Source organism: Pinus tabuliformis, chromosome 9, assembly GCF_031772625.1.
Source record: "Pinus tabuliformis cultivar Carrire ecotype Pingquan chromosome 9, CPIR1, whole genome shotgun sequence".
NCBI classification, from domain to species: domain Eukaryota; kingdom Viridiplantae; phylum Streptophyta; class Pinopsida; order Pinales; family Pinaceae; genus Pinus; species Pinus tabuliformis.
In genome coordinates this window covers 726,190,053-726,253,921 of record NC_142307.1, presented here as the reverse complement: position 1 = coordinate 726,253,921, position 63,869 = coordinate 726,190,053, and the positions used below count along the sequence as shown (strand labels likewise).

The following is a 63,869-nucleotide window of genomic DNA, read 5'->3' as shown; positions in this document are numbered from 1 at the left end:
AGGCTTTCTATTTTAGGTCTCCATTTGGATGGTCGTGGAAGCTGGAACCACTTACCACAAGGTTATTTTTCGAACCTGAGACTTTGTTTCCCTTTGTTGCCGGGGTTTCTTGCTTGTGTTCTTTTTTTAGGGTTATTCTTTTTTTGTGACTGGTTTTCTTGTTTGTGCAGGGATGCAAGCCAATGGAGCACATAGAGGTAGGATGGGTGGTATTTGGATGATGGCATTCCCTTTAGCGGGGCCTTCCTTGCCTACTTTCAATCTGCTGACCCCGGCCGAATTTGTAATATTAACATAATGGTAAAGTAATATAATGGTTGCTTGATTACTGGATAAATATATATTTTAACTTCATGGTAACCATTAACACAATGGTTAATTAATTACTGTATAACTATAACATAAATATGTATATATGTCTATCATCCTTCTTTGCAGAATGGAAAGTAAATAATAAACAAATTAATAATCATTCTGAAATACTGTATTGTTGTGATAATCATCGATAATCATTCGGAAATGCAAATAATAAGCAACTCAATAATCATTCTAAAATATTGTATTGTAATATTGAAAGAGTTTCAAGTACTTTAATCTTTCTTTTTTAATCTCTACACATATTTTGTGTTTTGGGGTGTTAGCTATGCTTATAAAAGCAGACTGTCATCATGCATGCTTGGTCTTTCTTTGTTTTTTCAAATCTTTTGCAGTCTTTGTTAGTCTTTTCAAATCTTTGTTGAGTTTGAAAAAGTTTTTAAATTGTTTAATTGTTTGGTTGCAGGAGATGAGTTCTTAACATTTCCAAATCCTGCAAATTACATTGCTTGACCATGGAAAAGGAAACTACTAAATCCATGTGGCAGTTGTGCAAGATATCAATCATGCATATGATAGTAGGGGTTCAATTTTGCTACCCTATCTGTTCAATTTTGCTTATAAAAGCAGACTATCAACACATAGCTTCCTGCTCTTTGTTTGCCTTTTCAAATCTTTGAAATGGACAAATCTTAAAGCCCATCAGTTCAGCTATGCTTATAAAAGCAGACTATCATCATACATGCCTAGTCTTTCTTTGTTTTTTCAAATCTTTTGCAGTATTTGTTACTCTTTTCAAATCTTTGTTGAGTTTGAAAAAGTTTTTAAAATATTTAATTGTTTGGTTGCAGGAGATGAGTTCTTAACATTTCCAAATCCTGCAAATTACATTGCTTCACCATGGCAAAGGAAACTACTAAATCCATAGTGTTGTTTCTCAAGGTTTTCCTCTGCCACAAGAGCTCACGAAGTCTAGATCCCAGAGAATGGTATCATCTCTGTGTCAACTATCATCAAGAAGAAGGGAATTGGGAGATGATGAGATTGAACTGCAGCATCAGAAGGATGAGTTAGAGACCATTTATGTGTCTCAGACATGCTTGACATGGGAGGCACTGCATTGGCAATACAAGAAAATTCAACAACTGGTGGCCTCCAATTCAGAACCTTCTCCATGCTATGATAGCTCAGCAGAGCAATTTCAGTACTTTCAAGTTCTGCTGTAGAGATTTATAGAGAACAATCCCTATGATCAGGGACTCAAAAGCCAAGTCTATGCCAGATGTTGGTACCAATTTCCTAAGCTGCTTCAAGTTCCTATTGTCAAGGGAGTTCCTACTGTCAAGGGTAATTAGCATCAATCAAATATTTTATCCTATTATATTCTCAATACTTTGGGCTTGTGCCCATATTCTTTCTTGCTATATCAGATCAAATCCTAATGTCTAATATATGTATATGCAGAAGCAACTTCAGTAGGAGAAGAAGAAGACAAGATCCCAGCAGAACAAGCAACTTTAGTAACTGCCTCCCAGTTGGCTGGAATCGTGGAGGGCGCTATCATGACTTTCTTGGATTTCCTTAAGGCAGACAAAGAAAAAATTTCCAAAAAACTGGACATGTTATGGAGACAGCCAAAGAAAATGGATTCCACAGACTTGGCTCTCTTGAAGGTCATTAAAATTTGCTTGAATAAGGTGAGTTTGATTGCAAGAAGAGAGCTAGGTAGGACCATCTATTAACTCTTCTTGTGTGTACCAGGCTGGTGATATGGTTGTATTGAATAAAATGATAAAATAGGATAAAATATCTAATTAAGGTCAACTAGGGTAGTCTTACATGTGTTTAGTTACTTTTATGATGGAGAGAAACCCACTTTGAGATCACACAACTTCTCTCACACACAAAGGAAACATGTGTTAAGCTCCTTTGATAATGGAAAGAAATCAACTCAGGAAGTCAAACACCTTCCCTTACACATACACTCAAGAGCATTCAGGTCTAATATGTATACCTCAATGTTGGGAAGAATATCACTGATTCAAACAAATCAATCATGTATTAAATATTGAATCTTAGTTGTCATGTAGCTCTAAATTCAATAAACCAAGTTTGATACACCAGTCATCTAGTCTAACTAGAGATATCCATGGAGCTGCAATATATCAAAGCTGGGTTTATATGAGTCTGTGTTACATTTTGATTATCTTAAAATGAAATTCAGGCTTCCTTCAAATTAATCAAAGCATACAGTAAGAGTGCTTACACTTACACTGTTGTTAATATTATATATTGAGTTTTTTGTTAGTTTCTCTGATTGATTTTGTGTTTTGGGGTGTTGGTCTCTTAATAATATTACCAAAATTGGCTTTGCAGAAAGAGGCTAGACTGCAAGAACTCAAAAGAAGATGCAAATGTGTGAGACAGAAGATGAGATCAGACATCAGCCTGAGCAAGGAGGAAGCAACTGAAATCTTGCTTGGTTTTATTGATATCAAGATAATATCTCGAGTGTTGAAGATGTACAGGATCAGTAAAGACCATTTACGTTGGTGTGAAGAAAAACTCAATAAACTGGTTGTATCCAAGGGCAAGCTGCACAGAGATTATTCGCCTGTGTTTTTCCCATCTTAGAAATCAAGCCAATCTTGATTCTTCTTGGATCTCAGATTACCAGCTGTTAACATGGATTTGTTAGTCTAAGGGAAGGCTAAATCTCCTCCCTTCTAGCTCCAAAAATGTACATAGAATAGAATATTTGTATTTACTTAGGACTTAGATCCTATAGGATGTAGGATCATGGCACAGAGTAAGCTCTAGGATGTAGGATCATGTCACAGAGTAAGTTGTTTACTTCAATGCCATCTCTACATTTTTGATGCTCATGTTTTGAAGTTTTAAAACATCCTCAAGGTAAATACCTAGTTGTTTTGAGGATGGATCTATGATAAAAAAGAAACACCAGTAAAGAAACAAAATTGCATAAAATTTGACTTCTTTCTTCTATGTTATTATTTCTTATGCATTGCATAAAATTTTGACTTCTTTCTTCTATGTTATTATTTCTTATGCCATTGCCTTACAACATTTCCTTTGCAACATGTGATGCAAATGCTAGTGTTATACGAAATGCGCTATGTGTATTATGACAATTGCAATGAAAAACAACTATTATTATATTAAACAAACCATTTTCCATGTATAGCCCGGGAGGTCCGAGGGTTTGACCCTGGAACCTACCCGTGGCCTTGTAAAAGGTTTTCCAATGCGCCACTATAGCGGGATATGAATAGTGGGTTTGGAAAATATGTAATATTTGTGCTCGCAAATGCTTTTTTGGCCATAACTCGGCCATCCTTGGGCCTTTTTGTAGTCTAAAAGTTGCATTGAAGATCTGAGACCGAGAGTTATCAGTTGATAGAAGAATTCTAATGTAAATAGACTTTTGATCATTCCTAAGATAACATATGCCCATTGGAAGTAGACCCAGAGACGTACTCCAAAAGGGACGAACTCCGTCATCAATGTTTATTGTGCTTCTTTTCTTGTTGCTGCTCATGTTTACTTTCAGTTCTAAAGTTTATGTTTAAGGCACTTAAGAAATCAATTTTCTGTCATTCATTCACATAAAAGAAACCTTAGTTAATATTTGGTGAAATTGAGAAAATAGTCAATCTTGTATTTTCAGATAAATTGGTCTCGTTTCATCCCATTTGGACTCACAATTTGTAAATGATATTTATATAAAGTTGGATGATTTTTACTGCATGGGTTAAAAAATGTACAAAATGTATATTAATTTACTTTTTTTAATTAATTAGTTATGAATTGTGAACATTCATTTTTATTCATTTTTATTAATTAATTCATTTTTACTAACGGTCCTAAAGAACCACTGCAACGAGAAACAATATGTATATCATAATTAATAAAAGTGGTTGTAGTTTTTTATTGTCGGGACTTATTTTAATAAAGTGACTATAGTTTATGATGGGAGGGTCCCACTCTACGTGGGCCTCATCTCACACCTCACCTCATCTCCCTTTTTCTCATTTCATTCCCTTCTCATTTTGACACTTCATCATTTGGTAAGTCTTTAAAACATCCCTCTCTAAAATACATACACCTGAAGTCACTCTACCTCCTTATACCTCCCTCTTACCTGACCTTTCATCTCACCTAGTCACTTCACTTACCTCTCACGAATTTCAAATCCCTTCTACCCGTCAAACAGAAATTTGATGACGTTTTTGCCTTTTTCATGCCCTTCATTTTACATTCTACTCAAATTCATGAATGTCGACCTTCTCTTCTATGGAAACTCTCTTTCAGGTTTCAACTACTCTTGCATCTCAATTTTCATTGATCTCCTTGTAAGAGTGTTGTCTTTTCCCAAATTAAGTTGTGTTTTCGAGATAACATACAACCATAGTTTTAAGATTTTATAAGACTTTTATTAATAGAATGATCAACAATTTTCTCAAGAAAAAAATTCATAATATCCATATCACATTAAAAATAATGTATGAAATATCTCAAAATATCAAAATGAAAATTTGAATAAAAATAAGAATATATTTATATACAAAAAGATTGAAATATATATAAAGTATAAATACTGATTATAAATTATAGATTCATACTAGTTAACTAGAAATAATAATGATTCATATTCATAACCATATAATGATGATGTTTCAAAACTCCCTGCTTCAAATTTAATTAATAAATATACAAGAATTTGATATTTACAATTTTTTCTAAAGGTAATTGTTCTATATATAAAATTTAAGTTGTGTATATTATAATAAAGAATTATATAAAAACATAAAACATATTAAATAAAAAAGCTAGAATCATATTTATTTTAATAAATAAAAAGTAATATTAATTCTATATATAAAAAATGAAATTTAAATATAATAAAAATAGTATTATAAATAAACACATTTTAATTTCGAATTTATCAAGTGTGGATAGGGAGCAAATATGTGCAAGTGCAAATTTTTCATCAAGTTTTACACTCAAAAATAAGTTTGATCTCTCTCGACACTTGATAAATTGAGACAATAGTAATATTTGTTACCCTTTCAACAAACCAATCTTTTAATAATCTATTATCTTCACTTTTCACACAACCCTCCCAAAGAACTCTCATGAAGCTTGACCTCTAGAAGTCCAAATTGTGCCTGGCCTGAAAAGCTCTGGTCATTAATGACTTCAGTAAAATTACCAGTGGCCATGAGAGGCTTGGACAAGAATGGGGACTCATGAACTAGTCCCTCGAGGGCCGACAATGATCATGGTTGTTGCTGCTACCTCCATGAAAATTTGAGTCCATATTCTTAAAATGACTTTCTCCACACACCCAACGCTAAACTCGATGAAATATAGATATACTCAACCTTTTCTCAGGATTAATTTTTCCAAATCCAGCGATCCAAGATTATTTCCATTTCCAAATCCCAAATGATTAAATTCTAACCTTGATGTCTACACATGACTTCCACAAGTGAAAAAAAAATAAGATGACTACAATGGTAGGCATAGATTAATGAGCCCTTATCCTATTCCCAAATCAACTAACATCGATTTGAGATAGAGGCATAAATCCCAAAAGAACATAAATTTGAACTATTTTGTACATTGAATATTGGGGATATTTATGTCTTTTATCCTCAGGCTCATGCCTTTTGTCCAAACAACATTTAGAATTTATTTTATTCTGCAATTTGTCTTTTGGGCCTTTATTTTAATGGCGATCTTCAAATGATATACAAAATTATTGAAGTTACATTAGCTTGATGAAGATTGGGAGAATTGGACTGTGTTACTTTTTTTTTTTTTTTCAGAGGAGGACTGTGTTACCTTATCAGTCAATTATATAATTGATATTTCATGGACATATGTTTCTTATTATATATGAAGAATTGATCTTCGAGACTAGTCGATAGAGTAGTGTGTATATTTAAATGCATAAATGATGTAGTATTTCCATTTATGAGATTATCGAATCCATATTATGAGAAAAATTTTTATAATAAAAAATTCCTTATATTAAGTTGATTATAGATTTTAGAATATAAAGTAAATTAATTATTTTATTTGGTTAACTTACCATAAATTTATGAATTTTATGATTTAATTAAGTTAAAAATATTTGTTAATGTCATGGAAAATAAAATATTATTATCTATTTATATGTCTATGTTTATTATATTAAAATAGCTAATTAATTTTGGAATGGAGATTTATCTAAAATTAGAGAGTCAGTTAACTAGCGTTGAGTTAAGTAAGTCAAATTTAATGTGTGGTTACATGTCAAGTTATTTTAAGCGAGTTGGAAAAAGTTAAATACCATATTTATTGTAATCATCAAATTTTGTGTGATCAATAAAAGAGTTGCAACTAGTGTGTTTTGTGTGTGAAATTTATATTCTAACTCCTATATTTTTCCAACACGTTAGTACCAGATCCAAGCGGCCAGTGGAAAAAAATTAGTGATTTGTTTTTCAGTTTGCAAAATTGTCAAAATAATTAGTGTGCGGCGAAATAATTAAAGAATTTTTGGATCAATGCTCCTCCTCTTCTGTCTAACCTGCGTTGAATTGAGAAAACTTACAATGATTTACTTTTTGCAGACCAACGCTAGAGAGCCCCGTAGAAAGGGCAGTTCCTATTTTCAACCCTATAGCATTATAAATGCTCTCTTAACAAAGTCTAAGGACAGTCTTGGGAGACGGATTCTGACATCGCCTCCGTTCTCCGACTAACAGATTCCGATTGCATAGTGATGGAGATATGCATGATGCCATCGTTGTTTGTATTGATGTCCATGAAACGAGCGGCATATGTATCATGGCATGTCGTGTATCATATGCTATCCATTCCCCATACATTGCCACCAAATTTTGAATTGTATAATGGCGCTCCAGATTGGAATTTTGAATCTCAGAACCCGCACTGCCATATTTTGTTAAACTTGAAAGAAGCTTTGGTCGGTTATAGTTTCTCTGCTCGGCATGAGCTTCAGGGTGAGTTTGGTGCTAATGGCGATTGCGGTGGTTCTGGCTATCGTGGCCTCTGACGGTGAGAAAACTCAATTTAGCGTTGCCATTGGGATATTGGGATTCTGGGTTGCCATTTTAGCGTTGCCAGGATCTGATCCTCATCTTCCATGGCTTCTCTTCCGGTCATTTGCCACCACAACCATGTGAATCTCATGTGCGCTCTGCAACCCAACACCACCCGCACCTATATATATATATATATTACACCATTCTCTTCGCTCTTCCACACTCAGACCAAGAATCATTCATACATACATATATAGGTGCTTTGTGTTGTTGCTTCTTCCATTCCTAATCCAACGAGTATTCCGATCTTTGTTGCTTCTCTCGGCGAGGTGGGTATCTGAACAATGGCCAAGCTATCCGCTTTCTGTGGCTTGATCGCCCTTTTTGCCTTGTTGGGTGTTGCCAATGCCCATGCTGGCCATAACTTTTATATTACGGGCAAGGTTTACTGCGATAACTGTGCTGCTGGATTCCCCACCAGGATTTCACCTGCCATCTCTGGTAAGCCAGCAACCACCCATTTTGGATAGTTTTTTAATTTGTTTTGCAGTTTTTGTAGATTGTTTTCATTTGGGCCACTGCATTTTCTTGTTGAAAAGATATGAAATAATAGATCTGGTGCTGAAGAATAGATCTGGTTTTAAGATTCTCCATGTGGAATGCTATTTGTGCTTTTCTGAATAGATCTATTCTTCCCTTTTGCTATTGTGTTCACATTACTTTCATTTTCTACACTCTTTGTTTTTAAGAGAAACGTGGGTTTTTGTCTGAAGCATAGAATGCACAGGGAACCCCTATGTTTGTTTCTGATATTTTGAGTATGAGTGCTGTGCAGGTGCCACTGTAGGTGTTGAGTGCAAGGATCGTGCTGGTAAGATATTGTTCTATAATGAACAGCACACCGACAACGATGGTCTTTTCAGTATCGCTGTTCTGGGTGAGCACGAGCATGAAGCCTGTGAGGCATTTACAGTGAGCAGCCCAACCTCATGCAACCTTAAAACTGATAGCAGCCGCCGCGGTCCAGTTTACCTAACCCACAACAATGGGATCAATTCGGACGAAAGAAACACTGGGCCTTTTGCCTTCAGGATTTTTGTGTTGGCTTTTATTACTGAAAGTTTCTTGCTAACCACAAATAGAATGGGGGCCTGTGGAAGGTGCATGGTAGTGAATTTGGAGATTCTGGAAGCCAAAAATGTCATAGTTAAGCTTTTCGGGGGCAGAGACAGTCTGTTTGTTCGATATTATCTGACCAGTGGCAATGGCGACGGCGATAATAATATTGCAGTGAATTCCAGGGAAGTGATGGCAAAGGCAGGCCCCGAATGGAAACAAACTTTTCGCTTGGAGTGCAGAGGGAGTATTGTAGATTGTAATGTTATCTGCGAATTGCAAAAGCAGTTTGTTAGGTTTGAGTTGAGGGAGAGAAGTAGCAGAATTAGAGTATTGGGAAATATGTTTAGAGCGTCCAAATTGGTGGGATGGGTTGAAATAGCATGGAAAGATTTGTTGGCTTCTCCCACATTATCAATCAACGATTGGTTTCCCTTGATACCCTTTAATACTATTATCAGTGGAGGTTCCCAGCCGCCACCCAGTTTGCACGTTGCAATCTCCATTAAGCCTCTCATTTTGGTTGATTCGGTTTCACAGCCTCCTAAAGAATACCGGACAGAGATGGAAATATATGATCCACAAGTCAATGAAATCAGGCGAAATAGGTGCATTAGGCGTGTAGAACGGAGTAACTGTCGATGTGGCGGAAAGGTATGCTGCGCAGGTATCCATGGAGAGGGTCTTTTATCTTTCGTATGATGAGCAGCAGCAGCAATGATGAATTCGAGTTGGAAATGCATCATGGTCCAGAATGCAGAGACTAATAGCTATATATGAAATTCGATTACGTATCATTTTTGTGGGGAATATTATACACAATAAAGAATATAGTTTTTATCGAGCCATTTCAATGGTTGATTTATATATATTTTTATTTTAATGTTGAATAGATATATAATTTATAAATATAAATATTTGTATATATTTTATTAAATAACTAAGTAAAAGCACATTAACTTTTTTATTTCATTATGATTTATAACTACTTCATATATCAATAATACATAATAATCTTTAAAACACTCGCCAACATCAAACTATTTATAAACTATAAACAAATAAGTTTACATATTTTGTTAATTTTAAAAATATAAACAATCACATAATTTTTTTTCAAAACATAAATAAAAATTTTACATATTTTGTTCATTTTAAAAATATAAACAATGACAGAATTATTTTAAAAAAACATAAATAAAAAAGCCATATAGCTAGCTTTGCATAATACGGAAAAAATATTCTTGGATGTGTGGTAATGTTATCACTATATGTCATTTTTTTTTGTAAGTTTGATGATAGAGTTGGTAGCAATATTGGAAACACTTTCCACAAATTTTAATATAGATACAAATCCTATTTTCTTTTGAATAGGAACATACAATAAATTAGCTATTTTTTTGCATGTTAAAGTGCATTTTGAAAGAGTTCATATTGTTTTTCCAATATAGCTTTGATTACATACATAAAAGATACAAACACACAATTTTAAAATTATTCGGAGATGAAATAGAAACCAGACACGATCTACTTATAGGTTGACATGTTCATTTGACAACAGGTGGACGTGGCAAGGAATTAAGATGACCCTTGGAAATATTCATATTGCATTTCAAAGTTGTGTTATGATACTGTAAAATGCATGTATGATTTTTTTTGCTTTTCAACAAAGCCCTAATTCAAATTAAAGTGGTTGCAGGCATTGGACTTTGTGATTGTAGAAGCTAGGTGTCATGGAATCATGATATTTTTTAGCCTATTAAGGAATGCGCTGGTATGTTTGGTTGACTTGTGATGCTGGGCAGAGGAGAGAAAAATAATTTAATATGTTTCTCATGAAGAGACCTTCATGAAAGAAGATTTTTCTGTCACAACTTGGTGCTCGACTAATCCCTTCAAGTTAGGGTGAGCCCCATGTGAACTATGGGGTCTCATGGTGTTGTGTTGAGTGAGTAGCAAGGTTAGGGAATTGATGAAAAGGGAAGTTGGGACAACTGGTGTTCATTATCACATTCGATAATATGTAAACAATGTTTATGTGGTAAAGGAAGGGAGTGTGGTTGGTGTTCAGATGCTAGAGACGACAAATATAGGACATGTCGACTTTCACAGTCTCGACTACAGGGAGCACAATGGATACATCAAGGGAATTGTCTCCTATGTTATCCATGGCATAGGGTGGGGTGTCGCGCTTTTGAGGGTGACTTTCACGGACACTTTGCTTTACAGGTACCAGAAAGATCTTTTCATCATAGCCAAGGATTTGTAGACAGGGCACTTGGTTTATTGCGGTACGAAGGCCAATCTTTGATACTATGATATTGAATACAAGACTAATGATATCAAAGAGAGGACTAGGAGATGTTTTTGTTGTTATGTCTTTGTTGACATTCCTATTTTTAGATTTGGCACATGGTTAGGATAACTGTTTGCCAATATGTCTCTATTGTGATAGCCATTTTGAGACTTGAAATTACAAGAGAACATTCATTCAAACTAACAACATAATATAACAGATTACAACATTTTAACTAAACAAATTTAGTTCTTAAAGCAAGAGAGTAGAGTATAGCAAAAGTTTGCATTGGAAGTTTCTCAAAATATTTCGATTAAATAGAATTCAGTATTTATAAAACTATTTAGTTGACAAGAATCGAAACCTGCTTAGAGTTGGACACAAAAAAAAATTGACTAAAAAATTTCAGTTCATAAAGCAAGAGAGTAAAGTATAACACAAGTTTTCATTGGAAGTTTCTCAAAATATTTCGATTAAATAGAATTCAATGTTTATAAAACTATTTAGTTGACAAGAATTGAAACTTGCGTAGAGTTGGACACATTTTTTTTTTTGGAAAGTGTTTTAAAACATTTAAATTTATTTGTGCCTAAACATATTAATGTTCATTCTTCCTTTGGAATTAAAATTTAAGATCTATAATAATCCATCGTATTATTTTTTGCACTTTTATCATCCTCACATGAGGGAAAAACTAATACAAAGTTCTTATTGATGTTTACATAAATAGAAAATTACAACATTTTTTCATATGACTAGAAATTAAACTTGAGAGGAAGGGGATGATACTTGTGGAAAGAAGAGGAAGTTTCTAATTGAAACTTTGTGTTGTTCTATTTTGTTTATTCTTGCTCTTAGCATCCAAAATCTGATTTTTGCCATTGAGAGTGAAAATACCATTTGTTTGTAAATTTTGCAGCAAATAATTTTTCGTTGTTTTTTCCTGCAAATATTCTTGGGAAGACATAGTAGCTAATTCAGGTAGTAGTTGCTTTAGAACTAGCCCGTTTCTGAGACAATGTCACAAGATGTTGTTATCAGGAGTTCTTATAGTGCAACTGATAAAATGCAAAAAAAGAAAAGGGGTTTTCTGTTTGCACTTAACCTAAATATTGACAGATCTTTTATCATTGCAGATGAATACATTGGGAAACTGCATACTACACAAACATGTTCAAATGGCGTTGAGAATGCATTTTCAATGACAAGTATTCCTTGCACATGTTAGAGAAGAAAATTGGTCAATAGATTTGTAGCAAAAAAGAAGTAGTTATCGTATGAAATGAAAGTTAGTTACTGAGTATGTACGTCCCTCGTTCTATTTGTCAATTATTGTTTTGAGGTCCTCTTCTATCTCAGTATTCAAATGCATAATGAAAGTGGCCTTTGTTGTAAAAAATGCTTTTTCCTTGGTATATTTTATTATTTGTTATGTTTTTGAAGAGCATGGTTGGCATATCTTTTTTTTTTTGCTCAAGCAAGAGTCGATCCTTTTATTTCATTAAGCGGAAAAATAGATTACAATAAATAAAAACATCTCCCCGATGCCAAGGAAACCGAAAAAAATAGAAGATAAGCCACCTAGGTCGAAACCTTTTAGCCTTACAAAGAGAATCACCAAAACCAAGGAAAATAACCCAAATTTGCATTCCCGCCCTCGGAAGCCCGCGAAATCTCCCGCATCTCAGTCCCCGGAAGAGTCCCTTTGATCTGAGCCGTCCATTCCCGCGCAAAAACCAATGGCTGAGGATGAAATCGCTCAGCAAAGACGACTGAAGTTTAATGGGCCGCCCCTCCAAGTTGCACGATCAATCTTGACCATTGATCCACACAGAGAGATCCTACAGTAGAGATTAATATCGCACCGAACAAGCAAACCAAACATTAGTGAGCGATGGAGGGCGGTTTTCCAAACCCTCTCTCTACCACGTGTAGGATGTTGAATGGGATCGCTGTAAAAACGCTAAAATCGTTTCCTGTTTGAGAGCGGTGCGATCATCCGAAAACCGCCTAGGAAGCGGTTTTACTCTCTGAAACCCAAAAATGTGAAGATTTCGGCTACCGGTAAAACATGGATTCCTTCCTCGCCTACTCAACTTCCTTGCCTGAACTTGGAACCCAGAAAAGAAGAGAGGCTCTCCATTAATTAAGGAACTGTGGTGTCCGCTTCGCTCACCCCGATGAACTGTGATGTCCATCTCACTAACTTCGGGAATTTTAGCAGCCAACCGTATTCGGCCCCCCGCCAAAGACCAGTTTGCCAGAAACCGATGATGCATACGAAGGCCAAAAGATTATGAGCTTGCCTCCATGGCTTTGTGTCTAAACACTCTCCTATCCTCTTCCTCTTGCTAGCAGCAAAGAGTTCTGAGTCTGCTTTGCCGCAACTCCTGCCACTCCATCAAAACCTTGTCCTCTGTACAGCTGACCCCCTGATTGGCAAGAAGATCCACCAGCTTATTGGCCTTTCTGCGAACATGATGGAAACTGACAGTGTGAAGGTTTTGGAGATGATCCTGAATTCTCTGGAAAACCCTGATTAATTTCCAGTGTTTGGAGACTTTCTCCGGCGCTGTTCCACTATTTATTCTTTTCACTAAGTTAATTATTAGCTCAGAGTCCGCTTCTATTATCACATTGCAACAGTTATCTTGACTCAGAAAATCCAGGCATTGCTCCAAAGCCATTAGTTCAGCCATGTTGTTGGTAGCTTTTCCTAGGTGGCAATGGAAGATGAAGACAATACTTCCCTTAGCGTCCCTAAGGACTCCTCCATACCCAGTAGTTCCCAGGTTTCCTTTTGACACCCCATCAATGTTGTATTTCCGATATCCTTTCCGGGGAGGATGCCAGAAATCCTTCTTCGTGTCCCTTGATGTAACCTTCCTATCAAGACCTTAAGGAGTGAGCCCCTGCATCCCCAGCTGCCTGAGAATTTTTAAATCCATATCTGAGCGAGGATTTTTAGGGTAGTTACGAACAGTGGTTCCCACTGTCTCCTTAATTTGTTTCAGGATTGTCTCAAACAGGCGGTGTGGGGATTCTTTTCCTCCTTAAATATTCTTTTGTTCCTCTCCTTCCAGACATTCCATATAATGAAGCTTGGTGTAAGGGCCCAAGCTGAGTTGAGAATTTCACAGTCAGAAAAATTTCTTCTCCAACTAATGAGGGTATTAATGATGCTCCCTCTGTCCCTGTCGGATTGTTGAAAGATTTTGGCAAATATGTCCCATAACCAGGAGGTGAAAATGCAGCTGTTGAGTAAATGCTCCATTGTTTCCTCTTGCGCCTCATAGAGTAGGCATCTAGAAGGCCCCAGAACACCCCTCTTCCTGATGTTGTCCCAAGTCAAGATTTTCCTATGGTATACCAACCACATGAAGAGTTTGATTTTCATCCACCCTTGGTGCCTCCAAAGATTCTGCCAGATTTTGTCTGGAACCTGGGGATCCAGCTCAAGGAGAATGCCTTTTGCTTCCTTAAGATTAAAGGTGCCCTCTTTGTTATTGCCCCATCTTAGTTGGTCTTGCCCCCCTGAAACTAAGATCTTCCTTTGTTCCACCATTTTCATTAGCGCCTCTGCTTTTGTTTTCAAGGGATTGTTATTTCTGCAATCAATGTTTCTCCAGATTCTCCACTTTTTCGTCTACTGAGTGTGATCCCAGAAGTCCTTTACCTTAATTAATCCTTGGGAATCTGTCTCATGTTTAAGGTCGAGGAAGTCTTCTTTTAACAATATTGGTTCTTGTTGCCACTTATCTTCCCAAAAAAGAGCTAGATCCCCTTCTCTGATTTCCCAGAAACTATTTTCTTGAACTAGTCTTCTATTTTCCCAGGCTTTGTTCCAGATGTATGAGCCCTTAATATTACCTGACATTCTTATGAGATCACTAGTTTTCTAGGATCTTGCATATTTTTCTTTCCATATATTTTCCCATTGAGTCTTTGGATTCTGAACCCAGCGCCACCATAGTTTGGCCCCTAAAACTTTGCTGAGTATTTCCTAATCATCCAAGCCTAGCCCTCCATGGTTCTTGGGTCTACAAATTTTTTCCCAAGACACTAAGGCCCATTTCTTCCTCGTCTCCTCCTTACCCGAAAGGAAGTTTCTTTGGATATTTCTGAAGGACTCCTTTTGGAGCTGGGAGGGCAGATAACATAAAAATAGGGATGGCTTGCAGAACAGCTTTTGTAAGAACCAACCTGCCAGTAAGATTTAAAGATCTGAAGGTCCATTTACTGATTTTATCCTGCAACTTATTGATCAAGGGTTCCCAAATGCTTTTGAGCATTGGTTTAGTAGTTAGAGGAACTCCCAAATATTTTGAGGGAAGGGAATCCCTTTGAAAGCCAAGAATTCTGGAGATATTTTTCTAAATAGCAATATTGGTATTGAAGAAAAAGATTTTTGATTTGGAGAGATTAACTTCCATACCTGAGGCCAAGGCAAAGAGATTCAATATTTTTTTGTAGGCTGAAGCTTTTTTGACTGTGGGAAGTCCCTGTAACATGGTGTCATCTACAAATTGTTGGTGAGTCAGGGCCTGACCATTCTCAGTTAGTTGCAGTCCCTTAATCTTTCCTGTTATTTTAGCATGCTTTATTGACCGACCTAGTCCTTCCATCATAAGGATGAAAAGAAAGGGGGAGAGAGGATCTCCCTGTCTGAGGCCTCTTGAAGGACTGAAAATCTCAGAGGGAGAGCCATTAATTAATATAGAAAAACTAGAGGAAGTCACCAGAGCCATTAGCCATCTGACCCAATTGTGATCAAATCCAAAAGAAATAAGAATTTTTTTAATATAATTCCAGTTCACCTTGTCATAAGCTTTCGCTATATCCAATTGCATGATCATGTCTGCCTGCCTCTTGCTAGTTAATGAGTGAGCCACCTCTTGAGCTTGAATAATGTTGTCCAGAATTTGTCTGCCTTCCACATAACCTGATTGCTCCCCTGAAACCAGAACATTAAGTAAAGGTTTGAGTCTGTTAGCCACTACCTTGGATATTATCTTGTAGACCACATTGCATAGGGCTATGGGCCTATATTTATCCAGTGTTTGAGCAATGTCTTGTTTGGGGATAAGGGAGATGAAGGAGGTATTGAGCGCTTTTAGAATGGTTCTGTTCAACCTGGAGTCCTCCACTACCTGCAAAATGTCCTGTTTAACAATATTCCAGCAAGCTTTAAAAAAATCCACGTTGAAACCATCCGGGCCTGGTGCTTTGCCGTTCTGCATATCTTTGAGGACTTCACCAACCTCCTCTTCCGTTACTGGTCTATTAAGGTTGAAATTATCCTCTTTGGACACCAGTTTCGGTATATTACTAGTTACCTCCCTGATGAAGTGCTCTCTATCTGAATTGTTCTCCTGCGTTATACCTTGGAAGTGATGGATTCTTCCACACACTTTCTCTATTCAGCCAGAACAATGTTCTGGCTGAATAGAGAAAGTGTGTGGAAGAATCCATCACTTCCAAGGTATAACGCAGGAGAACAATTCAGATAGAGAGCACTTCATCAGGGAGGTAACTAGTAATATACCGAAACTGGTGTCCAAAGAGGATAATTTCAACCTTAATAGACCAGTAACGGAAGAGGAGGTTGGTGAAGTCCTCAAAGAGATGCAGAACGGAAAAGCACCAGGCCCGGATGGTTTCAACGTGGATTTTTTTAAAGCTTGCTGGAATATTGTTAAACAGGACATTTTGCAGGTAGTGGAGGACTCCAGGTTGAACAGAACCATTCTAAAAGCGCTCAATAATTGTTCTGGCTGAATAGAGAAAGTGTGTGGAGGAATCCAGCACTTCCAAGGTATAACGCAGGAGAACAATTCAGATAGAGTGCACTTCATCGGGGAGGTAACTAGTAATATACCGAAATTGGTGTCCAAAGAGGATAATTTCAACCTTAATAGACCAGTAACGGAAGAGGAGGTTGGTGAAGTCCTCAAAGATATGCAGAACGGCAAAGCACCAGGCCCGGATGGTTTCAACGTGGATTTTTTTAAAGCTTGCTGGAATATTGTTAAGCAGGACATTTTGCAGGTAGTGGAGGACTCCAGGTTGAACAGAACCATTCTAAAAGCGCTCAATACCTCCTTCATCTCCCTTATCCCCAAACAAGACATTGCTCAAACACTGGATAAATATAGGCCCATAGCCCTATGCAATGTGGTCTACAAGATAATGTCCAAGGGAGTGGCTAACAGACTCAAACCTTTACTTAATGTTCTGGTTTCAGGGGAGCAATCAGGTTATGTGGAAGGTAGACAAATTCTGGACAACATTATTCAAGCTCAAGAGGTGGCTCACTCATTAACTAGCAAGAGGCAGGCAGACATGATCATGCAACTGGATATAGCGAAAGCTTATGACAAGGTGAACTAGAATTATATTAAAAAAATTCTTATTTCTTTTGGATTTGATCACAATTGGGTCAGATGGCTAATGGCCCTCGTGACTTCCTCTAGTTTTTCTATATTATTTAATGGCTAACCCTCTCAGATTTTCATTCCTTCAAGAGGCCTCAGACAGGGAGATCCTCTCTCCCCCTTTCTTTTCATGCTTATGATGGAAGGACTTGGTCGGTCAATAAAGCATGCTAAAATAACATGAAAGATTAAGGGACTGCAACTAACTGAGAATGGTCAAGCCCTGACTCACCAACAATTTGTAGATGACACCATGTTACAGGGACTTCCCACAGTCAAAAAAGCTTCAGCCTACAAAAAAATTTTGAATCTCTTTGCCTTGGCCTCAGGTATGGAAGTTAATCTCTCCAAATCAAAAATCTTTTTCTTCAATACCAATATTGCTATTTAGAAAAATATCTCCAAAATTCTTGGCTTTCAAAGGGATTCCCTTGCCTCAAAATATTTGGGAGTTCCTCTAACTACTAAACCAATGCTCAAAAGGATTTGGGAACCCTTGATCAATAAGTTGCAGGATAAAATCAGTAAATGGACCTTCAGATCTTTAAATCTTACTGGCAGGTTGGTTCTTACAAAAGCTGTTCTGCAAGCCATCCCTATTTTTATGTTATCTGCCCTCCCAGCTCCAAAAGGAGTCCTTCAGCAATTCAAAAATATCCAAAGAAACTTCCTTTCGGGTAAGGAGGAGACAAGGAAGAAATGGGCCTTAGTGTCTTGGGAAAAAAATTGTAGACCCAAGAACCATGGAGGGTTAGGCTTGGATGATTAGGAAATACTCAGCAAAGTTTTAGGGGCCAAACTATGGTGGCGCTGGGTTCAGAATCCAGAGACTCAATGGGAAAATATATGGAAAGAAAAATATGCAAGATCCTGGCAAACTAGTGATCTCATAAGAATGTCAGGTAATATTAAGGGCTCATACATCTGGAACAAAGCCTGGGAAAATAGAAGACTAGTTCAAGAAAATAGTTTCTGGGAAATCAAAGAAGGGGATCTAGCTCTTTTCTAGGAAGATAAGTGGCAACAAGAACAAATATTGTTAAAAGAAGACTTCCTCGACCTTAAACATGAGACAGATTCCCAAGGATTAATTAAGGTAAAGGACTTATGGGATCACACTCAGTAGATGAAAAAGTGGAGAATCTGGAGAAACATTGATTGCAGAAATAACAATCCCTTGAAAACAAAAGCAGAGGCGCTAATGAAAATGGTGGAACAAAGGAAGATCTTCGTTTCAGGGGGGCAAGACCAACTATGATGGGGCAATAACAAAGAGGGCACCTTTAATCTTAAGGAAGCAAAAGACAATCTCCTTGAGCTAGATCCCCAGGTTCCAGACAAAATCTGGTAGAAACTTTGGAGGCACCAAGGGTGGATGAAAATCAAACTCTTCATGTGGTTGGTATACCATAGGAAAATCTTGACTTGGGACAACATCAGGAAGAGGGGTGTTCTGGGGCCTTCTAGATGCCTACTCTGTGAGGCGCAAGAGGAAACAATGGAGCATTTACTCAACAGTTGCATTTTCACCTCCTGGTTATGGGACATATTTGCCAAAATCTTTCAACAATCCGACAGGGACAGAGGGAGCATCATTAATACCCTCATTAGTTGGAGAAGAAATTTTTCGGACTGTGAAATTCTCAACTCAGCTTGGGCCCTTACACCAAGCTTCATTATATGGAATGTCTGGAAGGAGAGGAACAAAAGAATATTTAAGGAGGAAAAGAATCCCCCACACCGCCTGTTTGAGACAATCCTGAAACAACTTAAGGAGATAGTGGGAACCACTATTCGTAACTACCCTAAAAATCCTCCCTCATATATGGATTTAAAAATTCTCAGGCAGCTGGGGATGCAGGGGCTCACTCCTTAAGGTCTTGATAGGAAGGTTACATCAAGGGACACGAAGAAGGATTTCTGGCATCCTCCCCGGAAAGGATATCGGAAATACAACATTGATGGGGTGTCAAAAGGAAACCTGGGAACTAATGGGTATGGAGGAGTCCTTAGGGACGCTAAGGGAAGTATTGTCTTCATCTTCCATTGCCACCTAGGAAAAGCTACCAACAACATGGCTGAACTAATGGCTTTGGAGCAATGCCTGGATTTTCTGAGTCAAGATAACTTTTGCAATGTGATAATAGAAGTGGACTCTGAGCTAATAATTAACTTAGTGAAAAGAATAAATAGTGGAACAGTGCCGGAGAAAGTCTCCAAACACTGGAAATTAATCAGGGTTTTCCAGAGAATTCAGGATCATCTCCAAAACCTTCGCACTGTCAGTTTCCACCATGTTCGTAGAAAGGCCAATAAGTTGGTGGATCTTCTTGCTAATCAGGGGGTCAGCTATACAGAGGACAAGGTTTTGATGGAGTGGCAGGAGTTGCGGCAAAGCAGACTCAGAACTCTTTGCTGCTAGCAAGAGGAAGAGGATAGGAGAGTGTTTAGACACAAATCCATGGAGGCAAGCTCATAATATTTTGGCCTTCGTATGCGTCATCGGTTTCTGGAAAACTGGTCTTTGGCGGGGGGCCGAATACGGTTGGCCGCTAAAATTCCCGAAGTTAGTGAGATGGACATCACAGTTCATCGGGGTGAGCGAAGCGGACACCACAATTCCTTAATTAATGGAGAGCCTCTCTTCTTTTCTGGGTTCCAAGTTCAGGCAAGGAAGTTGAGTAGGCGAGGAAGGAATCCATGTTTTACCGGTAGCCGGAATCTTCACATTTTTGGGTTTCGGAGAGTAAAACCGCTTCCTAGGCGGTTTTCGGATGATCGCACCGCTCTCAAACAGGAAACGGTTTTAGCATTTTTGCAGCGATCCCATTCAGCATCCTACACGTGGCAGAGAGAGGGTTTGGAAAACCGCCCTCCATCACTCACTAATGTCTGGTTTGCTTGTTCGGTGCGATATTAATCTCTACCGTAGGATCTCTCTGTGTGGATCAACGGTCAAGATTGATCGTGCAACTTGGAGGGGCGGCCTATTAAACTTCAGTCGTATTTGCTGAGCGATTTCATCCTCAACCATTGGTTTTTGCGCGGGAATGGACGGCTCATATCAAAGGGACTCTTCCGAGGACTGAGATGCGGGAGATTTCGCGGGCTTCCGAGGGCGGGAATGCAAATTTGGGTTATTTTCCTTGGTTTTGGTGATTCTCTTTGTAAGGCTAAAAGGTTTCGACCAAGGTGGCTTATCTTCTATTTTTTTCGGTTTCCTTGGCATCGGGGAGATGTTTTTATTTATTGTAATCTATTTTTCTGCTTAATGAAATAAAAGGATCGACTCTTGCTTGAGAAAAAAAAAAGATATGCCAACCATGCTCTTCAAAAACATAACGAATAATAAAATATACCAAGTAAAAATCATTTTTTACAACAAAGGCCACTTTCATTATGCATTTGAATACTGAGATAGAAGAGGACCTCAAAACAATAATTGAAAAATAGAACGAGGGACGTACATACTCAGTAACTAACTTTCATTTCATACAATAGCTACTTCTTTTTTGCTACAAATCTATTGACCAGTTTTCTTCTCTAACATGTGCAAGGAATACTTGTCATTGAAAATGCATTCTCAACGCCATTTGAACATGTTTGTGTAGTATGCAGTTTCCCAATGTATTCATCTGCAATGATAGAAGATCTGTCAATATTTAGGTTGAGTGCAAATAGAAAATCCCTTTTCTTTTTTTGCATTTTATCAGTTGCACTATAAGAACTCCTGATAACAACATCTTGTGACATTGTCTTAGAAACGGGCTAGTTCTAAAGCAACTACTACCTGAATTAGCTACTATGTCTTCCCAAGAATATTTTCAAGAAAAAACAACGAAAAATTATTTGCTGCAAAATTTACAAACACATGGTATTTTCACTCTCAATGGCAAAAATTAGATTTTGGATGCTAAGAGCAAGAATAAACAAAATAGAACAACACAAAGTTTCAATTGGAAACTTCCTCTTCTTTCCACAAGTATCATCCCCTTCCTCTCAAGTTTAATTTCTAGTCATATGAAAAAATGTTGTAATTTTCTATTTATGTAAACATCAATAAGAACTTTGTATTAGTTTTTCCCTCATGTGAGGATGATAAAAGTGCAAAAAATAATACGATGGATTATTATAGATCTTAAATTTTAATTCCAAATGAAGAATGAACATTAATATGTTTAGGCACAAATAAATTTAAATGTTTTAAAACACTTTCCAATAAAAAAAAAAGTGTCCAACTCTACGCAAGTTTCAATTCTTGTCAACTAAATAGTTTTATAAACATTGAATTCTATTTAATCGAAATATTTTGAGAAACTTCCAATGAAAAATTGTATTATACTTTGCTCTCTTGCTTTATGAACTGAAATTTTTTAGTAAAAAAAAAAATTTGTGTCCAACTCTAAGCAGGTTTCGATTCTTGTCAACTAAATAGTTTTATAAATACTGAATTCTATTTAATCAAAATATTTTGAGAAACTTCCAATGCAAAATTTTGCTATACTCTACTCTCTTGCTTTAAGAACTAAATTTGTTTAGTTAAAATGTTGTAATCTATTATATTATGTTGTCAGTCTGAATGAATGTTCTCTTGTAATTTCAAGTCTCAAAATGGCTATCACAACAGAGACATATTGGCAAACAGTTATCCTAACCATGTGCCAAATCTAAAAATAGGAATGGCAACAAAGACATAACAACAAAAACATCTCCTAGTCCTCTCTTTGATATCATTAGTCTTGTATCCGATATCATAGTATCAAAGATTGGCCTTCGTATCGCAATAAACCAAGTGCCCTGCCTACAAATCCTTGGCTATGATGAAAAGATCTTTCTGGTACCTGTATTGCAAAGTGTCTGTGAAAGTCACCCTCAAAAGCACGACACCCCACCCTGTGCCATGGATAACATAGGAGACAATTCCCTTGATGTATCCATTGTGCACCCTGTAGTCGTGACTGTGAAAGTCGACATGTCCTATATTTGTCATCTCTAGCATCTGAACACCAACCACACTCCCTTCCTTTACCACATAAACATTGTTTACATATTATCGAATGTGATAATGAACACCAGTTGTCCCAACTTCCCTTTTCATCAATTCCCTAATCTTGCTACTCACTCAACACAACACCATGAGACCCCATAGTTCACATGGGGCTCACCCTAACTTGAAGGGATTAGTCGAGCACCAAGTTGTGACAGAAAAATCTTCTTTCGTGAAGGTATCTTCATGAGAAACATATTAAATTATTTTTCTCTCCTCTGCCCAGCATCACAAGTCAACCAAACATACCATCGCATTCCTTAATAGGCTAAAAAATATCATGATTCCATGGCACCTAGCTTCTACAATCACAAAGTCCAATTCCTGCAACCACTTTAATTTGAATTAGGGCTTTGTTGAAAAGCAAAAAAAATCATACATGCATTTTACAGTATCATAACACAACTTTGAAATGCAATATGAATATTTCCAAGGGTCATCTTAATTCCTTGCCACGTCCACCTGTTTTCAAATGAACATGTCAACCTATAAGTAGATCGTGTCTGGTTTCTATTTCATCTCCGAATAATTATAAAATTGTGTGTTTGTATCTTTTATGTATGTAATCAAAGCTATATTGGAAAAGCAATATGAACTCTTTCAAAATGCACTTTAACATGCAAAAAAATAGCTAATTTATTGTATGTTCCTATTCAAAAGAAAATAGGATTTGTATCTATATTAAAATTTGTGGAAAGTGTTTCCAATATTGCTACCAACTCTATCATCAAACTTACAAAAAAAATGACATATAGTGATAACATTACCACACATCCAAGAATTTTTTTTCCGTATTATGCAAAGCTAGCTATATGGCTTTTTTATTTATGTTTTTTTTAAATAATTATGTCATTGTTTATATTTTTAAAATGAACAAAATATGTAAACTTTTTATTTATGTTTTGAAAAAAAATTATGTGATTGTTTATATTTTTAAAATGAACAAAATATGTAAACTTATTTGTTTATAGTTTATAAATAGTTTGATGTTGGCGAGTGTTTTAAAGATTATTATGTATTCTTGATATATGAAGTAGTTATAAATCATAATGAAATAAAAAAGTTAATGTCCTTTTACTTAGTTATTTAATAAAATATATACAAATATTTATATTTATAAATTATATATCTATTCAACATTAAAATAGAAATATATATAAATCAACCATTGAAATGGTTCGATAAAAACTATATTCTTTGTTGTGTATAATATTCCCCACAAAAATGATACGTAATCGAATTTCATATATATCTATTAGTCTCTGCATTCTGGACCATGATGCATTTCCAACTCGAATTCGTCATTGCTGCTGCTGCTCATCATACGAAAGATAAAAGACCCTCTCCATGGATACCTGCGCAGCATACCTTTCCACTACATCGACAGTTACTCCGTTCTACACACCTAATGCACCTATTTCGCCTGATTTCATTGACTTGTGGATCATATATTTCCATCTCTGTCCGATATTCTTTAGGAGGCTGTGAAACCGAATCAACCAAAATGAGAGGCTTAATGGAGATTGCAACGTGCAAACTAGGTGGCGGCTGGGAACCTCCACTGATAATAGTATTAAAGGGTATCAAGGGAAACCAATCGTTGATTGATAATGGGGAGAATCCAACAAATCTTTCCATGCTATTTCAACCCATCCCACCAATTTGGACGCTCTAAACATATTTCCCAATACTCTAATTCTGCTACTTCTCTCCCTCAACTCAAACCTAACAAACTGCTTTTGCAATTTGCATATAACATTACAATCTCCAATATTCCCTGCGCACTCCAAGCAAAAATTATGTTTCCATTCGGGGCCTGCCTTTGCCATCACTTCCTTGGAATTCACTGCAATATTATTATCCATGTCGCCATTGCCACTAGTCAGATAATTCGAACAAACAGACTGTCTCTGCCCCCGGAAAGCTTAACTATGACATTCTTGGCTTCCAGAATCTCCAAATTCACTACCATGCGCCTTCCACAGGCCCCCATTCTATTTGTGGTTAGTAAGAAACTTTCAGTAATAAAAGCCAACACAAAAATCCTGAAGGCAAAAGGCCCAGTCTTTCTTTCGTCTGAATTGATCCCATTGTTGTGGGTTAGGTAAACTGGATCACGGTTGCTATCAGTTTTAAGGTGGCATGAGGTTGGGCTGCTCACTGTAAACGCCTCACAGGCTTCGTGCTCGTGCTCACCCAGAACAACGATACTGAAAAGCCCATCGTTGTCGGTGTGTTGTTCATTATAGAACAATATCTTACTAGCACGATCCTTGCACTCAACACCTACAGTGGCACCTGCACAGCACTCATACTCAAAATATCATAAACAAACATAGGGGTGCCCTGTGCATTCTATTCTTCAGACAGAAACCCACGTTTCTCTTAAAAACAAAGAATGTAGAAAATGAAAGTAATGTGAACACAATAGCAAAAGGGAAGAATAGATCTATTTAGAAAAGCACAAATAGCATTCCACATGGAGAATATTAAAACAAGATCTATTCTTCAGCACCAGATCTATTATTTCATATCTTTTCAACAAGAAAATGCAGTGGCCCAAATGAAAACAATCTACAAAAACTGCAAAACAAATTGAAAAAATATCCAAAATGGGTGGTTGCTGGCTTACCAGAGATGGCAGGTGAAATCCTGGTGGGGAATCCAGCAGCACAGTTATCGTAGTAAACCTTGCCCGTAATATAAAAGTTATGGCCAGCATGGGCATTGGCAACACCCAACAAGGCAAAAAGGGTGATCAAGCCACAGAAAGCGGATAGCTTGGCCATTGTTTAGATACCCACCTCGCTGAGAGAAGCAACAAAGATCGGAATACTCGTTGGATTAGGAACGGAAGAAGCAACAACACAAAGCACCTATATATGTATGTATGTATGATTCTTGGTCTGAGTGTGGAAGAGCGAAGAGAATGGTGTAATAAATATATAGGTGCTAGTGGTGTTGGGTTGCAGAGCGCACATGAGATTCACATGGTTGTGGTGGCGGATGACCGGAAGAGAAGCCACGGAAGATGAGGATCAGATCCTGGCAACGCTAAAATGGCAACCCAGAATCCCAATATCCCAATGGCAATGCTAAAATGAGTTTTCTCACCAGCAGAGGCAACGATAGCCAGAACCACCGCAATCGCCATTAGCACCAAACTCGTCCAGAAGCTCATGCTGAGCAAAGAAACTATAACCGACCAAAGCTTCTTTCAAGTTTAACAAAATATGGCAGCGCGGGTTCTGAGATTCAAAATTCCAATCTGGAGCGCCATTATACAATTCAAAATTTGGTGGCAATGTATGGGGAATGGATAGCATATGATACACGACATGCCATGATACATATGCCGCTCGTTTCGATGGGCATCAATACAAACAATGATGGCATCATGCATATCTCCATCACTATGCAATCGGAATCTGTTAGCCGGAGAACGGAGCCGATGTCAGAACCCGTCTCCCAAGACTGTCCTTAGACTCTGTTAAGAGAGCATTTATAATGCTATAGGGTTGGAAATAGGAACTTCCCGTCGAAAGACGCATTATGTTGATCGTAGCAAAAAGGTAAGGAAATACGTGTCAGTATTTTTAACACCCGAAAACGTCACGTGGGTTATCACAACCCTCTAAAGAATTAAATGTTTTGTATGTCACGTGGGTGGTGACATTAAAGAGTTTAACATTAAAGGTTTTTGTTAATGCATGTCACGTGGGTGGCAGAAGTTTGTAAAAGTTTTTTTTTTAAGTTTTTTTTTTATAAAATCAAAAACTCGGGCTTATTAAAAAATGGAGTTGGAATGTTGTTTTTTTGAAACATAAAGTATTGAAAAGATTTTAATATAGCTTTTCTTTAAAAGGTTTTTGAAAAAGGTATATTAAAGGTTTTTAAGAGGAATATATTGGAAAGGGTTTATAATGGTTAAGAGAATGTGTTTCCTCCTAAGAGGTTACAGGTTGAAAACCAAAGGGGGGTAGAGTATGTATGCCTTTGTAGACTTAGCAGTCAAATCGCTGCGTGGAGGTGGGTCCCTTGTCCCACAAACAAGGGGGTCTCATACACCAATTTGGTGTCTGAGTTGGTTGTGACCTTAAAAATGGATATTATTATTATTATTGTTATTATTATTATAAAGTTTTTTAATAAATTTATGGTTTTATAAGGATTTTTTTTAAGAAAATTAGTTTTCTTAAATTTCCAGTCTTAATTTCTATTATTTATAGGGAAGGATTATGATGTGTGGGCCATTAAGATGGTGACCATGTTGCAAGCTTATGATGTTTGAGAATATATCCAGTTTGGGTTTACAAAACCTAAGGATGAAGTAAAAGAACGAGCTCTCACAAATGTAGAGAGAGATCTATGGAAGAAAGGAAAAAAGAAGAATGCACAAGTATTGCAACTTATCCAGCAAGGAGTGGACCGAGTAGTGTTCCAGACAATTATGATTACATATTCAGCAAAGGAAGCATAGGAGACTTTAGCGACAAGATATAAAGTATGACCAAAGTCAATATTGTTAAGTTGTAGAATACTAGGAGAGATTTTGAAAGTTTGCAGATGAAGGAGACAGAGGATATCGATTCTTTCATGAATCGGGTCATGACTATCGTAAATCAGTTAAAAATTTATGGTGAGGAAATTAAAGATCAAACAGTGGTTGAGAAGGTCCTCAGATCTTTGTCTACCAAATTTGATGTTATGGTAGTAGCCATAGAAGAAGCCAAAGATTTGACATCATTGACAGTTGATGAGTTGATGGAATCACTTCTATCACATGAGGCAAGGATAGACAAAAATAAGGATTCCACTTTAGAAACCGCTTTCAAAAGTCATGTTTCTATTTCAAGAGATAGAGGTTGAGGCAGAAGTAGATCGAGAGGCAAAGGATGAGGCAGAAGACATGGTGGTTAAAGATATAGTCGAGAAGAGCATGAACATGAAAGTGGAAGCAACTGCAGAAGCTTTAGCGATAATCAAAGAGTTGAAAAATCAAAGGTGAGATGTTAATATTGCAATAAACTTGGTCACTATGCCCATGAATACCAGAAGAGGTTAGTTGATCAAGGGAATCAAAGAGCTAACATCACTACAGAGAGTATTAACTCCATGTTCCTATCTGCCATACCATGCATAAACCTTTTGATAATGTGTGGCTATTAGATATTGGTTACAGTAACCACATGACAGGCAACAAGAATTTGGTTGAAAATTTGAATAAATCCATGAAGACAGAGGTAAAGTTAGGGATTGACAAGACTGTGGATGTAGATGGAAAATGAGTGGTCAACATTCGGACCAAACAGGGGGAGTCGAAGACAATCTCAGAGCTATATTATGTCCCTGGTCTCAAACATAATTTGATAAGTGTTGGTCAATTGCCACGGAAATGATACATAGTTATCTTTCAAGGACAAGAGTGTGTTATATATGACAAGCCACCAAGCAAGGATAGAAAATGTGCAGATGATGAGGAACAAAATATTTCCTCTAGTTATGAATTATAGTGATCAGATCAGTTCTTTTACAATTGCATAATCTAATGATTATTGGTTATGGCACTTTCGATTTGGACAATTGCACTTTTCTGGTTTAAGATTGTTGTAGTAGAAACAGAGGGTCAGAGGATTACCTCCCATCAAAGGACCTGCTAGTACTTGTGAGTGTTTCATCTTGGGAAAGAAACACTGTGAAAGTTTTCCAAAGGGACTTGCATACAGAGCAAAGCAACCTCTTGAGCTAGTGCATACAAACTTTCATTGATGACTATAGCAAAAAGACTTGGGTTTACTTCTTGAAGCATAAGTCTGAAATTGTTGCAAAGTTCAAGGAATTCAAAGCCTAGAAGAGAACCAAAGTTATCGATAGATCAAGGTATAGAGGTCATATCATGGTGGAGAATATGATTGAAGGCATTCCATGATTACTGCAAACAACATGAAATCAGAAGACAGTTTACAACCAGGTACACATCGTAGCATAATGGTATACCAGAGACAAAGAACATAGCCATTATGAACATGGAAAGGAGAATGTTGAAAGGAAGAAACTTTTCTAATGAGTATTGGGCAAAAGCAGTTGCATGTGTTGTTTATGTGATAAATAGATCCCCTACAAAGAGTGTGATGAACACAGTACCATAAGAAGCATGGTCAGGTATGTCTTGCAGTGTATCTCATCTCAAAGTATTTGGATGTGCAGCTTATGCACATGTTCCTAAAGAGCTAACAGACTAATTGGATGATAAAAGTGAAAAATGCATATTTACTGGTTATAGTGAGAAATCAAAAGCTTACAAATTGTATAACCCTATCACCAAGAAGACCATAATCAGCATAATGTTGTGCTCAAATAACAAGAGTCATGGAATGGTAGTATAGACAAAACAATTGATGCAAAAGTGCCACTGATGGAAGAAAATAATGTAGCAGAAAAGGAGTAGCAAGAATCACAGGGGAAGATAACAAATAGAGACACACCAACAAGGACTCAAAGATTTGTTGAACAACATGAATCTTCAAGTAGATCAACAAATTGAGATTCTCCCAACAATCAATCAGGTGATGAATCAAGCAATGGTAAGATAAATATGAGAATTCTGAAAGATATTCATGATGATTTGGATGTTAGTTAAAAAATTTCCTTCTTGTTTTTCCAGCTTTCTTCGTTTGTAGAAGCAATCAGAGAAAAAAATTGGGTGCAAGCCATGGATGAAGAAATTGAAGCTATTGAAAAGAATAATATAGGGATATGGTTGATTTACCAAAGGATAAAATCCTCATTGGTGTAAAATGGGTGTACAAGACAAAGTTGAATGAGAAAGGTGAAATTGACATATTTAAAGCAAGACTTGTAGCAAAAGGTTTCTCACAACAGCTCAAAACAAGTGGAAATTATATCAAACAGATGTGAAATCAACCTTCTTGAATGGAATTCTAGAAAAAGAAATTTATCTACAACAGCCTCTAGGATATGAAGTTGATGGTAAAGAAGATAACGTTAGCATGTTGAAGAAAGTGCTCTATGGACTCAAGCAAGCACCTAGAGCTTGGTATAGCATAATTAGCAGCTACATGATCAAGAATAGATTTTGCAGAAGAAGCATTGAGCCTAACTTGTACACAAAGGTAAATGAGAATGGAAAAAATTTGATTGTTTTCTTATATGTGGATGACATGATTTATACAAGTGACTTTGAATTGAATGAATTTAAAGAAGCCATGATGAAAAAAAATTGAGATGATATATCTTGGCCTCATGAACTATTTTCTTGGCATATAAGTTAAGCAATCTGAAAAATAAATTTGTATTTGTCAAAATAAATATGCTAGATATTTTCTAAAAAGATTTAGGATGGAGAATTGGAAACCTGCCCCTACACCACTTGCAACAAGTACAAAGTTAAGCAATGATGATGAAGGATCAGATGTCAATCCCACTCTGGTCAAAATATTGGTTGGAAGCCTCATGTATCTCATGGCTACAAGACCAGATATTATGAAAGGAGTGAGTTTGATTTCCAGATTTATGGAGACTCTAAAAGGCACACATTAGAGTGCAGGAAAAAGAATTGTGAGATACATAGCAGGAACTAGAGATTGTGGCATAATGTATGCAAGCAAAAAAATGAAGGATTTTCTTGGGTACAATGATAGTGATTTTGCAGGGAGTTTGGATGATAGGAAGAGAACTTTTGGTTATGTGTTCCATATTAGTTCAAGTGTGATTTCATAGGCATCTGAGAAGTAGCCAATTGTGGCACTTTCGTTAGCAGAAGCAGATAATATGGAAGAAACATCAACATGCATGTCAGGCAGTATGGTTAAGAAGAGTATTTGATGGACTCAACTCAGAAACAACAAGGATCAACAACAATATATTGTGATAATACCTCTTCGATTGCACTATCTAAGAATAGTGTGCTTCATCGAAAGAGAAAGCATATTGATACTAGATATATTTTATTAGAGAACTTGTGAGCAATGGAGAAGTTCTCTTGAAGCCTTGTAAATCTAGTGATCAATTGGCTGATATATTTACTAAATCATTAGAAAAATATGTGTTTGAGTTTCATAGAAGAAACTTGGGTGTTGTAAGCCTAAATGAGACATAGATCAATAGAAATGTTTGAGTTTTCATGAGTCATGTCTTAGTTTAGCAGTTGTAATTAAGGGGGAGTGTTAAAATAGCTAATTAACTCCAGCATGGAGAATCTAAATTAGAGAGTCATTTAACTGAGCGTTGAGTAAGTCGAGTTAAGTCATAGTCGAATTTAGTGTGTTGTTGCATGTCAAGTTATTTTAGGTGAGTCACTAGTTGGAAAAAGGTAAATACCCTTCACCGGGTTCATTGTAATCCTCAAGTTTTGTGTGATCAATAGAAGAACCACAACTCATATGTTTTGTGTGTGAAATTTGTATGTTAGCTCCTCTGTCTTTCCAACACATTAAATTTACAATCCAATTAAGCTCAAAGATTTGAAAATCAAACCAAATTACCACTAACATACATGCTAAATATACTTTCAAATTATTTAAATGGTTGGATATGGTACAACCTCATTCATGGCACATCAAATCAAAACATAAACCGTATTATGAACGTATTTTCCTAGATATCAGCCTTCAAACAAGGGATTTTGCACTGTGCGCATGGAATTGACCAATAATTCCTCTCATGCTGAATTCCCAGCGTCAGTTACTACCCCCTTACTGAAGGGGATGGCCCACCCAACTCAAATATGCTTACTATAAATTAAGACGGTGAAAGTTATACTTAAAACATCAAATTTACATTTTAAAAAAGAATTAACTTGTCACTTTTGACGTTCGAAAGTTTTCATCACGGTAAAAAAAATGTTTAAAATGTCAAAATATGTTCTACGGAACGTGAAATTCCAAAGTTTCCTCTCCCGACCTCATTTCGGTAATTGATTATTTGGTAACTTTATTTTGAATTATCTCCCAAAATCCCTTATCACTCTCATTTCAGAACTTGTTATTTTCGTAACTTCATTTTTGAATATGCCTTCGATGCTTCGGCGACTCTTTGTATTAAAATATATCTCGGCACAAAGCCTATCTCAAACCTCATCATCACCTCGGCATTTCGAGACTTCATCTTTTCGGAACTTCTATTTGACTTCCTCTCCAAAATCAAGCCTCTGAAACTCCTTATCCAACTAATCTCTTATAACTCCCTAATTCGTATGGTAGTTATAATTCGTATGGTCTATTCAAGGGAACCAATAGGTATTATTGAATTTTTAATGATGATGATGGTGGTTGTGGTTAAAGTCCGCTAAGACCAAACATTGGTCCATAGGACCTAAAGAAACAAATTATTTATTTTGATTTAAGATTTTATTCTTATGCTCAAAAAGTTTGGAGAGAAGTCTTTCGAGCTCACTATAATTTTGACATTGTAAAAGGCTAGGAAGGTCAGTGTTGTAACAAAAATTGTAATTAATTTTTTTTTCAATTAATTAAAATATTGATTAATTTTTGTAATGTATTTAATTTTTAATTATTTTTCTAATTTAATTAGATTGTAATTAATTTGTATATAATTAATTAATTTAATAGATGTAATTAATTAATTCTTTTTACATTTTAAGTATATAGTTAATTAATAATTATTAATTTAATTTAGATTAAAATTCTCTAATTTTGGTTGAGTAGACATTTTTCTAGAATTCTGATAATTTTGACAATTCATTTTTGGAGAGACATATCTCACGATTTAATTGGCCAAATGATACTCACAATAGCTCGTTAGAAAGCTAAAACTATGGACAATAATTTGGGAATGATAAGTTTAGCAGATTCAATAATTTAATGACCCAAAAATTCAGTACAATACAAAGTGACGCATTTGCAACAACAAAAAACTTTTCAAATTTGATTTGGGCAAATTTTGTTGGCTTGGGAAAATTGTTGTCACTAATTTATTCTTTAATATTGATTCAAAGACTAATCAAATCCATTTGAAGAAATCGTAGCATGGAATTTCTTTGCATTTTATTTATTTTAATTTATCAATTTCATGAGATTTGTTTTTCTGATTTCTAATTTGCAATTTAATTATTTTTATTTTTTATTTTGATTGGTCTATAGCAGCGAATCAGTTGGAGAATTTCAAATCTGAGGCATTTTGGAGCAATGGAAAAATATCATCAAAGAGGAAAATAGGGAATTTGCAGTGCTCAGGATTTGGAAACTACTCTGAATAGTTATCTATTTTGGAGATTTCTTGTAATTATTAAATAGTAGTTTTGAGAATGAGGAAGGGGTTCTCTTTTTTGTAACTAGAGGCTCCGAAAGAACTATTGTAATAAGAGATTATAGTTGCAGGTGAGGGGAAAAGTTCATATTTGAGGTTTGGGGAAATATCTATGATTTTATCTTCTTCTGCATTTGCACTTTTGTAATGTTGTGAGTTGAATTATGGAGAGACAAAATATTTTTAGTTATGAAAGAGAAGGTTGTTTTGCACTAATGTTAGCAATTTCTCCAAGGAGCTGAAGCTACTCAAGGGGTGTAAATTCTTATAATGAGATTTTTGGTATCTTTTAATTAGTTTTCATTTAATGTTAACTATTGTATAGGATATAAATTAATCATTCTGTTATTAGAATTTCTATAATTGATTTTAATTCTCGTTCTAAATAGTGTATGACATTGTGATATTGAGCACTACTGTCATATCGATTTTTTATGTTATTGAGTTTACGTAAGAGCTATTTCTGAGGAGAAGAACAAAATTAGAATTAATACGAATTCGTTAAAATAGAAATGTACTAAGAAATAACTATTTATTATTTAAATACATTCCCATTTTTTATCTTTAATTAATTGAATGAACTACTTCTTTAATTTTTTTTTTTTGAAAAATTGTAATCTTTCATTAAGTAGAAAAATTACATGTAGTAGATGCATGTGGCATATGCGAGTATTGTTGGTCCATGACCAATTCAAATGAAGCTGTATCAAAATATGAATGGCCAAGCCATTTCCTGTACATATTCAGATTGTTTGTCTATATATCAGTAGAAATAAATATATACATGTTTGGATAGAAACTCTGATAAAACAACAAAAATATATATAATTAGGGCCTTTCCACCCTATGGTAATCTTGGTCTATATATGGCCTATGGTGGTATTGGTAGAAATCTGCTCCCGACTATTCAGAGATTATCTACAAGCCTCAGGGTAGTAATGAGCCCTCCTTGGAAAGTCTGTTAGCATCTTCATTATATTCCCTGTATATATGATGACAAGAGACTGAGTTAAACATTGCTTTGTAATTGTAGACTTCATCCAAAATATTTTGTAGTGAAATAGCATGACAATGATTTTTGTTGTTGAACCAGTTGATAATAATTTTGGAATCCCCATAGATCTGGATAGAAGTGCAGTCATGTGCTAATGCAAAATGGAGCAGATGTCTGAGGGTAATAAGCTCGGAAAAATTGTTTGTTCCCTCCCCTAGTCCTAATTGGACCTTATAGAAGTGTTGATCAGAGATGTATAGCATGAAACCCCCTCCGCAACCATGTGGTTGGGCAGCTCCATCAAAGTAAGCCCATGGCTTAGATTTATCGATCCGACCAGGGGTCGAGGTTCTGCGGATGTGGGGGTTTGCCTCTTCTGGGATGTCATGATAAGCTGCCACGGCCTTTGCAATGAGAAGAGGCCAGTGGACAGTTTCGTTCTTGAAAATAATTTTGTTCTAGGTAAGCCATATAGTCCAACATATGATAAGAGGTAGGCATTGTGCCTTAGCTCCCTGGTGTGCTGCAATCCAGTTGTTCCATGCTTGGAGAATAGAAGAGCCTTGCCATGCATTCTGCATAGAGAGATGTTGTGTTGTAGCTTGCCAGAATTGTTTGACAGTCGGATAGAGCAGAAACAAGTGCTCATTGTTTTCAAAGTCTTGTTTGCAGAGAACGCACCAGATCGGGTCGTGAATAGATTTGTGCATAAGGGCATCGCCTGTAGGATTTTTGTTACATAAAACACTCCACATGAAGAGGCATGCCCAGGGAGGAGTTTTCATTTTCCAGATCTATTGCCACCATGCTTTAGTGAGTGTAGGCTTGTGATCCAAGAGAAGGTGGTTGTAGCCCAGTTTTGGGGTGTATTTCCCATGATCAGCTGGAATCCAAACTAGTACATCTGGGTCATGATTTAGATACACATGAGCTTTAGACAGAGCCAATAGATATGAATCCCAGGACTGATGCCATTGTGCAAGAATGTCCATTTCAGGTGTTGTCCTCCAATTCTGTCTGAAAATAGTGTTGTGCTCATGATCAGCAATATGTGCAATCGTCGTGGTATTCCTGTGATGAAGGTATTGTATGAGATCAGGTGGCAATTGATATCTGTTTCCCCCTCCTATCCAGGGATCAATACCAATGCGAACAGATGCTCCATTGTTAATGCGCCATGCCAAACCTGATATGATGAAAGGCATCGTTTGTAGGATTGCTTTCCATACTATGGAAATGCCCACACAAGGCTAGTCTGGTAATCATACCCAGTCCAATAATTGTTGCAGCCATATATATTTGTGGTATGACACAATCATCCATAGATTTTGTGAAGTGAGAAGGGACCAACTCATCTTGGCTGCAAGAGCTTGGGCAAAAACAGACAGGTCTTTTAACCCCCACCCCCCCCCCCATTTTTTTGGCAATGCAATTTTCTTCCAGCTTACCCAAGCAAAAGTTTTTCCTTCCTTTTGTTCGTTCCATAGATATCGACAGCATATCTGTTGGATGCGTCCGAGTATTCCCCGAGGGATCTAGGTGAGTGACATCCAATATACAGGAGTGGCTTCCAGGACTGATTTTATCAGGACAAGGCGCCCAACTCTTGATAGAAATCTATGATTCCAAATTTTCAATCTCTTCTCAATTTTAATCACTAACCAGATCTAGTCAGCAATCTGGTAACTGTGGGGTTTGATCTTAAAACTTGAATATTTCAGACCGTTCGAGAGATTATGCAATTGATAGTGGAAAAAATGGAGGGCTGCTCTATCCTCCTGAGGGGTGGTGTGAGATAGAGTAATAGTAGATTTGGTCTGATTTGCAGCCATACCAGTGGCTTTTTCAAAGAGAATAAGTATGTCATGGAAGGAGGTAGAATCCCTGATGCTGCCATCCAGGAAGATCATAACATCATCAACGAAAATGAGATGTGTGAGATGGTAGAGTTCATTCATTTTCAGTCCTTTGAGTCTGCCTTCCCTTTTTGCAGTGCTAATGAGCCTGCTGAGACCTTCCATCACTATTAGAAACAGAAGGGGAGACAGGGGGCATCCTTGCCGGAGTCCACATTTGGCATGAAAGAAATGGGATGCAGAGCCATTAATAAGTACACTGAAGGATGCCGAGGTTATGCAGCAGATAATCCAGTCTGTGAAAGCCAGAGGGAATCCTAAGTGGATCAGGATCATCTTAATGAAGAGCCAGCTGACATGATCAAAAGCCTTAGCAAGATCTATCTTGAGGATAATGCTTTTCAGATTTCTAGTTTTGATAGAGTGAATGGCTTCCTGGGCTGTGCCTATGGCCTCATGGATCTGTCTATTTTGGAGAAAGGAAAATTGCTCAGGAGAAATGTGATGGGAGAGTATAGGGTGGAGCCGATTTGCAATGATCTTTGCAATGATTTTGTATAGGGTATTGCAAAGAGAGATGGGATGGAAATCATTGAAGGATGCAGGTGAGTCAGATTTTGGGATAAGAGCAATGAAGGTGGCATTGATAGCCTCATACATCTTTCCAGAGGTCCTACACTCTTCAACTACATTGAGAAGATCATTCCCAATGAGGTCAAAAAAAGCTAAGTAGAATTCAATGGGCCAACCATCTGGGCCAGGGCTTTTATCTTTCTGAAACCATTTTAAAGTCCCTTCAAGTTCATCTCTGGTGACGAGAGAGGTTAGCTCAATTGCCACTTCTAGATCAACAAAGCTTGGGAAGTGCCCTGCTACTTGAATGATATCAGCTAGGTTTGAGACAGGTGGCTCCTTGTAGAGCTGTTTGAAATGTGAGATACCCAACTGAGATAATTGGTTGAAAGTTTTTGCAATACTTCCATCCGGAGTGGGCATTTGCCAGATGGTGTTGGAGGCTTTTCTTCCCTTGGAAAAGTTCTAGAAGTACCTTGTGTTCTCATCCCTTGCTTTGAGCCAGATCGCATGGCTCTTGAGTCTCAAGGTTTCCTCTCTTTCCTTCAGAATTCTGGCTCTTTGATTTTCTAGCTCAATCAGATTTAACTTGGCTTCAACACTTAAGAATCCCCTATTGTGGTCATCCATAAGGTGTGCCAAGGATGATTCAACAGAGGTGAGGGTATGGGTATCCCTTTGGAGTTTTTCCTTTGCCCACTTGATAGTGAGCTTCTTGAGATGCAGAAGGTTTTGACAGAAACCCTCAGCCCAAGTGTGTCCTTGGGAGGGAGGGTTTTGCATCCAGTAGTCTGAAACCAGATTTGTGTAGGAGGGATCCAGAAGCCAAGATGAATTGAATTTGAACGGGGCTTTGGGCTTGATAGGAGGACCAGATATTTCAAGGTAGATAGGCGAGTGGTCAGAGATGCCTTCGGTTCCAACCCACTGCCTATAATGAGATAATCATTGTATCATCATATTTTTAAGGATGAAATAGTCTAGTCTTCTAGCGAGGGCAACCTCTCCAACTCTTATGTTTCTCCATTTTGGTAAGGGTCTGATCATAGGAATATTTGTGAGGTGAGCTTGATCAAGGAGGTTTTCCATAATATCAGAGAGTGGGTCAATTTGTGCCGATGATCCCCAAGACTCACTATATCCAATGGAAAAATTTAGGTCCCCGCCCAAGATGAGATTGTCTGGTGAGGTAAGAGAGAGATTTAGGAGTTGATTCTAGAAAGCCTCTCGTCCTTGACACGGCCCATAAACATTCATAACACGAAGATCCATACCCAGCTCAACAAAAAAAAATTGATGCCAATGAACCCCTTTCTTCCTCGGGCCGAATTTAAGTTTATGGTTCGGGGATTGTATCCCAAAGCCAATCCACCTATCATCCAACAACATTGAGTGCAAGGAATTCCCATCCCAGGCTTAAATTCTGCAGAATCTGAATGATGTGTTGGGCTTCACCAAGGGTTTCTTGAAGAAGGATAATGTCCACAGGCTCAACAGTAAATAGCCTGTGTAAGGATAGCTTTTTGGGTGAGCTATCCATACCCCTATAGTTGAAAGCTAGGCATTTCATGGGGGAACCATGTCATGGGTATTCTTCACTCTAAGAACCTGATCTAATGAATTTTTCCTTCCCAAGACCACCTCACCACCATCCCAGAGAATTTCATGCGAAAGGTAAGATTTGCGCCCATGAAGGGGTTTTATGGTCGATGAAGGGAGGGACAGGCCAAGACCAGAGAGAGTTGAATGAGAACCCCTAGAGGGAGGGCGAGTTCGCAGGTTATAAGGATGTGGGGGAGCCAGGGAAGGTGATGATGGGGAAGAGGTAGCCTCCGGATGAATGGTAAGGGAAGTGGTGGAGTAAACCAGGTGATGGGAGAGAAGGGGGCAAGGAATTGATGAGGGAGAGGTGGAGCAATCCTGAACCGATGCATTATGCAGATGCTGTACAGAAAATGCATGAGCAGAAGATAGAACAGGGGAAGATGGGAGAGGAATACCCGATGTTCGAGCTGCTTCAGCAGCTTCCCTGGCTCGAGTCAGAGGTGGAGATAGGGGACTCGAAGAGTTTCCTGTAGATTGTTAGACTGGTTGGGATGGGGTTGCCTTCCGAGATGGTGCAGGTATTACAGATGGAGCCTTCCTAGGGATGTCACGGGTATCCCTACCAATGCCTACCTCCTTTTCCATAGTTGCTTCCGGGGGTTTCGAGACCAGAGGACATTCCTTATACAGATGCCCAACCTTGTGGCAATGTCGGCATCTAAATGGAACACCCTCATAATCAAGGATTTGAACCCTAGTAAAATTGCACCATTGCAGGGTAATTTTTTCTTCCAGGCCCTCCTAGGTGTCCAAATGCACCAGAATGCGGGCTAGGGTTCGATTTTTGGACTGTACTATGGATTTGTCATAATCCAGGAAGGTGCCAAGGGTATTCCCGATCCGCACAAACACTTCTTCATACTAGTACTGGAGAGGTAACCCTGGTAACCATACCCATAGAGGTCCAGCTCCTATCTACTCTCTTTCCAGATCGAAGAGAGGGCTCCATCTTTTGAGCAGCACTGAAGCCATTTCAATATGCCAATATCGTGCAAGAGCCAGGTTCGTGTATTCTTCAAGGGAAAAATGAAGTGCAAACCACCCTCGAGGCATTATCTGAACCTCTGGGAGCTGTATGAAAATCTTTCCCTAGATCTCTTTAACCCACAACCCCAATCGCTCTGCCGTATAGGTTCTTCCACGAACCCTGCCCACCAGGACTTTCCCTGCTTTGTCAGCAACTTCACCCATGGTGAGTCCTTCGCCAAACTTTATGGTGTAATCCTTGCCAAATGCCTTGACGCACCTTGTTTTCCTCTTCCCTGTACGCGGAGAATTAGGGTGGTCCTAAATCGAGTCCGAGGGGCTATTTGATTATGTGTGTGGCTCCACCGACCTAGCTCGAATTATGGGGTATCGAAATAGACGGAAGGAGGAGTTGTGTCCTGAGTCACCTTGCAGCATCCGGGGTGGTCGAAGGTCTTTCATGTCTCTGTGGCTGCATCAGGGTCGGTTCTTGGGCAAGATGATGGATTCTTGGAAAAACAGAGATCTACAGTGGGTGCAAGGTCGAAAAGAGGGGACGAACAGGTAACTAGTAGGTTTAGGGTACCAGGAGATAACGGCGGGCAGTCTAGAGTGGGTGAGTCAATGGAGAGGGTCCCAATGTGTAGGGTGGAGGCTGTAAGCCCGGGGAGGGAGACCATCGACACCGGATTCGAGCTGGACGGTGCTGAGGAGATGTGAACCATTCTAGGGTTAGGGTTACAGAAGATGGCCTGCTCTGGGTAGGTATTCAATGAGTAATCCATGGTGTTCAGCTCCATACCCTCCATGTTATACCTTGGAATAGTTGACCGACCATTATCGTCGACAGTTGGATGCAGGTGAAGGCGAGAAACGGCGGGTTCTAGATGATGTTCGGAGGTTACAATGACTGCAGCTAACCGTAATCAGAATTACAGCTAGGGTTAGAGTAGGTAGAGTTGTAGCGCACCATCCTCACCACCGAGAGATCTTCAACTACTTCTTTAATTAATGAAAATTATATAATGAATTCAATTGTATAAATAATCCTCATCCCTTGATTAGTTATTTCACCTACTCTCAAATTGAGAGAAGGTTATGCTTTCCTAATTTGAGATAAGATTAGTTTTTACTTGCATTTTAGAGTAAAATTTGCATTTAGATTTAATCACTACATTCTAGAAGTCCCCTCACATAGGGGAAAACCTTAATTGTGGCTTGGTTGAGCCATCAAATATTGAGATTCCTTAGATGTTAGCCAATAATATTGAGCCACATGTACTAATTCAAGATGCTTCTAATTATGTTTTCTATGCCTTTAAATAAAGCATGATCAAAGAAAATTTTAGGGGATAATATTCACAGGTGGGCTAAGTTTCCATGCTTTTTCCAAAAAAGGTTAACAAATTTCCATTTTTTCTTAAAATGATTCACCAAAATTATCTAAATACAATTATTTTACCTTAAAAATTTCCAAAATTTTATATAGACCATACTAATTCATTAGAAATTTTAATATTTTTACAAAAATATTGTCAAGTAATTTAAAATTTTCATATTACGGACTGATAAAATTTGCCAAGGTTTCTAAACTTTAATACGAATTTCCATCCTTCATATTTTCCCTAAGCATGATGTAAGGCTAAAGAGATGATGGATATTGAGAGATTCTTGATTGATAAATATTGAGTGATGTATGAATGCATTATTCTTAGTTATGGAATAAAGTTAGCATTCATTGTAACTATTTGTAATATTTAGCTCAAAGTGTAACTCTTTGCAATATTTAGCTCAAAGTATAAGAGCGATGAAGCTTAATGGTTAGTTGATTTTCCACTTAGGGGTTTCCAAGGGAAAATATGTGTGTGTTGTGTAATTATTTATGGTGTGACACTATTTAATTTATGATCTTCAAGCACTTTCATGATCTTTAAAGTTTAATGCTAATCGAGCTTCTAGTCTAGTTCATATATCTAGCTGACTCTGTATTTGGATGTTTTGTATATGAGATGTAAATGAAGTACCTCAAGCACAAAAAATTGGGTTTTTTGGTTTATAGATACATTTTTGTATATCTATTTACTTTCTTCTAGAACCAATAAATCATTCTCTAGTGGTAAAATAATAATTCTGATGCTTAAGTTGTCATTTATGCCTTACCCTTCCATAATTATGCATAACACTACATATCATTATTGAGTTAGGTATTATGCCCTCGTCTTGCACTTCCACATAACTACCTACCTTGTCCTAGAGCAAATAAATCAACAAGCATAGGTAGAACACTAAAATGGTTAGTGTGATAGAATTTATACCCTATACTTTCATTTTCACAAATATTCTTACATTATCCTACTAGAGCTAATAAAGAAAAAAACACAACTTAAAAGCTAAAAACACAATTTAAATGTTAAATACAGTGTTTGAATTGAGGTTTACACCCTAAACTTGCAAAACCTGAGATTTGGTTATGTTTTTTTAGAGCCAATAAATCACCACAAATGGTTGAAACACCAAATATGGTGATATAGTTTGATTTTATGCCTTGAACATGGATTTATATGGATCAATATCCTTGTTCTAGATCCAATAAATCAACACTCATGACTCATGAGCATGATGCTAAACATGCTAATTTATAAGGACTATATATCCTAAAAACATACATCCATGGATCTTCTTAAATTATTATAAAGCCATTAAAATAACATACACATGAAGAACATGAAACATGGTGATTGAGTTGGGTTTTGTCCTTGGATTTGAATAATTACCTATCAACATAGATTTTCTAATTCCCAAACATTAGCACACATAGGTCAAATACTAATCATGGTAATTTAGTTAGTTTTTGTGCCATAAAACTAAATAGTTATATCTCATTTTACCTTGCCATAGAACCCATAAATCAACGTATCTAGGAAGAAAAACAAATGTGGTTATAGAGTAGTGTTTTACACCATGATTCTACATAAATGCTATTGCACACACATTGTTCTAAAGCCAATAATCAAGAGTCATGATGGCATGATTAACATATATAGCATTTAAGACTAATATATTAAATCTATATTAGAATGAATATTTAGGTTGTATTAACTTCCCAAATGAAGAGAGAAATGCCTTCTAACCAATGTTGGGAGATCACAAAATATATGCATGTTCTACTTCATTGCGTTGAGATGCACATTCTACAACCCAGTATGAGCGCGATGTGTAAGTATGTCACATCCAATAAAATAATAATAAATAAATAAATAATTAATGTCAAACCTAAACACAAATGAAAATGACCATATAGATAAAAAAAATTACAATACAATTATCTCATGTGTTTAATCGTTCTAAGCTGAATTTGAATGGATCATAAATTTACTTTCAAAATTTGTTTTTACCACATTAAAATTCCAAATTAGGTAAATTTTAAGCATCTTTACTCTTTACTAAAGCCAATACCATTTCTTAAATCAAAGGAAAAAGTTTAATTCAACACAAAAACTAAAAATTCCTCTAAAATCTTTTAATATTTATTTTAACTAAATATTTGTAACATGAATATTTAAAAGGAAAAACCATATCCTACCGTATATATTAAAATCTTTAAAGACATAAATATTTTCATGTCAAAGTTGTAATATTTGAAAATATTACAACTTTTATTCATGAGATTTATCTCTAGTCATGATAGTTCTGCAACTTGAACAACCAAAGGAGATCCTTCCCCTTCAAAATGAAGGATTTTGTTTTCAAGAAATACCAATAATTAAAAGCAATAACATTTCATTAATAACTATAAACACTTAAAGATATGAAAATATTCAATTTTTACTTTCAACCTTTTAGCCATTGTTCAATTTCGTAAAAATTAAAAACAAAGTCTCTACAAACTTATTGTTACTTGCCAATACTCTTAGAAATGATGGCCACACCACACAATATTTTAATTATAGGTGGTTTATCAACTATGGAAAACACTCTAAGGGTGATTTATCAACCTCATAGCAAGCACCTTGGGTGATTTATAATCCTCCTTGGCAAGCACCCTGTGTCATATGACCAACAAATCTAGTTAGTATTTCTATCTCATAATCACATTATTATTAATCAAAATATTTTCAACTATCAGTCATTTATCACAATACTTCTGCAAGTATTCAAAGAGAATATAGTTCTCTAATCACAAAAATGATCAAAATAGACAAAATTGCATATTGTCTTTGCCTTTACTAAAGACATCCACAAGTATGGTGTTAGAATTATTGAAAATACATTCGAGGTAGTTATTGAAATGTATTTCTAGTAGCTCTTCCTTGAGTGTTAGGCTCTTGTCCCTCCAAGAAACAAATCATAAATATTTCCAAGATTTACTCCTCTTCAACCCAAACAATGTCCCGCAAGATTTGGGTATATATCTAGTCTGTATCCCCTACTGTCACCTTTTAATTTTGACTACCTTTATCTCCCACAATAATCTTCCACCCATGACATTTATCTCCAATTAGGTTAGCTTTTGGAGGTCTTCCACCCATGAAGTTTATCTGCGGTCATGTTGTCTTTTGTGGTTAAATCAACCAAACATGATCATCCCTTTTGGAAAAATGGAGGATTTTTCCGGTCCCTTCTTGGACCATAACTGATTTTCACTATTTCCTGGAAGTTAGGAGTATAATATCACATGTGGTGGATACTTTAATATTCCCAAAATAGTAGTAAATAAAATTCTTCAATAAATACTTACATTCTCAAAGAATGTTTACTTTTCATTTTTTGACTTTTCAGCTACATGTCATCTTAGAAAGTCATTTTAAAATATATTTATCACTTTTCCTTGACATTATTTGTCAATATACATAAAATATTAACTATAAAAAATAAATTTACAATTTGATTTCCACTATCATCTAATGTTTCCTTAAATAACTTTATATTACCAACTTATGATTCCTTGAAAAGTTTCAAACCCTACTACCAGAGTGTCCTCACAATTTTTCCTTCAATCGGGCTATTCCCAAAATCCAACAATTCACAAGAATAATGATTAACATCTCATGTCACATGGATGGTGTTCACTCAAGTTTTCCACATAGTAATCAATAGGAATTTTAGAAAATACATCATTATAGCTTCTATGCACAAATCTTGCACATAATAATGGTAACCATCATACCTTCAAATTTCTAGTCGCAAATCACATTGAAACCCTTTTACCTCCACTAATTATTAAGTTATGTGCTATCAAAATCTTAGTGGCATCATTATACTGCCCTTAAGCTGCCCCTGATTAATCAAACTAGAAAAATTAGTCACAACTACATTTCATAAAACCACACCTTCCACAAAATAATTTTATTTGCAAAACACATTGTCAAATATATTAAAGATGGATTTCATTTTACACATGCATCAATGTTCTCAACACTTCAAAAAAATGAGAAGGTATTGGTCCTCTCAATTTTTCACTTACATAAACAACTTCCATGCATTAAGAGTAAGAATAGAAAATAAGGATACATCCTCCAGACAATATATTGAAGAAAATTTAAAACAAAGTTTCCACATAGATATTTTCCATAACAAAAAACAAGGAAACATGACCTTCTAATAGATTTATAACCATTCTGATCCAAACATTATCATCCACCGTAGTTCTAATCTATGCAAAATGGTATTCCATTTTCATGCATATGCATCTAGCCATATGTCACCATGCAACGTTACTAGCTCGAAGACAATAATGTAGATTTTCAAGTCAAAGAAATTAGTAATGTCAGCTGATTAAACTACGCCATCCAAATTTTGTTTAGAAATGATAATGAAGACACCATAATTCTACAACACAATGAACCTAACTTGTCATAAAAAATATTCACACATACTAGATGGTTTCCCAAAGGATGAAAATGCAATATTTTGTTAGATGCGTGATATATACAAGCTCAGTATCATTGAAACGTCCACTTGTAGAACTATATTAACATGTTCGAGGTTTGGAGAACTCAATGTAATCATCAACACCTAGATGCTACTTGTTCTAGCACTAAGTTTGTAAAACATACATAATTTATTGCATCTCATGGATTCCCATTATTGGACAGTACATTATTAAACTATCACATAATATTTTCTACCTTTATCCCACAATTATCATTTATGCATGTTCATATAAAAGACCACGACCCTTTTCCTTTGTGTTCTTATTATAGTGATGCATTTCTATTTATTAGTCACTTTTAAATACACTACCATTATCGTGATCTACGTTCTTTATTCCAAGACATACAATCATGCTTATGCATTGTTAAACAAATATCCACTTCCGTAGTCATCATTTTTTCTTGCATACTGTCTTAATATCCATACTAGAATATACAAAGATTTATTCATACGAATACCAATTCACCATTAGTAATTGAGTCTCGATAACAAATGTGGTAACAATTTAGAAGTAAAAAAAAAAACTATTTCCACCATTAAGTCTAATAATATGAGTATGAATTACTATTTTCACATTGTTTACAACTCTAGTAACAATCTTCAACAAAATTGAATGATGCATTTTCCAATAACTTATTGTAATATACCTTTAGGGATAATTCCAATAGTTTGTTGATGAATCACATACAATTTTTTAGCATTGCATTTACCAAGAATGATGTCATGCATTGTTAATTCAAAGGAGGTAGTGCAATATACTAAATAGCCAATGCTACCAAATTATCATAAACTCAATCAAAATTCAAGGTAATTTCACAGTCAAGTGTTAGAAACCTTGAGCACTACTAAGAGGGGTGGGAGTGAATCAGTAGTGCGCCTTGTGAATAATTTTTACCCTTTATTAACTTCAACTTAATCATGCACTTAATTTGCAGCACATCACAATGTATTAGCAGCCAATAGCATATGTATAGATATGATCATATGGGTAGAAAAAACCAATAAGCATGTAACCATGTGACCAACAATGCATGAACTATAAGCCATAACAACACATAGACATAAGAGTAGCAACACATCAAAACACACACACATGAATCATCATCCCATCGAGACACAAAGATATCTAATGGAAACCCTTTTAGGAGAAAACCACCCTTACTAATGTTTCACTGCTTTGAATATTCTATTACGTGTTAATAAAAATACTTATTTTACATAGCTTGTTGGCACCCACCAGTTAGGAGACTTGACCTCATACACAAATAGCTAGCCACCATCAGTCACGAGAATCGATCCCAATATTCATTTAGTTTGTGACCACCAACTATTACTAGCAGCCATTGGGCATAAGCGATCACTTATGCTACACTATTTCTAACATCCATAAGCATGGAATCACTACTCCAACTTATCAATCTCCCACTTTCCAAAGGCCATTCTTCCATAAATTTATGCAAACCTCTATTTCATTCATTTTCGATATGGATCACAAAGATACTATACTCAACAAGAATCAAATCTGCTATTAAAGCTTAGTAGAAAGATAGTCTCAACAATCAATAATAATAAGTTCATCAAAATGAATAACTAGAATAAAAATGCTTAGCCATCAACACTCATCAATCAAATACTCATGGCCAATACAAACTGCAAAATAGATTAAACCCTCAATATAATGACAACATAAAATCATTATGGAATTATGCCATATGCACCAGCAACCCTGCAAAACAAATATCAAATGATGCAATAGGTGCACTCCTCAATCCATATTGTATCTCTTCACTTCCATTAAATTTTTCTCCATGCTCTCCATATGTACTAAAAATAAATCTATGCTACAACACCATCAACTCTGCTCTGCAAACTCATATTTTTCTTCAGTACTCTGCTACAGGTCTTTGATTTGTTCATTCCTCTACCATTATCACTCATGCACTAAGGTATCTCTGATCATCAACTTATCTTAAATTTTTTCCCTCTCTATAGGCCTATTTTTCTCTCACTTACACCAACCAAACTAATATTAGATCCAAAATCAAATATTTATAAAGTGTTGGGAAATTTCCTCTTTTGGTATGAGTTCATAGGTGCACAACTTTGACAAAATATATCCATATCCATAACTACTTGTGCATTAAAATAATTCAAACCCAATGGAGAACTTATTCAATCATTTGCGATCTTATCCACTTAATTTCCAAGCTTTTGGGAATTACCATGTTGAAGTTCTCCTAATGTGTGCGAGGAATGTGGAGAAAATATCATGAAGGGCCATAGTCGTAGGGAAGACACTAGTAGTTCTCAATTGTAGCCAGACCCATAATACTAACATCCCAACAACTGGAAGCTATCAACCACACTAAGGACTCTCTCCCCCAATGGTTGTGGAAAAGATTAGGGTGAACCAATAGGTATTCTGCTTAGAACTTCTTCCAGCTACTTGCACCCCTTTTTCAGCACATCTACACAATCCTAGACCTCTTCCAAGCTCTGTGAAACTTTTGAAAATAGGTTCATTCATTAGTCAAGTTCCAAGCCCAAGTTTACCTAGATGCAAACAAATCAAGAGTGAATATTTGTGGCAACAAACCCTATACTCAATCTCATACATCTGCACAACTTGCAACACCTCCACACAACTCTGTACCACATATGTAACATCATCATAAGTTCAAACACTTCCACAACAATTCATGAACATGAAGACCTATAATCCTCAACATAGGTCAACAAGTGACAACCTAGTATACCAAACTAGTCTCTGCATCAAACCACATCAATTCCATCATCTATACCATCATAACCCATGCATAATCAAACATTTTCAACGCAATCTACCTGCAACCAATTGAAAATATGCATAAATAAACATCTGCAACACATGCTATAAGGTTTAAATTAATGCATCATCTAGGCCATCATAATGTTGGTAACAATTCCAACATAAACTAGCTACAACCGTAAAACCATAATTCCAACAATCTCCCACTTTGGCATTAATGGAAACCACACAATCTCCAAACCTTCAATCTTCTCTTCTCTCTCCCTCTCTTTGATATCAGTGGAAAAGGGTGAAATCCTATTGATAAGGCAGGAAGAACGTTATAACACAATACATTGACCATCTGATCTCTACATGGCTAAAAAGTAATACATAGAAACAAATTACCATGATTTCCATATCAATAGAAACATGCATCATAAAAAACCAACCAGCAAAGAGTCTCCTCTGAGAAGCCTATCAAACTAATCAATATCTAACAACAGTAGAAATATGCACATGAGGCAACCACACATAGCATTACTAAGCAGTATCATAATGAAAGACAATATGCAACAATGTCCACATGAGGCACCAACCAATACTATCCATAGTAGAAAACACATGTTAGTAGCACAATATGTTGGAGAAACACTTCTACAACATCCACCGACCATCTCTAAGTGCAATACTCCAACAAAAACATCGATGATAAATCATCATCCTCTCTGCCCATGTAACGAGGTCAAGAAACCCATCAGTCATAACATAGGATGAGGCACATCATGAACACCTGCAAGCGAACCATAATTCCAACAATGGATAGCTAAAGTAAAAAGAGAAAATAATATTCTTCCCTTGAACACATTCCATCTCCAAACTATAGTGAACTTGTTCCGATGTAATCATTGCTTCCTTTCCACAAGAAAGAAGCACAAAGTGGACCAGCACTCCATATGACCATGACTAATTTACATATACCTTTGTAAATACATGGATGTATTAGCAACAAAAGACCTCATATATGATTATAAGATGACTTCATGACTCACTTTCCAATCCACTAGAAGACCCAATGATAAAGACAGTACAAGTACATGGATTCATGAACATTTTACATAGATTTATCAATGAAACACATTACTTCTATAATCAATCCTATGGACCAATGATCCAAAAAAAAAACATGATATGATTGATACAACAACATTATCCCATACATATGGCTGGAAGAAGACTTCATGAGACTCCACCAAAAATATACCTATCACTGTGAAGACTCATCTCACTAATCACTAGATGCTCAACCAACATAAGATGATGAAACAATAATAAATGCATGGTTGTAATAATGAGTATATAAAAACCCACACTTGGTTGCTCCATGTCTCAAGTCACTCTATGCATGCCCATGCCACAAAGTCTCCAAGATCTTACTACGGTAGCTCAAAAATGATCAATGAAAGTTGCAACAAGGATGATATAACATGTCTTTCCACTCACAAATAATAAATACACCGGTAGCAAGAAATACGAATGAAACAAAATAGAAGTATAAAAAATAATCCTTGAAACCCTAGACATAAGCATAACTCCCCCCTAAAAAAAATATACCTCATATGAGTGTGTTAATCCTGCTGATAAGAAAATACATGGGAGCACTAGATCAAAACTCATTGTTGCTGGTACCCATCAAGCTGCCAAAACTCCCCCTAAGACCATACCAATCTCATATGTACCTTTGTAGTCAAATAAATGTAGCATGAAAGAATGGACTACAGTAGGGGATGATAGCTCCTACTTGAAATATTATGAGAAAAAATCCTCCCTTGATCTCTTCTTTCTTCTCACTCTTCCCTTCAACATATACATATTATCCATTGTCTTGACTCCTTTGCAAATTAATCTCTTTGACCCTTCTTTCAAAATAAAACAACCTTTCGTGTTGAAGACCTCTTCCTTGCCTCCATCAACCATTTGGATCACACTAAAAATATTTTTCTTGAGACCTTCAATGATCCACACATCATCTACATTGGTCCTCTTCTCACCAAGATTGGCTTTACCACTTCTCAAGACTCTCACTGGTACATTACCTTAAAAAACAACATGACCAATCTTGGTTCTCTTCAAAAAGTGAAATCTTCTCCTATATCCTAACATATCATGTGAGCATCTACTATCAATGTACCACTTTTTTCCTCATCTCACGAGAAAAGAGCAATACCACACCTTCCTAGATACTCCTCCTTCTTCTTCCACATGTTTCTTTGTCGGTTCCTTGGTTGAACATTCTCCTTTGTCTACTTCTTTTGACTAGAAACCCTAAAGGATCTAGGAATCTTACAATATTTTGCATGTTCCCATAATTTTGACACACAAAAAGACCAAGATATGAAGCCAAAGGATCTTATCATTTGCTGCTTATGTCAGATCTCCATCTCTTCGTGTTAGATTTGCAAAGAATGGCCTTATGGACAAACATGTTACAAGGAAAACAATAACCATTAAATGAAATTATATACCTGAAGGCATGTCATCTTCTTTGTTTTCCAATCTACTGTATAAATTTGTACAGTATGCTCCTACAAATAGTAGCCACATGTCGAAAATTATGACAATTGAAGCAGTCAATCTCATCCATCAAAGAGGCAAAGTAGTTTTGACTCATCCTCTGAAATATGCCATTATCAATTCTAAGATTGAATGATCTTCTGGCTATGAAATCTCCTCTTGATTCTCTTCTTGGATTTTGTTGATATATATTCTTTCTTTCTCCTTTCTTCCTACTATTATTTATCACATTCTTTGTTGCAGGCTTCTTTGGTTCAACTTTGTTGCTCTTTCCCACATGTGAGTTGGACTCTCCCTTTTGAAAACCAAGATCAAATTTGTCCAATGGTGATATTTGGTTTTCAATCAAGTTGTGTACGGATATGGTGCTCTTTACTTGCTTCAACTACTGGTCTTTTTCCTCAAGCTACTTTCTCAATTTGACAATTACAGCTTCAAGTGCTTCAACATAGTCATTTTTATCTTTTTTCTTGTTGCACATGATTTCTTCATTTCTTTTAGATTCTTCTAGCAAGGAATTTAGACTGATGATCTCCTCCTTGAGATCCCTCTCCTTTTCATCATAGATCTGCACTATATTATCATGCATCTGTTAGACTACCAAATTCTCTAGAAAGTTCTTCAATAACATCCATGGCAGATTCATATTCGGCCTTAAGGAGCATAAAATTATGACCGTAATCTTTCTCACTAACCATATATGAATTATTATCATCACAGATATCTAAAACATAACTCAAAATTAAGTCATTTTGACTTATAACTTCAGATCTATTGTCCTGTTGAATAGATGGTGCAACTGGAGCTTCCTTCTTCTTGGATTTCTTCTTCTTCTTTTTCTTTTTGCTACTCTTTTATATCTCTCCATCGTTATTGTTGCTACTACCTCCATATAACATATGCAGTCTATCCGAAATCTCCTTAGCAGATTTTAGACCTACTATTTTATTAATTTTTTCAGTATGGATATTCTCAAAAATAATTCCCCTTTCTGTTATAACCCTATTTTCCATGTCATTATAGTGAGAGAAACCCAATATCAACTTACCTTAATTGTTTAGCTAAAATTCATCCCTTTTCCCATTTTCTTTTACTTATGTGAGATTTATCCCATGATAAAAGGGTGGAATTACAAGATTGAGTTTTTTCTCATAATTAGTTTGCCAAAATATTATAATTATGGAATAATAATTATTTCACAAGTGAGATAATTGAGAAAAAGCTCATAATTGTGAAAAAGGTTTCTAGAGTTTGGAATTCCCAAGGTGATCAACTTGACCTATTTGTGTATGATTTGACTAGGGGTCCATTATTGTAGAATTTTTTGAACTTCTCAATCCCCTAGGTGTCGTGACACATTCTCCTAGAGGATAGAATGAGCCTATATAATTTCACCAAGAGGAAAGGGGGAGAGATCGAGTATCCAAAATATAGCATGAGAGCTCTACTATACTGGGAGAGGATACCATACTATGGGCTTGAGGAGAGGATATCCTTTGTTGGAAGGTATACATTTGTTGTACTTTAATTTTGGATTAATAGAAACTCATGTTCCTTCCTTGTATTTTGCAGCAGTTACATATATTCATTTTATGATGCTTTGAGCTGAAAATATTCTAAAGAAGATCAATTATCGTCCTTGAGTATTTGTTGTTATGTGTTGGTGTTGAGATCGAGTGTAGATGAAGAATATCGTTTGAGTGGAGTCAGGGATTCTTCTACGAATTCAAAACCCTTCACCAACCTGCGAGGATTCCAGGTGCACGCTTTTTCCTTTATAACATATAGAATTGTTTGTATGTTGCATGTGTGAGCATTGGGTTGGGATTGATATATATCTATCCATTATATTTTTTCCCCTTTTTGGTTTGGTGATATTATTTGGGTACAATATCATAGAGAAATAGCTCCTTGCATGTAAAATTCATTTCAATAGAATTGGTGCTTTCAATGACATATTTTCTCTTTTTCCCTCTTTTTCTTTAGATCTCTTGTCTTTTTCTTTGGATCTGGTTTTTTTTGGTCTCCCATTGAGTTCTATGTGGTTTTTTGGATTCATTTTAATCTCCATTGGTTTTACTTGCTTCAAATATAAGATGATCTTATATTTGGAGATATAAAAAAAAATCATTGAAAATGGACTTCATATGTGGATTTTATGGTGGATTGAAGTTAACTAGTCAACTTTTTTCCCTAATCATTGGCACAACATTGCATACAACCGACTATAGCTTTATGGTCATTGGATTTCTCTTTTATACAAGCGACCGATCTCTAGCTACATGGTTGATCCATGCAACTGGACTTCTAGCCTTGAAAACTGAAATTTGTCCTCTGTATATTTTTGTCTAAGCTTTGAATATGTGTTGGATTTCTATATGCTTGCTAGTTATGGACCAGATCTCTCTTCTAATGTCTAATTTCATTCACTTGGATTCATTTTATTGAGGTAAGTTCTTGGTTTGTTTTATCCTTAATTCTCTCATCCTTTTGTGGTCTATTGGAGATCTGTTGGGTCTATGATTTTTTGTTGCTGAGTATATACTAGTTTATGTTTGATCTGATCCATTTATGGTAAGCTTGTTTGAGGTCTTCCATAACTAGTGTCTTTCAAGGTATTCTTGATGATCTTTGGAGTGCTTTGGTTGAGACTTTCCTTTTACCTATAGATCTCATTTTCAGATCTTTTTGGCTGCTTTCAGTGACTCCTTAAACCTTTTTCATATCCTGCTTTTAGATCCTTTTTTCTTTTGTGTGGTTTTGTCACTTATCTCTAAGTGATCTCTTTCTTCTCTTGTTTATTTTTGTCACAATTTGATCGAGGTGGATATTGGTGGCCACCTACCAATTCCACTTGGACCCCCACCATTGTTTCTTTTAGTTTTTCAATTTCCTTAACTGTAGAACAGTTTACTATTTTTAGCATTTTTTCGGGTCCTGAACTTCCAGAGTCGTTTAGAGGCCCTAAACGTTGTTTTTTGGGAAAACTAGGAGAGACATGGGTCCATGGACCAATGTTGCTTGCTCAAAGTTGTATTCCTCGGATAGAGATTTCTAACGAGGTATTGTGCATGTCAAACGGAGATCGTATGCCAAAGTTACGACCTTAGGAATTTGATGTACCAATTTACCCAAACGGGGCCCATAGTTTGGTGCTTCATCTCCTAGGGTTAGGTTTTTGGATTTTTAGGGTTTTCCATTGTTTCTTAACAATAAATAGGCCTTTTAGCCTCATTGTAAGACAATTCAGAGGCATGTAGCGGCCACATCTCTTCTCAGAGATAAGCTACCATCGCCCTAGCTAGTTTATTTCCATTTTTGTTTATAAGCATATTTCAGTATTTCACATTAATGAAATGAAGTATTATTTCCACTTCATCTCTGTATTTATGGTTATATCTGTAATTTTTTGCATTCCTATTTAAATTTGGATCAGTGGTATCAGAGCGGCCTTCTCTTTCTTTGTTTTTCTTTGCATGTCCTAAACGAGTTTGAGATATAAGGAGTTAGGGCTTGAATTGGTCAAACCTTTGCAAGACCAGCCTCACAAATCCTGATGGCCTCCCATGGCGGATGAAAAGAAAGATGAGGGGGAAGGAGATCCTATCAAAATCTTACTCAAAGAAGCCCTTGAGCAACAAAGGAATGAGATGATGGCAACTTTTCCTAGATCCTTCAACGGCTACCTAGGGGCGACACATCTACTTCCAACAGCTAGTCTGTAAGTGCCACACCCTTTAAGGTACAAGTTAACTTTGAAATTCCCATATTTGAGGGTTAGATAGATGCAGACGATGTAGATAAATGGTTAAATCTGCTAGAAGGATATTTTTCCTTTCATGAATTTTCTAGCCGCGAAAATATCACTTTTGCACTTCTCAAAGCAGCCCCCCACATCAAGGAGTGGTGGGAAACCTACTATGAGCAGAAGGATGAAAGTACGAACTCAATGGTTTTAGGTGCATCCACTTGGAACTCATTCCGGGATGCCATCAAGGAGAAGTACTACCCTGGCGGGAGCTATGAGGATCAATACATAAAGTGGACAATGTTGCGATAGGGAAGGGACCAAGACGTGTCGGAGTTTACCAATTTTTTTCATACCATTCGCACAAAGTTGGGTATCAAGGACTCTGAGAATCATTTGGTTCTCAAGTACTGTGGCTGCTTGCACAGGTACATCCAGGACGAAATGGAATTCTTGAACATCTCCTTGCTTGGCACGACATATCAATATGCCGTCAAGATCAAGCAAAAGTTTAAACGAAAGAAGCGAGAATTTGGATCTGTGAATCCAAAGCAAGGGAAAGATTCCCCCAAACCATAGAACAAAGGACAAAGCCAAGGTGGGGCGGCCCAAGACAACCCGCCAAAAGTGCAAGAAAAGAACAGAGTCATGAAGCTGAAGAAGGACACGGGAAAGTGGTGTGAGTTCCATAAGAGCTCCACTCACAACACGAGTGAGTGTCGGGCCAAGCAGTCACTGGTGGCTGAGCTAAGGGCTTCAGAATCAGATGCACGTTTTGACTTTGAGTCAGAACCCGACAAGGGGAATGACAAAGAGAAGGAGATTATCGATGTTGAGCCCAACACCATCGTTGCCACCACGAAGATCCAGAAGGAGGAACCCGAAGATCAAAAGGATTAGGAGTGCCTCTTCCAATCCTAGATGTGGGTGAAGGGTTCCCCACTACAGTTCATTGTTGACAGTGGGAGCTAAAAGAACCTCATTTTAGCAGAGGTCGTGAAGCGACTAGCTTACTGACCACAGCATATCCACAACTGTACACCATCGGGTGGCTTCACCAAGGATGGGATCTTTGCGTGAGCCAGTAGTGTCGCCTTCCATACAACATCAATCCCTTCATGAAAGAGGTATTATGTGATATTTCTCCCCTTGATGTTTGTGATGTATTATTAGTCAAACCATACTTGTGGAAGTGACATGTTGTGTATGAGTCAAGGCCTCATGCTGTTATTGTTACTTTGGGAAATAAGTTGTATAGGATACGGGAGGTAGCACCACCTACCACCATCTCTTTGGTTACTGTAAAACAATGTAATAAGCTCATTTCCAAAATCGGTAAATTTGTTTTCCTGATGATACGCCCTCAAGGAAAGAAGAAGACGGTGGCCACGACCTCCAGATGGGGCCCCTCTGCACAACAAAAATAGATGAACAAGGTCATGGAGGAGTACAAGGACATCTTCACCTCCCCCGCAAGGGTGCCTCTGCACTGCTAGGTCAAGCACTCCATCGATCTGACCCTAGGTGCACCAATACCCAATGGACCAATCTATTGGCACTCTGTTCTAGAGAACGATGAAATCAAGAGGCAAATTCACGAACTACTACAGAAAGGTCACATCCGACCGAGTTCATCGCCCTATGGGAGCTCGATAATGTTGGTATAGAAGAAGGATGGGACTTGGAGACTCTGTATTGACTATCGGGTGCTGAACAAGATCACTGTCCGGAATAGGTACCTAATCCCACGAATTGATGAACTTATAGACCAACTAAAGGGCGGAAAATATTTCACAATATCGACTTGAAGTCAGGATATCACTAGGTACCAATTGAACCCTTCGATGTGTGGAAGACTGCCTTCAAAGCCAAGGAGGGCCTTTTCAAATGGTTGGTTATGCCTTTCTGGTTGATGAATGCTCCTACAACCTTCAAGAGGTTGATGCATGACATCTTGCGGCCATTCACCAACTCATTTGTAGTGGTATACTTGGATGACATCTTGATCTTCAATGAGAGTTGGGAAGAGCACCTCCATCACATTTGACAGGTTCTCCAAACATTGCGGCAACACAAGCTATGTGCCAATTTGGAGAAATTTGCTTTTGGAATGACCCAAGTTCAATATATGGGATACATTATTGATGAATGGGGGGTGCATTTGGATCCATCCAAGATCCAAGTCATTCGGGATTAGCTAGATCCAACCACCCTGACAGAGCTCCGCAACTTTCTGGGTCTTGCCAATTTTTACCACTGGTTCATGTTTGGATTATCTCATATCACTTGGCCCTTGAGTAAAGTCACCAAGGGAGGAGTGAAAACAAAATTATTTTGGTCTGAATCTCAACAGAAGGCATTCAGAGAATTGAAACATCGCCTCTGCTCAGCACTAGACTTGCAACAACCATTTGAGGTCGAGACAAATGCCTTTGACTATGCTATTGGGGTAGTCCTTACTCAACATGGGCATCCAGTGGAATATCATAGTGAAACACTTTCAGAAACAGTCTAGAAGTATCCCACTTATGACAAAGAGATGTATTCCTTTGTGCAGGCATGTCGATAATGGAAGCATGACATTTTGGGGAAGGAAACAGTCATCCACACAGACCATTGGCCCCTACAATTCATACAAACACAAGGGCAGTTGTAGAATGATCACCATTAGAAGTGGTCCACATACCTGCAATAGCTCCATTTGAATATCAAGTATAAGAAGGGCAGCACCAATAATGTTGCAGATTTCCTCAGCTGAACACCAATCATGGCGTTAACCACCGTGCTCAACTCTTGTGGGAATGAGACTTCTGATTGGCCACTTCTCTACAAAAGCAACTCGGAAATCGGCCACACATACCAGACACTCTTGGAGGGTCAACATGTTCTAGATTTTCACCTCCGGGATGCCCTGTTATGCCACCTGGGTCACTTTTGTGTTCCTTCAAGCGAGTGTGCCAAGATGATTTGGGAAGCACACTATAGTCGGGCTGCTGGGCATTTTGGGGTTAAGAAAATGATGGTAGTACTGCAGAAGTATTTCTATTGGCCGAATCTTCGATAGGATGTCGGGAAGTACATCAGATCCTACACTGCATGCACCATTGCCAAACCGACCATCAAGAAGCAAGGCCTCTATACTCTGTTGTCTACCCCTAGTCGACCTTGGGAATCCATCTCCATGGATTACATGTCGGGCCTTCCTTCTACTAAGCATGGAAATGAATTTGTTTTTGTGGTCGTCGACAGGTTCTCGAAGATGGCCATTATGGCAGCCTACAAGAAGAATATCACAACAGAAGTCACTACTAAACTCTTCTTTGAACAAGTGTCGGTACACTTTGGGATCCCATAGTGTATCATCTCAGATCGGGACAGCAGGTTCCTCAGTACATTTTGGTCCAGTCTCTGGTCGATGTTGGACACCAAACTCACTAAGTCCACAGCCTTCCATCCCCAAACTGATGACCAGACATAGGTTGTCAACAGGATGATCGTACACATTCTGCGCATGTACAACTCAAAGCATCCACACACATGGGATGAGAGCCTCCCCTATGTTCAGCACAGCTATAACCGGGCTCTCCATAGTTTGACTGGCCACAACCCTTTTCAGGCAGGCTTGGGATTCCAACCACTATGTCCCATTGATGTGGCTAAGCCATTTGCAGCTACTCAGGCAGATTCGGCTCATGTCCAGTCCGAAATAGATAAGGCAAACAGCTTCATTGAGCACATCCAACATATCCGCCAGCAAGTCCACAACATTATGGAGGAATAAAATGCCAAGTACAAGCAGCGACATGATCAACTTCGGGTACCACACAAGTTTCAGGTGGGCAACAAAGTCTGGTTGCATTTGCAAAAGGGACGCCTTACCGAAGCCTATCAGAAACTCAGACCACTCCGATATGGTCCTTACACCATTGAAAAGGTTGTGGGAGACAATGCATTTGAGCTCATCATTCCCCTATTCCTTGGCCTGCACCCAATGTTCAATGTGGACCGCCTTCGGCCATACTTTCCACTATACTAGACACATTCGACATTGCAGAATAGCTCACACCAATAGAGTTAAATCCAGTTTGCATGGAACAAGTTGCAACTGATCGGATCATGGATATGTAGATCAAGCACACTCACCAGCAGAATATCCAAATGTATCGAGTTGTCAAAGCAGGCCAACTCCTTCACCAGGGCAAGTGGCTCACCAGGGACCACGTTCAGTAGAAGTTTCCTCATCTCATGGAGGAACTCAACGCAATGGGGACCATTGCTTCCTAAGGGGGGAGGAATGATCCAAGTGGATATTGGTGGCCACCTACCAATTCCACTTGGACCCCCACCATTGCTTCTTTCAGTTTTTCAGATTCCTTAATTGTAGCACAGTTCACTATTTTTAGTAGTTTTTTCGGGACCTAAACTTTCAGAGCCGTTTTGAGACCCTAAGCGACGTTTTTGGGAAAACTGGGAGCAACATGGGTCTGTGGACCAATTTTTCTCACTCAAAAGTTGTAGTCCTCAGATAGATCTTTCTAACGAGGTATTGTGTGCATCAAACAGAGATCGTATGCCAAAGTTATGACCCCGGGAAGTTGATGTACCAATTTACCCAAAAGGGGCCCATAGTTTGGCGCTTCATCTCCTAGGGTTAGGTTTTTAGATGTTTAGGGTTTTCTATTGTTTCTTAACAATAAATAGGCCTTCTAGCCTCATTGTAAGATAGTTTAGAGGCATGTAGCTGCCACATCTTCTCAGAGATATCTACCATCGCCCTAGCTAGTTTATTTCCATTTTTGTTTGTAAGCATATTTCAGTATTTCACAGTAATTAAATGAAGTATTATTTCTGTTGCATCTCTATATTTATGGTTATATCTATAATTTGTTGCATTCCTATTTAAATCCGGATCACAATTGTTGGTGTTCTGATTGGTTTTGCAGTTGTCATTTGGAAAAGTTCACATGTGTGTGTTTCCATTTCTTTTATCACTCTCATTTGATATTGTTTATGGCTTCATGCCTCTAAGGTATGGTTTTGACCTTTGTAGAACATTATCCTTTGTTGATCCAATGTGTTACAACCCTATCTTTTTGACATTGTCTTCCTTTCACACTTTTGGCTTTTTTTTTATCGCTTAGGTGTGTTTATATTTTTTGTTTTGTTTTCCTAGCTTTGATGCTTTTGAAGTGCTTTGTATTCTAGCGTGGGGACTTTTCTTTGTCCTCTTTTTAGTTATTTTTCCTCTTTGGTTTGATTCTTAGGTCCACAATTTTATTAATTTGGGGTATTTTCATTTAAGAATTTAGTGAGAGGTGCATTATAATAGGCATTGTTGTGTTGTGAAAAACTCTTACCCTCCTGTAGATAACATTCATGGAAGTGAAAAAGAGAATTTTCATATAGCTACATCAAGGTGATTAACAAGATTCATTCACACCATTTAAGTTTCATGCTACATCCCAACTATGTAAACAACATCCACTTAAAATTAAATCAATAATAATAGTAACTATATTCATCTTTTTCTTTTACTGGTAGTACGCCAACACTAGCTTAGGCTAAGGTCTTGGAGATAGGTGTGAGTTAACTCCTCCAAGACTACAAAATAAAATTAGCATCTTGTGGTAGGGATACAAATCCACTTGTAGTAGTGCAGTTTAGGAATCTCTTCTAACAAGAGGGTCAAGCACGAGGTCAGAATTGCACTAGGTGAGGTGACATGACCCATTTCGCTTAGTTTCGAGTTTCGCGATATAGTGGAATTTGCACGTATTAAAAATGGTGTTATTAGCATTTTTCTATAGCAGTTTGGGGCCACGTGGGAGGAAACTCTCAAGGGGTTTTTGGTCTTATCTCTCTGGGCTAAGTGTCCTACCCTTCCATGTGAATTTGGCCTATGACTGTGCCCCCAAAACATGTTATTGTTGGTGGTAACTCTAGTGGTCAATATTTTAGGGATCATATACAGGTGTAGGGTTAGGGTCGTTTTCTCTGTACCTGTGATGGATATTATTCATACTCTCTCAGTCCTCTTGAAGGGTGCCCCACGACTAATAAGGGCACTTGCACCGAGTTCGCAACTAAAAGGGTTGGTAGCAAGTCACTTTTATAATTGTCTCACCGCTAGCTTATTTGTATTTTGGTTTATGTGTGACTATGTTTTAAGAAGTTTATAGTGTATGTTGTTTGTTCTGAGTCATTAGTCTTGGTGTTAGGGTGTTTGCACTAACATAATTGTGTTAATTTATAATTTTTCACCCTAGGTGAATTTATTCATCATCAATCAGGTTGTATACATGATTTGCCTCCTGAACGAGGTGAAATTTCTACTCCTGCATGGATAATGCTTATCAATGCTCAAGAACTTGACCAACCCATAATTATGGAATCTATACCTGTTCCTTCTGGTAGTGATCATATTTCCATTGAAACGTTGGTAGATGATTGTGCTAGTCCTACCAATCCACCTTTGACCAATCCACTAGGACCTGAGCTGTTGTGGTTGAATCCTGACGGTTCCACACCTACTTATACCTTTTTACAATTGTCCATTTCCTATATTATGGCGGAGTCTGAGACCTATTTACCTTCTCTATCGGGAGTGTCATCTTCCATGTCATCATTTTCGCCTCTTAGTGGAGCCATAGCTACTCCTCCATCTATACCTCTCACATCTTCTTAGGGCATCCCACCAGTTTTATCTATAGCTCCCACAAATTTCCTGAATATTTCCATACCTACTCCATCTTCTACGCTGACCATAGTTATTCCTCCTAGTTAGATAGTAGGGTCAAGAGTATTTTCACCTATGTTAGCTCAACGAATGATTCATGTTCCTCAGTTAGGCATTTATACTTTTGGAAATGTGTGTGGGGGGTCATCAATTGTTCCTAGTCAGCCTGGGACTAAAATTACTTGTAACATGTCACAAGCCTAGTATAGTTCATTGTTTGGAGGGAAACCACTTACCAATACTTTTCCTGGAGGGGTTAAATTACCTGGAGGAAACCCTGATGCTAGTATTGTCACCCATATAGGTTATTCTCCTTATGTTGGTCCTACTGCATAGGTTGGTTTGTCTTATCCTCCTAGATACAATCTTGTTAGCAATCATTCTCTTTGGGGTCATTTTCTATCTGGGGGAACGTACCCTAGGGGTTAAAATCCTTTCACCACTCATTTTGGCCCACAACAATCCTATGTCGGGGTGAACCCATACCTTAACTAGAAAACTGTGCATCATAATCCCTATATGGGGGACTGCAAGGTTAGTTAGGGGCTTCTCCTACCTATGATCTATTTATCCAACTTCATAATCCATATTTATCTTCTCTTGATTTATCGAATTTGGTTAAGTTGACTAATGACCCCATTAGACATGACCCTTTGTGGCCACCTATGCCCGCAAAATTTCCTTTTGATACACCCAAATTTGAAGGAAAGCCTGGGGAGAATCTGTCTACTCACATTACCACTTATTAACTATGGTGTTCATCCAACTCTTTGGTAGACGATTCCATTAAACTTCACTTGTTCCAACGGACTTTCACTGGGGATGCTACCAAATGGTACATTGAATTGGAAATTGCATCTTAGAGTGACTTTTCAACTTTAGTCCAAACATTTTTGACACATTTTCAGTTGCCTACAAGGTATGATATTGATTCCAATCTCTTTTCAAACTTTAAATAAGATTATTACATGTTGATTTCTAATCATATTCACGAGTGGCATCACCGCAAGAGGTTGGTGAGAACCAAACTTCCTGATGAGATTTTGCATAAGTGGTTCATTCGATCCTTAAGAGCTCAGATTTCCAAAAATGTGTCCATGTTTAGGGATGTCACTTAGGAGAAAGCTATCTTAGTTGCCCAGCAACTAGATTTGACATGTTTAGGGATGTCACTAAGGAGCAAGCTATCTTAGTTGCCCATCAACTATATTTGATTTATTCATAGTTGGGCACTCTTTATGAAGTACTGCCTAATGCTCTAATGCCTTCCATTGACCCACCAAAATATACTTTTGGCCCACATGTTAATGGTGTGATTGGGTCCATTTACAATTCCATGAGCCAATTGTTGTCTTGTATGGGCCTGACCCTGGTTCAGAGGTGATTTAGCCAAGCAAATCCCAGTACTACTGGCCCTTTCAGAAACAGTCTGTGGTGCGTGGATTGATGTCTCACTCGAAGTAGTATGGAAGGGTGCTAGAATCAGGTTTCTGCACCCTGGGGATTTCTGATGAGCTTCTGGAGGTCTGCGGTCTGACTCGTCACTATGGGCACTTGTTATCCTTCGTAACCTGCAATGTTGCTCCGCGTAGCCCTACTCGGGGCACAACCCATATAATACCCAAGTCCCTTGTTATTTAATCTGTTATTATCTGATTACTTGACTTTTTTATGTAAGACTAACAATTATTATAGCATATTCAACAATCATATTAGTGCGTGGTAAATAAAATAGTATAAACGTAAGGAAGGCAATGTACAACAAATACAAATAAATAAAAATCAACTTCTCTTTATTAATCTTCAATCCCGATTACAGACTCGACACCACCCTGCGCACTCAGCTGCAGGGGTCCGTGCACTCAGCTACGGACTCTACTAGGCCTTTGCGCACTCAGTTGCAGAGCCTCTTCCTACTACTACGACCCAGTACACTTAGACTTTTCTTCTATGCTTGGACCATTCCAATTATTCTCCCTCATTTGCTATCTTTACACTTAGAGCCTCGCTTTATTTATACACTCCCATGGTCCGCGGACCATGGGTAGGCCGACATGACTTTACATTACATTACAATATTTTAGGGCGGACAACCCTATGACTCATCCTAGACTTTGCGCTCCACACCCGCAATTCATGGAGTCTTACAAAAACTTTGACCAAAACTTGGTCTTTGAGCCCCAAGACATGTTGTGGGGGGATTCCATGCCCAATAGGCCCCCAACACAATCATCGTGACTCGTCCCGAGTTACTCTGTTGGTGCAGTGATCTTGGCACGGAGCTCCTCCAACTGGTCTCGTACTTCCCGGAGGTCCGCGACGCACTGTTCTGCGGTTTGCTAGATCTGTTGTATTCTTGCTTCAGAATCATCTATGGCTTAATTGTGTCCTTACCTCAGTACCTACATTTGTTGTGTGTGTTTATAGTCCCGCACCTTGGTCTGGCTCCTCAGGTCGCGAAGACTGTGCTTCGGCCAGTTAGTTAGATAGTCGGTCCACCCATGTAGGGCTTCAAGCGACTTCCATTTACCTCGCCTCGGAAGGGTTCTCCATTTAGTTTAACTAGTTGGATGATGCCTCCATCTGTAACGTCCTTAACCACGTATGGTCCCATCCAGTGCATTCTGAATTTTCTCGGGAATTTTTCAAACCTACTGTCATACAGCAGTACTAAGACGTTTACCTTAAAGGATTGCAACTTGATATGGCGATCGTGCCAGGCCTTTTCATGTTACTTTTGTACCTGCTGATGACCTCTTCCAGAAACCATTCTTCCTCGAGTTCTTCTAATTACGCGAGCCTTTATTCCAGGGCTTCGTGGTCTATCATGCCTGTGAGTGCTACTATTCGTAGACTAGGTATGATGTATTCCATTGGCATTACAACTTCCGTGCCATAGACTAATCGGAAAGGTGTCTGTCCCGTCAATTTTTTTCATGTTGTTCAGTATGCCCATAATACAGCCGGTACGTGCAAGTCCTAGTCGTTTCCCTGTGCATTACATACTTTGGTCTGCGCAGTCTCCAGTATTTGTTGAATGCCTCTATTGTCCCATTAGCTTACAGGTGGTATGGTGTACTTTACTGATGATACACCTGGAACTCTTCTGTGAGTGTGTTGATGGTTTCATTCAAGAAATGTGTTCCGTGGTCACTCATTAAGATTTTCGGACAACCAAATTGTGTCAACACATTTTCGAATAAAAACTTCGCAGTCGTAGTGGCCGAGCAGTCCTTGACCGGCTGCGCTTCCACCCATCGTGTCAGGTATTCCGTCGCGGTTATGATGTAGCACGCACCTGTCTTTTCCTAAGGTTTGATTGGTCCCATAAAGTCAATTGCGCATTTTTCGAATGGATGCAGTGTCATTTGCAGATTTAGAGGCATCTCATCCCTTCATGATGGTTTTCCAGTCCTTTGACATATGTCACAGGCCCTACAGTGCACTTTCGAATCCTAGTGCAGGGTTGGCCACCATAACCCTGCGCGAAGAATCTTCTATGCAGTCGCACGTTCTGCATAGTGCCCTCCTGTAGCACCCCCATG

General features: G+C 37.5%; 3 protein-coding genes and 1 pseudogene across 3 annotated transcripts; 2 read left to right on the top strand and 2 right to left on the bottom strand.

The window, feature by feature from the left end:
* Positions 1–7,637: 7,637 nt before the first annotated feature.
* On the top strand, positions 7,638–8,513 carry LOC149150747 (olee1-like protein; the record flags this gene model as incomplete). The annotated part of the gene is made up of 2 exons (XM_089442934.1): positions 7,638–7,892; positions 8,227–8,513. Coding segments are annotated over exons 1-2 (444 nt in total), but the record flags the coding sequence as incomplete, so codon positions are not given.
* Positions 8,514–8,534: 21 nt separating this feature from the next.
* LOC149150746 (uncharacterized) lies at positions 8,535–9,209 on the top strand. The gene has a single exon (XM_089438955.1). The coding sequence runs from the start codon at positions 8,535–8,537 to the stop codon at positions 9,207–9,209; it is 675 nt and encodes a 224-aa protein (XP_089295081.1).
* Positions 9,210–23,604: 14,395 nt separating this feature from the next.
* On the bottom strand, positions 23,605–24,277 carry LOC149150745 (uncharacterized; annotated as a pseudogene).
* A 21-nt stretch (positions 24,278–24,298) lies between these two features.
* LOC149150744 (olee1-like protein) lies at positions 24,299–25,102 on the bottom strand (the record flags this gene model as incomplete). Its single annotated transcript, XM_089442933.1, has 2 exons — positions 24,917–25,102; positions 24,299–24,582 (listed from the first exon to the last, which is right to left on the bottom strand). Coding segments are annotated over exons 1-2 (441 nt in total), but the record flags the coding sequence as incomplete, so codon positions are not given.
* Between the last annotated feature and the right edge of the window lie 38,767 nt (positions 25,103–63,869).

Bases quoted from the DNA above. Each gene is read 5' to 3' on its own strand.
- LOC149150746 (XM_089438955.1), top strand. From the start codon at position 8,535: ATGGGGGCCTGTGGAAGGTGCATGGTAGTGAATTTGGAGATTCTGGAA.